General features: G+C 46.2%; 1 protein-coding gene across 1 annotated transcript; it reads right to left on the bottom strand.

Moving 5' to 3' along the window:
• Nucleotides 1–37,466: 37,466 nt before the first annotated feature.
• LOC109784813 (uncharacterized) lies at nt 37,467–37,952 on the bottom strand. Its single transcript, XM_020343414.1, has one exon. The coding sequence runs from the start codon at nt 37,950–37,952 to the stop codon at nt 37,467–37,469; it is 486 nt and encodes a 161-aa protein (XP_020199003.1).
• Nucleotides 37,953–72,089: the final 34,137 nt, after the last annotated feature.

A 72,089-nucleotide genomic window follows, 5' to 3' on the forward strand; every position in this document is an offset into this window, starting at 1 on the left:
GGCAAAACCCTTGAGGTTCGAACACTGGGGTGCGCACGAAGATCTCTCCCTACCTAATCACGCCCTCACCCTCACCACGATCTCAAAGCTTAGCGCGTCAAACCCATAGAAAGAGAGACACAAGAGTTTATACTGGTTCGGGCCACCGATGTGGTGTAGTACCCTACTCCAGTGTGGTGTGGTGGATTGCCTCTGGGCTGAGGATGAATAGTTACTAGGGAAGAACAGCCTCCTGAGGAGAGGTGCTCTTGTGCTTGGTGAACTTGTGTGTGGCTATGGATGGAATGGCTCCGATCCAAGATGAGCTGCTTCCTATGGGGGTGGCTAGTCCTATTTATAGAGGGCCCGGTCCTCTCCCCAAATATTGAGCGGGAAGGGATCCCACAACGGCCAAATTCGAAGGGAGACAACTAGTACAAGTTATCCTGACTAAAGGTGGTCTTCGCCTGCCAAAGGCTCTGGTGGTGACGCTGTCTTGGGCTCCACAGTGACCTCCGTCCTGCCGTCCTGCTGGTCTTCGTCTTGTTGCATCGATATGGAAACCTTTGCCTGATGCCTTGGGACTCCTCGCCTGCACTTGCCTCTTTAGCACCAAAGAGGAAACAAGGACACTGCGTGCTGGCGCCCGCCTGGCTCCAGTCGTCATGGCTTGCGTCACAGGAACCTCGCGAGGTGTCCCTTGCCTTGATCTCTCCGCCCCTCGCGAGCCAGCCTAGTGAGGCCGCCCCCGAGGAGGTCTTGTGTCGTCCGCCTCGCGAGGCTTGGACCCTCGCGAGGGTCTTTAGTGTTTGCTGGTGAAGATGGGCCGTACAGGGCTGCTGGTGGAGCCACGGCGTGAGCCGCAGGCAGGCAAGTCCGGGGATGCCCATTCCCAGGACGCCGACAGTAGCCCCCGGGCCCAAGGCGTGCTCGGACTTGGCTTCGAGGCGAAGCCAAAGGGCAAGTGCGGAGCGCCACAGGCCCCAATAGCCTGCGGCCCTGCTCGACGCGTGGCGATTGATTGGACATGGGCGTCTCCGCTTCCCCACGCTGCCTCGGCAACTGCCCGACTTGACGAGTCCCTGCGGCATGCAGAGAAAAATCAACATTACCTGTGATCGCGGGGATCGCCGGTTGGCCTTCTCCCGCTTTAAATTAGGAGAGGGCGGAGCCCCCGTTGCTCATCTCTTCCTGCTCCGCTCGCTTCTTCTTCCTAGCTTCATTGCTAGTTGCGACCCCCATGGCGCCTATTCGGAGGCTCTCGGCCACAGAGAAGGGAAAAAACCCCCGCGATGAGCCTGGGCCACTTCCGCCGAAGAAGAGGCCAAGTCATCGCCGTGACGTAGTCGTGAGGTCACAGGTGTCGAGGCCTTGGTGTGAGCGGCCTCCTCCCGGGTACCCGCTGCCTTTGTACGCCCAAGTTGAGGGCTCCGGAGGAAGGGGCGACGAGCACCGCTGCCAACGCCAGGGTCGTGGTTGCCGCGCCGCGGTGACGCATGCCGTCGCCCCAGGAGTCCACGCCGCAGACTCCTCGTGTGAACTCGTGATGTGGGCGGCGATGCCTCTGTGCACTTGGATCTACTTACCGCAGTTCTTCTCCGCCGAGATGCCGCCGAGGGGCCCCCTTGAGCTTTGGCTGCAGCACGCCGACTGCGACGCCCCGGCAACTGGAGCGGAGGTGGAAGCCGTTTCCTCGGGCAAGATCTTCATGACTCGCGGCTGGAGCGAGGTCGCCCGGGTTTGCCGCGCGGAAGGCGCCCTCGCCATCCACTTCAAGTACGGCGGTGCCTCCATGATGTTCTTCAATGTCTTCGACGCGGAAGGCCGCCGCTTGGAGTGCTGCCCTAGAGGGGGTCGTCGGAGCGGTCCAGCGGCCAGCGCCGAGCTTGCCGCTGGCTTCACCAGTGGCTCTTCCAGCAGCGGCGGTGGCGCTTGGGAGTCCAGCGGCTCTCCTGAGCTCTACGAGACCCCGGAGACGAGCGACGACAGCTACGTGCCCCCGAGCTCTCGCCGGGCCCGGAGCAAGGCCACAACGTCCGACCACCGCCGTGGCTGATCTGGATGGGGTTGGCGCCGGCCTCCCGTGGTCCACTGTTGATGATGGCGTCGGCTGCCCTGGCGAGTGTAGATAGGGCTCCTAGGAACTCCCTTCTTTTTGTTCACTGCGAGGAATCGAAAGGGAGCCCGTGGGGCGTGTAAAGGGTCTGTAATGTCTTCTGTTCATATTATCCTTATTATGAAATTTTTTGAATGCATGCCTTGTTTCTGCTCGGTCTCCCCTTTCCAACCCCGCGGCAGCTTGGTGCTCTACGCCGACAGGTCCCGGTCCCCAGGCAGGCTGGAGCCATCGCTGGTATGCTAGGTCGCGATGCCATGGTCAAGGCCAGGAGGTGAGTGACCCGAGGTCCAGTAAGAGCTCCTGAGGCACGATGCTCAAGAGGTCCCCTTTAGCGCTCAAGCAACTACCGAGAGGCAGGAAAGAGTGGCGATGTTGCCGTAACAAGGCTGCCACAGGTGAGGATCCTATGTTGTAGCGCTGGGTGGATCTAGGTGCGAGACTTATCTTGGCATTCCAGAGCTGGTTCCTGGTGTTGCGCCAAACTTGTGTGTTGACTACTGTTGGGTAGCTAGGTTAGGCTCGTGCGAGCCTCCCCTCTTCTCCAGGCTCTTCTGTGTGCTCTGCGTCCTCAGGTCCCGGCCCTCGACCGAGCTCAGCCGCCGCTGGTATGCCAGGTCGTGATGCCGTGGTCAAGGCCAGGGGGTGAGGGCTGGAGAGCCAGTAAGAGCTCCTGAGTCGCGATTCTCAGGAGCCCCCCTTTTAACGTGCAAGCAAATCGCATGGGAGAAGAAGGAGCCCGTGGTACCGCTCGCTGTTGTCCTCAGGAGGTCCCTGCAAGTTAGCACGAGGAGGGACATAGATCGCCACGATGATTGTCGGTCTGCCGCAGGTCGCTCTGCAAGAGGATGAAGGCACTGAGGGCCTGGTGAGGTGGCGTGCAGGAGGTGTGCCGTGAGCCAAAGCTCGAACGCTCAGATTTGTCGACGTTGCAGGGGCGGACCCGAGCATAAGCGCCGTGCCAGCATGTGTAGCTCCCGTGGTGGGTGACAATCTAGTAGGTGATAACCACAGATAGATTATGCATGGAAAGTGAACTAGCTTAGGTAAATGCAAGAACGATACATGCCGCTGGGTCGGACCCGAACGGCCTGGGGATGATGCAGCCCGAGGGGTGCCCCTAGTAGAGTAAGCTAAAGACGTAAAAGGATACATGCCGCAGGGACAGACCCACGCGGCCTGGGAATGATTCAGCCGGGGGGGGGGCGCTCCCAGCTAAGTAAACTTGGAAAATGTCACCTCCTTCCGTTGTCGAAGGGATGTCGGGGTAGCTGAAGACGCGTGGCGAAGGGGTTGCTCCTCATGGGCCACCGGCGCCCTGAGCCTCAGGAGGCTCTGGGGGTCCAGGCGGTTCCGTGAAGACCGTCTCCATCTCCGTCAGGACTGCGTGATGCCTGGCCTCCTGAGCCACCAGGATGCTCCGCAGGTTGCGCTGGAAGGCGGTTGCCATGCTCGGCAGGCCAAATGGTATGTGAACATAGCTGTGAGGTGGGCCCTCGCAACGTCCCACGCGCGAAGGCCAGAAGAGCTCCTGAGATGCGGCCCTGTTGAGCCTTGGGATGTCGACGCAGACGCGCAGCCCACCATCCTCGCCTGGATGGGGAGCTGCACCAGGTGGGCGGCGGTCACCGCGCATGGCTCTTGCATCCTGTAGCTCCTGAGTGACCTTGGTGATGAACTCCTAAGCGCCGGGCGCTCCTCGCCCGGTGTCCTTCTGAGGGAAACGTGCAGCAAAGCACGCCTCCATGTGGTGCCCGAGCGCCTCCCTCGTGATGCTGGCTAGGTCTGAGGCCCTCCAGAAGAGAGCCCCCGAGCCCTGCCCGAGGAGGGCGCAGGGCGCGCCCACCTATGCGAGGGAGGGAGGTGCCCCAGGCGCGGGCGCCGATCCTGATGTTGCACTGCCAGAGGCGCCGTCCCCCTGAGGCCCTGTGCGGAGTAACTGCTTCTTCTTCTTAGGGGCTGCCTCAGGAGGGTACTGCGCTCCATTGTTGTCGGGGTCTTCGATTGATGCAGCTTGGAAGGCGCGCTCGAGGGAGCACACCTCATCTTTTTCTTCGCAGGGGACTGTGATGATCCCGCTGCTTCCTGGCATCTTGAGGACGTTATAGTCATGGTGTGTCACTGCCATGAACTTGGCCAGGGCCGGATACCCGAGGATGGCATTGTACGGCAGACGGATGTGGGCGACATCAAAGTCGATGAGCTCGGTGCGGTAGTTGTCGCGCTGTCCGAAGGTGACAGGAAGGCGGACCTGCCCTATCAGGGTGGTGGAGCCGTCGGTCACTCCTGAGAAGGGCTTGGTAGGCTGAAGCTGGTCATATGGCACTTGGAGGCTGTCGAACGTCTCGACGGACAGGACGTTAAGCCCCGCGCCGCCGTCGATGAGGGTCTTGGTGACTTGTACGTTGCTGATGACAGGTGAGCAGAGCACCGGGAGGGTGCCAGCAGTGGCCGCGCACTTGAGCTGGTCCGCCGAGCTGAAGGTGATGGCACACTTGGACCACCTGAGAGGGCGCGTGGCCTCAAGCCTCGGAAGGGCTGCGTTCACCTGGCGAGCAAACTGCTTGAAGATGCGTTGAGAAGCTGGGGCCTGAGCTCCGCCCAAGATGCAGGCGATGGCGCGCGGTTCCTGGAAGCCCCCAGCCCCCTCGTCCTGATGGTGGTCATCGTTCCTTCTCAGTGGTGGCGGCAGCGGAGGAAGGCCAGCGTTGCCCTAGGGCGGTCCTCACGAGGCTGATCCCTCCAGGCTCCCTCACGAGGCTGGTCCTGCCAGCGGTCTTTGCGTGGTCGGTCGCGCCACTCCTGGCGGGGGCCACGGTCGTCCCAGCGTACTCCGCCTTGTCCTCCTCCCCGGCCATAGCCCCGGTTGTTGCGCTCGGGGCGTCGACCGAGGCGTCCATCTCGAATGGCTCTGAGCTCTTGACAGTCGTTGGTGTTGTGGCTGTGTACATTGTGGAAGGCGCAAAATGGTCGGCTGCTCTTGGACGACTCGGGATGGTCTCGGCCGCGCTTCGTATCTGGCTCCGCTGCAAGCACGGCCACTCCCTTACACTTCACATCCTTGGCCTTGGTTTTCTTCACCTCCAGGTCGGTAGCCTGGAGCTCGAGGAGGGAAAGGCGCCCCTCCTCAGCTCTTGCGCACTTGGTCGCCAGGTTGAACAGCTCCAAAGCCGTGCATAGCTCCTCGTGGATGGCGAGCTCCTCCATCATCTTGACGTCGCGGACGCCATCGGAAAACGCAGAGATGATGGCCTCACCCGTCACCTTAGGGATCTTGAGACGAACGTTGTTGAAGCGTTGGATGTACTTCTGCAAGGTCTCTCCTGGCTGCTGCTTGATGCGGCGCAGGTCACCCGTGGCCAGAGGGCGGTCGCGAGTGCCCTGGAAGTTGGCGACGAAGCGGTCATGCATCTCGTCCTAGGAGGAGATCGAGCCTGGGGGCAGGTTCAGGAGCCACGAGCGAGCACCATCCTTGAGAGCCTTGCGGAACCAGCTCGCCATGAATTTTTCGTCGCTGTTGGCCGCCTCGATGCTCAGCTCGTAGAGCTGCAGGAACTCCGCGGGGTCGGGGTGCCGTCGTAGCGAGGAGGCAGGTCCGGCTTGAACTTGCCCGACCAGGCGACGCTATGCAGCTCGGGAGTGAAGGCGCGGCAGCCTGCGGTGGCCACCGGGGCCCTTTGCTGATGCGGAGCCTTCCCTTGATGCCCGCGCACCGCCGCCGCAGGCGGCACGCGGTCTGGTCACAGTGGTGCTGGGAGCACGGGCGCATTCTCTCGCGGCCGGGGAACTTCTTGGTAGCTTCCTTCTTCTCGCGCGGGTGACCGATGCGGTGGGTCACGCCGGGGGGCCGCGCGCCTTGGCGCCAGAACACCGTCTTGGTGCAGAGGTGGTGGAGGCGCTCTGTGAGCCACGTCTCCCGCAGCTGGTGGAGGGCGAGGCAGCGAGAGGGACGGCGCGGGGGAGCCCCCCGCGGCGCTGACGAGCTCGGCGATGCGGTCCAGCCAGTCCTCGTAGAGGTCGTCGATTGGGCGGTAGCGCAAGAGCTCGCGTGCCATGAGCAGCGCGGCCTGTGCGTCTGTGGGAGCGCGACGAGCGTGAGACGACGAGCCGGCTACGGAGTGGCGGTGCGGCCATCCTGCCGCACCGAGGGGTGCAGCGAGGACATTTGCTGCTCGTTTCCCGCCAGGCCGGTGGCGGCGTTGGCGGCGGGCGATGGGGAACGACGACGAGTCCCACCGACAGGAGCGGTCTGAGTGACGCGGGCGACGAGGGCGGCCCGACGCTCAGCGCGGGCTCGACGACCGTCCGCCATGGATACGACGAAGCGACGGGATGTGGACCGGCGGAAAGAAAGCTTCGGATTTCGGGTTCCGGCAAAACCCTTGAGGTTCAACACTGGGGTGCGCACGAAGATCTCTCCCTACCTAATCACGCCCTCACCCTCACCGCGATCTCAAAGCTTAGCGCGTCAAACCCACAGAAAGAGAGGCACAATAGTTTATACTGGTTCGGGCCATCGATGTGGTGTAATACCCTACTCCAGTGGGGCTGAGGATGAACAGTTACAAGGGAAGAACAACCTCCTGAGGAGAGGTGCTCTTCTGCTTGGTGAACTGGTGTGTGGCTATGGATGGAATGGCTCCGATCCAAGATGAGCTGCTTCCTATGGTGGTGGCTAGTCCTATTTATAGAGGCCCTGGTCCTCTGATACGTCTCCAACGTATCTATAATTTTTGATTGTTCCATGCTATTATATTATCTGTTTTGGATGTTTAATGGGCTTTACTGTGCACTTTTATATTATTTTGGACTAACCTATTAACCAAGAGCCCAGTGCCAGTTTTTGTTTTTCCCTTGTTTCAGTGTTTCGCAGAAAAGGAATATCAAACGGAGTCCAAACGGAATGAAACCTTCGGGAGAGTTATTTTTGGAATGGAAGCAATCCAGAAGACTTGGAGTGTACGTAAGGGAAGCAACGAGGAAGGCACGAGGCAGGGGGCGCGCCCTCCACCCTCTTGGGCCCCTCGTGGCTCCCCTTACCGACTTCTTTCGCCTATATATATCCATATACCCTAAAAACATCGGGGAACAGAATATATTGGGAGTTCCGCCGCCGCAAGCCTCTGTAGCCACCAAAAACCAATCGGGACCCTGTTCCGGCACCCTGCCGGAGGGGGGAACCCTCACCAGTGGCCATCTTCATCATCCCGGCGCTCTCCATGACGAGGAGGGAGTAGTTCACCCTCGGGGCTGAGGGTATGTACCAGTAGCTATGTGTTTGATCTCTCCCTCTCTCTCGTGTTCTTGAGGTGATACGATCTTGATGTATCGCGAGCTTTGCTATTATAGTTGGATCTTATGATGTTTTTCCCCCTCTACTCTCTTGTAATGGATTGAGTTTTCCCTTTGAAGTTATCTTATCAGATTGAGTCTTTAAGGATTTGAGAACACTTGATGTATGTCTTGCATGTGCGTATCTGTGGTGACAATGGGATATCACGTGATCCACTTGATGTATGTTTTGGTGATCAACTTGCTGTTCCGCCCATGAACCTATGCATAGGGGCTGGCACACATTTTCGTCTTGACTCTCCGGTAGAAACTTTGGGGCACTCTTTGAAGTACTTTGTGTTGGATTGAATAGATGAATCTGAGATTGTGTGATGCATATCGTATAATCATACCCACGGATACTTGAGGTGACATTGGAGTATCTAGGCGACATTAGGGTTTTGGTTGATTTGTGTCTTAAGGTGTTATTCTAGTATGGACACTATGATAGATCGAACGGAAAGAATAGCTTTGTGTTATTTTACTATGAACTCTTGAATAGATCGATCCGAAAGAATAACTTTGAGGTGGTTTCGTACCCTACCATAATCTCTTCGTTTGTTCTCCGCTATAAGTGACTTTGGAGTGGCTCTTTGTTGCATGTTGAGGGATAGTTATATGATCCAGTTATGTTATTATTGTTGAGATAACTTGCACTAGTGAAAGTATGAACCCTAGGCCTTGTTTCCTAGCATTGCAATACCGTTTACACTCATTTTTACCACTTGCTACCTTGCTGTTTTTATATTTTCAGATTACAAAAACCTATATCTACCATCCATATTGCACTTGTATCACCATCTCTTCGCCGAACTAGTGCACCTATACAATTTACCATTGTATTGGGTGTGTTGGGGACACAAGAGACTCTTTGTTATTTGGTTGCAGGGTTGCTTGAGAGAGACCATCTTCATCCTACGCCTCCCACGGATTGATAAACCTTAGGTCATCCACTTGAGGGAAATTTGCTACTGTCCTACAAACCTCTGCACTTGGAGGCCCAACAACGTCTACAAGAAGAAGGTTGTGTAGTAGACATCAAGCTCTTTTCTGGCGCCGTTGCCGGGGAGGTGAGTGCTTGAAGGTATATCTTTAGATCTTGCAATCGAATCTTTTAGTTTCTTGTTTTAGCACTAGTTTATTTTATAAAAGAAAACTACAAAAAATGGAATTGAGTTTACCTCATACGTTTCATCTTTTTAATATCTTTCGTGAGTATGATGGGAAGGAAAATTGTGCCGAAGTGTTAGAAGAAGAATGCATTAAAATGTTTGGCACTAAATCTTTGAATGATGAGCATGATTGCAATGTTGTTAGTATGAACTCCTTGAATATCCATAGTACTAATGATGATTGCACTAGTTATGATGAAAATGTCTCCTATAAACATGTCAATTTTTGTGGAGTGCATTGGGTTTGCAAGTATACACCAAATAGGGAAGATAGATATTGCAAGAGGCATAAGCATTTAGAAACTAAATGGTTGCAAGAAAGGCTAAATGTTAGTGCTGAAAATTTAAAATTTCTTAGCCATACTTGTGAACTTTGCAACGAACATGGTCATTTAAATATCAAATGCAAATTGTTTCATGATCGAATCATGTCCAAAAATTGTGATGACTTGATTTCCCTTGCACATTATAATGAACTTAGTTTGCTTTTGGGTTATGAAGAAATGAAACGTCAAACTAAGATTATTCCAGAATATAACCTCGAGAAATTCCTCGATATTGATCTAGAAGAAATTTATATGTATTGTGCGGTGAATTGCATTGAAAATCCTTATATTGCCAATTACATAAAGAAAAGAAAACAAATAGAGGATGAAGAGAATACTAACGAAAGGGAAGAGAACTCCCAATATTCTCCTGTTATTTCTTATGATGAATCAGGTAACGAGGAGGAGCCTTCTATTCAACCAATCTCATTAATAAGGAGCTCCAAAAAGAGGATTGAACCCACACATGATGTGAGGAAGAAAAATAAAAGACGGAGAAGCAAAGGTAGAAAGGTATCTCTCCCAAATGGTGTTGCTCCTATTACCCTTTGTGATGATGATAATTTCTATACTATTGATGCTATCCATACTATTAATGATGAGAGTGATTATGCTTATGATATGAAAAGGCCCAAGATTGGGGATGCTATGTTTGATGAAAATGATGTTTTTGAGAATATATTTGCTGCAATTAATGTTTGTCCCAAGCTTGGGGATGCTATGTTTGATGAAGATGATATGTTTAGTCCCCCAAGTTTTGATGAGCAAATTTATTATGATGATAGCATGCCTCCTACTTATGATGATTATATTGATGAGAGCGGGTTTGGAAGAGTGTCAACTTTAGGAAGTAATGATCCCACTATTTTGGAGGATGTTGAATCTTATAAAAATTATTAAAGTGGGTTTGGAGAGGTCATGCCTTTATTTAGTGATGAATCCACTATCTCGGAAGAGGTTTCAATTGATTATGATGAGAACGAAGTTGCTACTTATGATGATTATTGTGATGAAACTTATGATATAAAAAGTAGTGATGATTATATTTATAAAACTTTTCATGATTATGATTACCCTTTTTCTGAACATTACTCTTTCAATGTGGAAACAATTTATAGTATTCGAGTTTCTTATGATACTCCCACTATTCCGGAAGAGAAGAATTTTGCTTATGTGGAGAGTAATAAAATTTCTATGCAAGTAGATCATGAAAAGAATGCTTTAGGTGCTGGTTATATTGTTGAATCCATTCATGATGCTACTGAAAATTATTATGAGGGAGGAATATATGCTTGTAGGAATTGCAATAATATCAAGTTTCCTCTCTATGTGCTTAAAGTTTTGAAGTTATGCTTGTTTTGCCTTCCTATGCTAGTTGATTATTGTTCCCATAAATTGTTTGATAACAAAATACCTATGCATAGGAAGTGGGTTACACTTAAATTTGCTATTCATATTCTTCATGATGCCCCCTTTATGTTTCAATTCCTATCTTTTATGTGAGCATCATTGAAATCATCATGCCTAGCTAGGGGCGTTAAACGTAGCGCTTGTTGGGAGGCAACCCAATTTTATTTTAGTTTCTTGCTTTTTGGTTCTGTTTAGGAATAAATAATCTATATAGCTTCTGGTTATATGTAGTTTTATGTTTTAATTAGTGTTTGTGCCAAGTAGAACCTTTGGGAAGACTTGGGTGAAGTCTTTATGATCTTGCTGTAAAAAACAGAAACTTTAGCGCTCATGAGATTAGCTAAAACTTTTTACTGGAGAGTGATATTTAGTTGATTATTTTTGCATATGATTACTAGACAAATTCCTCAGGTCCACCAATTTATTTCAGAATTTTTGGAGTTCCAGAAGTTTGCGTTAGTTACAGATTACTACAGACTGTTCTGTTTTTGACAGATTCTGTTTTTCGTGTGTTGTTTGCTTATTTTGATGAATCTATGGCTAGTAAAAAAATTTATAAACCATAGAAAAGTTGGAATACAGTAATTTTAACACCAATATAAATAAAGAATGAGTTCATTATAGTACCATGAAGTGGTGTTTTGTTTTCTTTCGCTAACGGAGCTCACGAGATTTTCTGTTAAGTTTTGTGTTGTGAAGTTTTCAAGTTTTGGGTAAAGATTCGATGGACTATGGAATAAGGAGTGGCAAGAGCCTAAGATTGGGGATGCCCAAGGCACCCCAAGGTAATATTCAAGGACAACCAAGCGCCTAAGCTTGGGGATGCCCCGGATGGCATCCCCTCTTTCGTCCTCGTTCATCGGTAACTTTACTTGGAGCTATATTTTTATTCACCACATGATATGTGTTTTGCTTGGAGCGTCATTTTATTTTATTTTGTTTTGCTTGCTGTTTAAATAAAATACCAAGATCTGAAATTCTTAAATGTTAGAGATTCTTCACATAGTTACATAATTATTCAACTACTCATTGATCTTCACTTATATCTTTCGGAGTAGTTTGTCATTTGCTCTAGTGCTTCACTTATATCCTTTTAGAGCACGGCGGTGGATTTATTTTGAAGAAATATATGAACTCTCATGCTTCACTTATATTATTTTGAGAGTCTTTATAACAGCATGGTAGTTTGCTTTGGTTATGAATTTGGTCCTAATATGATGGGCATCCAAGAGGGATATAATAAAAACTTTCATATAGACTGCATTGAATACTATGAGAAGTTTGATACTTGATGATTGTTTTGAGATATGAAGATGGTGATATTAGAGTCATGCTAGTTGAGTAGTTGTGAATTTGAGAGATACTTGTGTTAAAGTTTGTGATTCCCGTAGCATGCACGTATGGTGAACCGTTATGTGATGAAGTCGGAGCATGATTTATTTATTGATTGTCCTCCTTATGAGTGGCGGTCGGGGACGAGCGATGGTATTTTCCTACCAATCTATCCCCCTTGGAGCATGCGCGTAGTACTTTGTTTTGATAACTAATAGATTTTTGCAATAAGTATGTGAGTTCTTTATGACTAATGTTGAGTCCATCGATTATACGCACTCTCACCCTTCCACCATTGCTAGCCTCGCTAGTACCGCGCACCTTTCGCCGGTATCATACACCTACCATATACCTTCCTCAAAACAGCCACCATACCTACCTATTATGGCATTTCCATAGCCATTCCGAGATATATTGCCATGCAACTTTCCACCGTTTCGTTTATTATGACACGCTCCATCATTGTCATATTGCTTTGCATGATCATGTAGTTGACATTGTATTTGTGGCAAAGCCACCGTTCATAATTCTTTCATACATGTCACTCATGAGTCATTGCACATCCCGGTACACCGCCGGAGGCAGTCATATTTTGTTCTAAGTATCGAGTTGTAATTCTTGAGTTGTAAGTAAATAAAAGTGTGATGATCATCATTATTAGAGCATTGTCCCAGTGAGGAAAGGATGATGGAGACTATGATTCCCCCACAAGTCGGGATGAGACTCCGGACTAAAAAAAAGAGGCCATAAAAAAAGAGAAAAGGCCCAAATAAAAAAATAAAAAATAAAAAAAATGAGAGAAAAAGAGAGAAGGGACAATGCTACTGTCCTTTTACCACACTTGTGCTTCAAAGTAGCACCATGATCTTCATGATAGAGAGTCTCCTATGTTGTCACTTTCATATACTAGTGGGAATTTTACATTATAGAACTTGGCTTGTATATTCCAATGATGGGCTTCCTCAAAATTCCCTAGTCTTCGTGAGAAAGCGAGTTGGATGCACACCCACTTAGTTTCTTTTGTTGAGCTTTCACACACTTATAGCTCTAGTGCATCCGTTGCATGGCAATCCCTACTCACTCACATTGATAACTATTGATGGGCGTCTTCATAGCCCGTTGATACGCCTAGTTAATGTGAGACTATCTTCTCCTTTTTGTCTTCTCCACAACCACCATTCTATTCCACCTATAGTGCTATGTCCATGGCTCACGCTCATGTATTCCGTGAAGATTGAAAAAGTTTGAGAACGTCAAAAGTATGAAACAATTGCTTGGCTTGTCATCGGGGTTGTGCATGATTAAAATACTTTGTGTGGTGAAGATAGAACTGTAACGCCCACGATGCGGCTATATCTCCCACGTGTCGAGGCACGACTTAGAGGCATAACCGCATAGTGGTTTTGTCGCAAGAAGGGTCATCTTCACACAATCCCATGTAATGAACAAGAATGGGATAAAGAGTTGGCTTACAATCGCCACTTCACACAATACATAAATATAATTCATACATCATCCAAAATACACACATAGACCGACTACGGTCAAGATCCAAATGAAAAATAAGATAACCCCAAATGCTAGATCCCCGATCGTCCCAACTGGGCTCCACTACTGATCATCAGGAAAAGACACATAGTAACGACCACGTTCCTCGTCGAACTCCCACTTGAGATCGACCCCATCATCTGCACTGGCATCGTCGGCACCTGCAACTGTTTTGGTAGAATCTGTGAGTCACGAGGACTCAGCAATCTCACATCCGCGAGATCAAGACTATTTAAGCTTATAGGAAAGGAAGGTGTAATGAGGTGGAGCTGCAGCGGCAAAAAGCATATATGGTGGCTAACATACGCAAAAGAGAGCGAGAAGAAAAGCAACGGAACGGTCGTCAACTAGCAATGACCAAGAAGTGATCCTGAACTCCTACTTACGTCATTCATAACTCAAACCGTGTTCACTTCACGGACTCCGCCGAGAAGAGACCATCATGGCTACACACACGGTTGATGCATTTTAATTGGGTCAAGTGACAAGTTCTCTACAACCGGACATTAACAAATTCCCATATGCCTCATAACCGCGGGCACGGCTTTTGAAAGATAATACCCTACAGGGGTGTCCCAACTTAGCCCATCATAAGCTCTCACGGTCAACGAAGGATAAACCTTCTCCCGGAAAGACCCGATCAGTCTCGGAATCCCGGTTTACAAGACATTTCGACAATGGTAAAACAAGACCAGCAAAGCCACCCGAATGTGCCGACAAATCCCGATAGGAGCTGCACATATCTCGTTCTCAGGGCACACCGGATTGTCCAAGCTTCCGGTAGGCCAGACCAGAGTTGCCCCTGGTGGCCACCGGCGACTGACAGGTTGGACCAACACTCAGAGGAGCACTGGCCCGGGGGTTTAAATAAAGATGACCCTCGGGCTCGCGAAAACCCGGGGGAAAAGGCTTAGGTGGCAAATGGTAAAACCAAAGTTGGGCCTTGCTGGAGGAGTTTTATTCAAGGCGAACTGTCAAGGGGGTCCCATAAATCACCCAACCGCGTAAGGAACGCAAACTCAAGGAACATAATCCCGGTATGACAGAAACTAGGGCGGCAAGAGTGGAACAAAACACCAGGCATAAGGCCGAGCCTTCCACCCTTTACCAAATATATAGATGCATTAATCAAATAAGAGATATTGTGTTATCCCAACATATCCATGTTCCAACATGGAACCAACTTCAACTTCACCTCCAACTAGCAACGCTATAAGAAGGGCTGAGCAAAAGCGGCAACTTAGCCAAACAACGGTTTGCTAGGAAAGGATGGTTAGAGGCTGGCATGGCAATATGGGAGGCATGATATAGCAAGTGATAGGCAGCGCAGCATGGCAATAGAACGAACAACTAGCAAAGCAAAGATAGAAGTGATTTCGAGGGGTGGTCATCCTGCCTGCAAGGTTCTCAGAGTTGTCGAAAGCTTGATCCTCGTAAGCGTACTCAACAGGTTCCTCGTTCACGAACTCGTCTCCCGGCTCTACCCAAGACAAGAACACAAGCAACGGAACCACAATCAATCACGAGAAATGCACAAGCAACATGATGCAAAACATGTATGATATGCGAGATATGATATGCGATGCATATGCGTGCTCCGGAAGGAAAATGATGAACAAGGAAGTAACTTGGAAAACCAAGCATGCCACTGGAAAGATGAGATGATTTCGGTCGAAATCAATATAAAGATCGCCGGAAACGGATGCACGGTTTGCAAATGGCAAGCAAAACAAGAATGACAAGAATCTGCGATTAACAGCATGATAGCACTTAAAATGCAACAAGTAACAATGCTACAGCAGTCAAACATAGGAACAAAGCATATGGCAGTAATCTACAGGAGATGCTTGACAAAAGATAAACACTGAGCTACCGCTAGTTCACAACATAACAAGCTCAAACAAGCATGGCAAAAGTGCAAAAGATAACAGGATCACAGACTTGGTGAAATTACTGGACATGGCAGAAAACAGCATCAGGTAGCAATGTTCAGAGCACGAAATCAACATGCTAAAGGAACTTAACATGGCAAAACAAGGCATGGCAGTATTCTACTAAATGCATATGACAAAAGTCCCTTACTGACCATAAGACAAAAAGGACCAGAAGATATGATGGCAAGCATGTAAACATAGCAAGTTTCGTTATCAGGTTTCAGACTTGGCAGAAAACAGAGCATGGCAGAAAACAATAATATGAAGGCATCTTGGTGAGCTTGATGCACTCACCACAAGGCAATGCATGACAAGACAAGCATACCTACAGAAAGATGGCATGTTTATGAAGCTATCCATAGCAAGAAAAAGAGCATAGCATGTATGGATCAACTACAATAAGCTTGGCAAAATTGCATATCATGTTAAGAATCTGCCAGAAATATTTTATAGCAAAAGTAGAGCAAGATTGAGTCATGCTATGGCACTCCATAATTGCAAAAAGGGGCAGGAATGGATCAACTACAACAATATCTATAAAACATCCTTACTGAACATCTCCAAACTATGCATGGATCTCTCTGTAGCATCAAGTTTACATGGCAACAAAATAACAGCAGACAAGGACTTGGAGAAAACACCAAGTCCCTGAAATCAGAAACATTACGGGGCCTAGTTTGCATGCTTGTGCTAGTCACCACAGCGATCACAAAAATACATGGCAAACACCCTTGGAAAGATGGCATGACATACAACAAAACACATGTAGAGCTCATTCCCATAAGATGCACAGATTAAATGATACAAAAATGACAAATCTCCAAGTTCTGCTAAGAACCAGCAGATAACAGCAACTAGCACTCTTGCACCAGAGATTTGGGAATCAAGATGGCCTTTAATGAACATGGTGCAATTGAAGAAAATGAAGAGCATCATGATACGAACAATTCGATATATCACACGCGCGAAACGAAGCTATGTGTAGAGAGTTATGCCATGATGAATAGGGGCACATGCTGAGAAAAAATATGACTTGGAGATTTCGGGGGGGGGGGGGGTAGAGAAAAGTCAACCTTCGGTGGTTTTAGATCCGATCGGGCTAGGGTTCCGCGGCGGCGGCGCGACCTTCGCCGGAGAGAGGAGGGAGAGGCCGGAGGTTGGGCGGCGCCGGGCGCCGAAGGAAGGAGGACGCCGGCGTCGTGCGGCGGGGGCGGCGTCCGCGGGCGCGGCGGCGGCGTGGCGACGCGGCGAGGTCCGGCGGCGGGGCGGTGCGGTGACCGGCGACGAGGTGGCGGGGCTGGCCGGCGAACAGGGCGGCGGAGACGGCGGTGACCGCGGGAGGCAGACGGCGGCGGGGGCGCGGGCTCGCGCGGGCCCTCTCTGGGCTCCGCGGGCCGGCGCGGTACGGGCGGCGGTGGAGGCTGATGTGGCGGTGGCGCGATTTGTCCAGCGCCGGGCGGACGTGTCCGGCGCGCGGAGGGACGAGGGTTAGGGTTTGGACTGCATACGTTTTCGGGAGGGGATGCAAATATATAGGTAGAGGGAGCTAGGAGAGTCCAAATGAGGTGCGGTTTTCGCCCACACGATCGTGATCGAACGACCTAGAGCATGGAGATGACTTAGAGGAGTTTTGGGGCTGTTAGAGAGGGGTTTTTCTGCAACACACAAATGGACTTTGCGGTTACCCGGTTAACCGTTGGAGTACCAAACGACCTCCAAATGGAACGAAACTTGACCGGTGGTCTACCGGTAGTATACCAAGGCCACTTGACAAGCCTCGGTCCATTCCGAGAACGTTTGACACCCGCTCACGAAAGAAAAGAAGAGGGGTGCACCGGAGGAGGTGGGAGCGCCGGATTGCAAAACGGACAACGGGGAAAATGCTCGGATGCAAGAGACGAACACGTATGCAAATGCAATGCACATGATGACATGATATGAAATGCATGACATGAACAAAATGCAAAACGGAAGACAAAACCCGACCACGGAGGGAATATCATAGCACATAGCCGAAAATGGCAAGAGTTGGAGTTACAAATATGGAAAGTTACATGCGGGGTGTTACAAGAGCATAGCCAGACTATATGATTTTGTAGGGATAACTTTCTTTGGCCATGTTATTTTGAGAAGACATAATTGCTTTGTTAGTATGCTTGAAGTATTATTATTTTTATGTCAATATTAAACTTTTGTTTTGAATCTCATGGATCTGAATATTCACAATAAAGAAGATTACATTGATAAATATGTTAGGTAGCATTCCACATCAAAAATTCTGTTTTTATCATTTTCCTACTCGAGGACGAGCAGGAATTAAGCTTGGGGATGCTGATACGTCTCCAACGTATCTATAATTTTTTATTGTTCCATGCTATTATATTATCTGTTTTGGATGTTTAATGGGATTTACTATGCACTTTTATATTATTTTTGGGACTAACCTATTAACCTAGAGCCCAGTGCTAGTTTCTGTTTTTTCCCTTGTTTCAGTGTTTCGCAGAAAAGGAATATCAAACGGAGTCCAAACGGAATGAAACCTTCGGGAGAGTTATTTTTGGAACGGAAGCAATCCAGAAGACTTGGAGTGTACGTAAGGGAAGCAACGAGGAAGGCATGAGGCAGGGGGCGCGCCCTCCACCCTCTTGGGCCCCTCGTGGCTCCCCTTACTGACTTCTTTCGCCTATATATATCCATATACCCTAAAAACATCGGGGAACAGAATAGATTGGGAGTTCCGCCGCCGCAAGCCTCTGTAGCCACCAAAAACCAATCGGGACCCTGTTCCGGCACCCTGCCGGAGGGGGGAACCCTCACCAGTGGCCATCTTCATCATCCCGGCGCTCTCTATGACGAGGAGGGAGTAGTTCACCCTCGGGGCTGAGGGTATGTACCAGTAGCTATGTGTTTGATCTCTCTCTCTCTCATGTTCTTGAGGTGATACGATCTTGATGTATCGCAAGCTTTGCTGTTATAGTTGGATCTTATGATGTTTTCCCCCCTCTACTCTCTTGTAATGGATTGAGTTTTCCCTTTGAAGTTATCTTATCAGATTGAGTCTTTTAGGATTTGAGAAAACTTGATGTATGTCTTGCATGTGCGTATCTGTGGTGACAATGGGATATCACGTGATCCACTTGATGTATGTTTTGGTGATCAACTTGCGGGTTCCGCCCATGAACCTATGCATAGGGGCTGTCACACGTTTTTGTCTTGACTCTCCGGTAGAAACTTTCGGGCACTCTTTGAAGTACTTTGTGTTGGATTGAATAGATGAATCTGAGATTGTGTGATGCATATCGTATAATCATACCCACGGATACTTGAGGTGACATTGGAGTATCTAGGCGACATTAGGGTTTTGGTTGATTTGTGTTTTAAGGTGTTATTCTAGTACGAACTCTATGATAGATCGAACGGAAAGAATAGCTTTGTGTTATTTTACTATGAACTCTTGAATAGATCGATCTGAAAGAATAACTTTGAGGTGGTTTCGTACCCTACCATAATCTCTTCGTTTGTTCTCCGCTATAAGTGACTTTGGAGTGACTCTTTGTTGCATGTTGAGGTATAGTTATATGATCCAGTTATGTTATTATTGTTGAGAGAACTTGCACTAGTGAAAGTATGAACCCTAGGCCTTGTTTCCTAGCATTGCAATACCGTTTACACTCATTTTTACCACTTGCTACCTTGCTGTTTTTATATTTTCAGATTACAAAAACCTATATCTACCATCCATATTGCACTTGTATCACCATCTCTTCGCCGAACTAGTGCACCTATACAATTTACCATTGTATTGGGTGTGTTGGGGACACAAGAGACTCTTTGTTATTTGGTTGCAGGGTTGCTTGAGAGAGACCATCTTCATCCTACGCCTCCCACGGATTGATAAACCTTAGGTCATCCACTTGAGGGAAATTTGCTACTGTCCTACAAACCTCTGCACTTGGAGGCCCAACAACGTCTACAAGAAGAAGGTTGTGTAGTAGACATCATCCTCTCCCCAACTATTGAGCGGGAAGGGATCCCACAAAGGCCAAATTCGAAGGGAGACAACTAGTACAAGTTATCCTGACTAAAGGTGGTCTTCGCCTGCCAAAGGCTCTGGCGGTGACGCCGTCTTGGGCTCCACGGTGACCTCCGTCCTACGGTCCTGCTGGTCTTGGTCTTGTTGCACCGATATGGAAACCTTTGCCTGATGCCTCGAGACTCCTCGCCTGCGCTTGCCTCTTTAGCACCAAAGAGGAAACCAGGACACAGCGCGCGCTGGCGCCCGCCTGGCTCCAGTCGTCATGGCTTGCGTCACAGGAACCTCACGAGGTGTCCCTTGCCTTGATCTCTCCGCCCCTCGCGAGCCAGCCTGGTGTGGCCGCCCCCAAGGAGGTCTTGTGTCGTCCGCCTCGCGAGGGTCTTGAGTGTTTGCTGGTGAAGATGGGTCGTACAGGGCCGCTGGTGGAGCCACGCCGTGGGCCGCAGGCAGGCAAGTCTGGGGACCCCCGTTCCCAGGACGCCGACAATGTGAGTGTTACTCCTTGGAATAGATATGTTCTAGATACCATTACCGAGGGAAATTTCTTGGGAAGCCACAGTTTGGATGCTTATAATGCTATGATAGATTTGGTAGGCTCACCACCTCTTATGGTTAATGAAACTATTTTAACTTTGGAGCATGTGATGCAAAGGCTTGATATTACTCAAAATAAAATTTCTACCTTAGATCTTATTGAAAACTTGGATAAAAAGATTCATAATAAAATTTCTCAATATGGATCAAAGGTAGGAGTTACTTTGAAGAATCTAAAGAAAAAAGAACCCATAGTCAATGAGAAGTTAGATCAAGGTTCCACTAGGATTGATAAGTTGGAGAATACTATTACTAATTTGGTTCCGCTTTTGCTTCCATTAAAACTACCCCAAATTTTTGTTCCACCAAGGCTGCTAAGTTTATTTATGTTCCTAAAAATACAGGTGGATCATCTAGTGGGGAAAATGAAGATCTTAAGATGATAAGTGTTCACCCTCGTTTTGTCAATATCATGAAGGAACCATTTGTTACGAATTAATTTCTTGATTTCTTACCAAGGAGTGTGATTATAGATAAGATTAAAGAACCTCCTATAAGGCCCAAAGGCGTAATTGAGGAATTGCATACCAAAGATGACAATACCTAGATCTATGTTTTATGCCTAGCTAGGGGCATTAAACAATAGCGCTTATTTGGAGGCAACCCAATTTTCTTTTTTGTTCTTGTTTTTGGTTCTGTTTTTCAATAAATTTTTCATATAGCCTCTGGTTAGATGTGTTTTCATGTTTTAAGTAGTGTCTAGGCCAAGTAAGACCTTTGGGATGGCTTACAGTAATGGTTGATTTGATCTTGCTGAAAACAGAAACTTTTGCACCTAGTAAAACAATTTTAAAAATCCACACAAGCATGCTTTTGATCTGAATGTTGTACACAAGATTGATATACAAATTGCCCAGGTTGTCCTAATTTTTTAGAATTTTTGAAGTTACAGAAGTATACAAAGTTTTCAGATTGCTACAGACTATTCTGTTTTTGACAGATTCTGTTTTCTATGTGTTGTTTGCTTATTTTGATGAATATATGGGTAGTATCAGGGGGGTATGAACCATGGAGAAGTTGGAATACAATAGATATTACACCAATATAAATAAAGAATGAGTTCACAACGATACCAAAAAGTGGTGATTTATTTTCTTATACTAACGGATCTCATGAGTTCTCTTGTTGAGTTTTGTGTTGTGAAGTTTTCAAGTTTTGGGTAAAGATTTGATGGACTACGGAATAAGGTGGGGAAAGAGCCTAAGCTTGGGGATGCCCAATGAACCCCAAGATAATATTCAAGGACAAACAAGCATCTAAGCTTGGGGATGTGAAAGGATCGAGAAGAAGTGTATAGAGGGGGGTGAATAGACTCCTAGCAATAAAAGTTACAGTTTTTTATTTCTTTAAGTTGAAGTGGAGTTTCAGCACAAGTTTACACGTTCACAATACATATCAAGCAAGCATGATAAGAGTATATGAGAAGCAGAAAGTAAAGCATGCAAGTTGCAACAATGTAAAGGGATGGGATTGGAGTGTGCAAACGCAATTTGGAGACACGGAGATTTTTTTATCCGTGGTTCCGATAGGTGGGGCTATCGTACATCCACGTTGATGGAGACTTCAACCCATGAAGGGTAACGGTTGAGCGAGTCCACGGAGGGCTCCACCCATGAAGGGTCCACGAAGAAGCAACCTTGTCTATTCCACCATGGTCGTCGCCCACGAAGGACTTGCGTCACTCGGGTAGATCTTCACGAAGTAGGCGATCTCCTTGCCCTTACAAACTCCTTGGTTCAACTCCACAATCTTGACGGAGGGTCCCAAGTGATACCTAGCCAATCTAGGAGACACCACTCTCCAAGAGGTAACAAATGGTGTGTTGATGATGAACTCCTTGCTCTTGTGCTTCAAATGATAGTCTCCCCAACACTCAACTCTCTCTCATAGGATTGGATTTGGTGGAAAGATGATTTGAGTGGAAAGCAACTTGGGGAAGGCTAGAGATCAAGATTTATGTGGTTGGAATGGAATATCTTGACCTCAACACAAGTGTAGGTGGTTCTCTCTCAGAAAATGTATGTTGGAAGTGTATGCATGTTCTGATGGCTCTCTCCACGAATGAAGAGTGGGTGGAGGGGTATATATAGCCTCCACACAATACAAAATCTAACCGGTACACACAATTTACCAAACTCGGTGGGACCGATTCAGAGAACTCGGTCAGACCGATTTAGTTCATAATGTGACTGTTAGGCATTTCGGTGGGACCGAATTGATCAACTCGGTGGGACCGATGTGCTAGGGTTAGGGTAAAGCCTTATATCGGTTTAACCGATTACACAAACTCGGTGGGATCGATTTGGGTAATAAGCAAAATAGAGACTTGGCCAAGCAAACTCGGTGGGACCGATTGCATATCTCGGTGAGACCGAAATTATTGCAATAGGCAACAGAGAGTTTGCAAGCCCATCTCGGTGAGACCGAATTGATTAGGGTTTCTGGCAGTGGTTATGTCAAGAGACTCGGTGGCGCCGGATAGAAAGTTTCGGTGGGGCCGAGTTTGACTTTTGGTTTGGGACATATGTGGATGTGAGAAAGTGGTTGAGGGCTTTGGAGCATATCACTAAGCACTTTGAGCAAGCAAGCCATTAAGCAACACCTCACCCCCTCTTAATAGTATTGGCTTTCCTATGGACTCAATGTGATCTTGGATCACTAAAATAGAAAATGCAGAGTCTTGAGCTTTGAGCTTGAGCCAATCCTTTGTCCTTATCATCTTGTCCACGCCACTCCGTTGTTGAACTTATCTGAAATATACTAGGTGAAAACATTAGTCCAACAAGAGATATGTTGACATTAATTACCAAAATCACCCAGGGAGCACTTGTGCTTTCAATCTCCCCTTTTTGGTAATTGATGGCAACATACATCAAAGCTTTAGATAAAGATATAGAGAATAACAAGTAAAGCTTTGGAAAGACATGTAACATGCATAGGCTCCCCCTACATGAATATAGGAGCATGTGAATGCATAAGCATGACAGAGTAAGCAATGTGTTACATGTATCTTGGCTATATGCATCAGAGCAAATGTTGTGAGTATAGGAAATGTACCTTCATGCTCATGAGTCCTTCTTGCAAACAGTATGTACATCAGCAAGAAATCCTCATGCACATGAGTGTGATGCATATACTTACCTTGTGGTCTTGAGTTGGCTTAGGAAAGACTGAACCTGAGTAAACAAGGTTAGATAACACAGATACATCTACTAGCCAGAGCAAACAAAGAACCCACAAGAGTACCAAGATTGGGATGACATGTAGAGAGTGAGTACAGAGTACTCTATTGGATATAGACATGTCCCCAAAGGTAAAGATATGCAATGAATTCAAGGATTTCCTCCCCTTAGATGTCTTGCTCCCCCTGAATCTTGCATGGGATATGGGAGAAGATACGGAAGAGAAAATCAGAGCAAAGAAGAAAAAAATAGAGCAAATGCAAACAATCAAATATGAACATGTCTTTCCCCTCTTAAAGACATGTGACTTCTCTCCTCTTGAACACCAAGCATCTAGGGTCTTTGATGTGATACTTCTTTCTCATTATGAAGAACTCTCTCCCCCTGAGTATTCTCTCTCCCCTATAGAAATGATTAAGCTTTGATGTGATCTCTCTCTCTCCCCCTTTGACATCAATTTCCAAGAAGGGCTCTTCTGGATGTTTGTTACAAATGGGTTTGGTCCTTGAGTCACAAAGCAAAGCAGCAAGTCGAATGTGATGCTGGTAGAGGACAAGAATCATTGAGTGGACCTGGAGCAAAAAGAATGGAGGAACAAGTGGCAAGTTGTCTTTCCTGTAGTGAAATCGGTGGCATCGAGTTGTGTGCTTCGGTTGCACCGAAGGGTTCGGTTGGACCGAAAACAACAAACTGGTGTGACCGAGTTCATCATAAAGAAAACACTTGTCACCTCAGCTCACTAGTCAAGTAAGATCTCACAAGGATTTACAAGGAGTTAGCTGAAAGATTTGCAAAGAATTGGATGCAGGGAATGCAGAACAGAACAAAGAAAAGAAAATCTAGATGAAGTTTTTTTTTTGATAAAGAAAAGGGAATAAATATGCAAAGGACAAAATGCAAAAACTCAAAGAAACACTAGAGAACTTCATCTAGAATTGGGCAGTGACAAAGTCACCTATGTTAGAGTATATTGACTAAGGAGTCAAGTGAGAGCACTTGATCATAAGTCATACTCATCGTTTAAGCTCAAAATGGGGTTACCATTTTTCGTTTAAGCATTTGATGTATTCACATCTTGTTGAGCTGCTTTGACCCATGTCTTCGGGTAAAGTTTCTCTAAGATGGAATGACATACCTTGGGTGGTAGCATTGATCTTGATCATGTAGTTGAACTTGTGTGGGTTGCTCAAAGTTGATGTAGTTCATCAAGAGTTGGGAGCGCCACTTGTAATTTGAGTTCATCTACCTACATGGGTTAGTTTTGCAAGGAAGAGCACTTGTGTATCCAAAATGACAATCATGAAATTTTATACATATAATTTGTCAAAGGATATGTTGAAGGGTTGCGTGCTTCCTTGTCATCAACCACCGTATTGTAGAGACTTGGTGATGTAGAGATTGCTCAAGATGTGAGAGAGTTGCAATCTCATAGATTTAGATTCATCCAAGTACCTACAAGGGTTAGATAACATGCAAGGGTGCAAATATATCCAAGACATGTAAATAGCATCATGAAAGAAATATCAAGGATTGGTCATAGATTCATGCCTTGCATGTATCCAAATGGAGTCCCTACTCCAAGTTTGAAGCATCAATGATGTTCAATTCACCTCTCAAACGGCAAAAGACTTTCTCATCAAGCGGTTTGGTGAATATATCCGCCAATTGCTTATCAGTACGAACATGCTTAAGATCAATGTCCCCTTTAGCAACATGATCTCGAATGAAATGATGACGAACTTCAATATGCTTAGTTCGAGAATGTTGCACGGGATTGTGAGCAATCTTAATAGCACTTTCATTGTCACAAAGCAATGGGACATGTTTCACATTGATCCCATAATCTTTAAGAGTTTGGGTCATCCAAAGTAATTGAGCACAACATGAACCGGCGGCAATGTATTCCGCTTCGGCGGTGGATAAGGATACCGAGTTTTGTTTCTTGGAGGACCAAGACAGAAGGGATCTACCAAGAAATTGACAAGTACCCGAAGTGGACTTTCTATCAACCTTGTCTCCCGCATAGTCCGAGTCGGAATAGGCAACAAGATCAAAGGAAGACCTCTTAGGATACCAAATGCCAAAATTTGGTGTATGTATTAAGTATCTCACTATCCTTTTCACAGCCTTAAGATGACATTCTTTGGGGGCTGCTTGATATCGTGCACACATGCACACACTTAGCATAATATCGGGACGAGAGGCACATATATATAACAATGAACCGATCATAGAGCGGTAAACTTTTTGATCAACCGGTTCACCGTCCTTAGTCAAGTCAAGATGTCCACTAGTAGGCATGGGTGTATTCATACCTTTGCATTCTTGCATATTGAACTTCTTGAATAACTCATTGGTGTACTTTGTTTGAGAAACAAAGGTACCTTCCTTACTTTGCTTGATTTGCAAACCAAGAAAGAATTTGAGTTCACTCATCATAGACATCTCAAACTTCTCCGACATTAGCTTTCCAAACTTCTCACTAAAATGAGGGTTATTCGAACCAAATATAATATCATCAACATAAATTTGGCACACAAATAGTTCTCCATTAACCCTTTTAGTAAAAAGAGTAGAATCTATTTTTCCAATTTCAAAGCCTTTTTCAATAAGGAACTTGGTCAAGCATTTATACCATGCTCTAGGAGCTTGTTTAAGACCATAAAGAGCTTTGTGAAGTTTGTAAACATGATTAGGTTTCTTAGGATTGACAAAGCCGGGAGGTTGGTTAACATAAACTTCCTCCTCAATTTCACCATTTAGAAAAGCACTTTTAATGTCCATTTGGTACAAGGTGATATCATGGTGATTAGCATAATCAAGTAACATGCGAATGGACTCAAGTCTAGCAACGGGGGCATATGTCCACCATAATCCATACCTTCGACTTGAGTGTAGCCTTGGGCGACTAGACGAGCTTTGTTGCAGACGACTTGACCATCTTCATCTTGCTTGTTGCGAAACACCCATTTGGTACCGATGATGTTGTGGTTGTTGTCGGGCTTCTCGACCAATGTCCACACTTGATTTCTCTCAAAGTGGTGTAGCTCTTCATGCATGGCATTTATCCAATCCGGATCTTCCAATGCTTCTTCAACCTTCATAGGTTCAATGCTAGAGATGAATGAATAATGTTCACAAAAGTTAGCCAAACGAGTTTTAGAGCGAGTGATTCTCCCGGTTTGGATATCATTGTAGATTTGCTCGACGGGATGGTCTTTGGCGACTCTTGCTCGAACTCGTGGGAGCTTTTGCTTGGGTCGGGGTGGAACATCTTCTTCATCTTGTTCTTCTTCATTGTTGACGTTGTCGTTCTCTTTTCGTGGTGGAGAAGGAGGTTGATGAGGTTCATCTTGGTGTACGTCTTCGTTTTCTTCGTCTTGGTGTGTCCCACTCGTGGATGCTTCCATGTCAATTCTTGGTTCACCTTGTTGTGAGGTAGAAGCTTCCACTTGGACGGACGAGGTACTCTCCTTCACCTCCGTTGGACGAATCTTGCCGATAGACAAGTCTTGGATTGCTTCCGAAGGGTCTTTGTCTCCTACATCAATTGGCAATTGCTCTACTTGCGAGCCGTTAGATTCATCAAACTTCACATCTACCGTCTCTTCAACCTTTCGGGTGAAATTGTTGTAGACACGGTAAGTGTGAGAGTTTGAGCATAACCAAGTAGGAAACCTTCATGAGATTTAGGAGCAAATTTATAACGACGATGCTTATCAAGAATGTAGCACTTTGAGCCGAATACTCGAAAGTATGCAACTTGGGGTTTGTTACCGGTGAGGAGCTCGTATGCCTTCTTGCCGAGTAGCTTGTGAAGATACAAGCGATTTGTTGCATGACAAGCTGTCTCAACCGCTTCCGCCCAAAAGTGTTTTGGAGTCTTGTACTCATCAAGCATCTTTCTTGCCATCTCAATAAGAGTTCGGTTCTTCCTCTCAACAACTCCATTTTGTTGAGGTGTGTACATAGCCGAGAACTCGTGTGAAATCCCTTCTTCTTCAAGAAAGGTATCCACATTTGCGTTCTTGAACTCCGTTCCATTGTCGCTCCAAACCTTCTTGATCTTCACTTCAAATTGATTTTGGGCCTTCCTAGCGAAGTTTTTGAAGATCTTTTGGACCTGCGATTTATCATCAACAAAGAACACCCATGTAAATCTTGAAAAATCATCGACTATGACTAGACCAAATGAGTTACCATCGAGACTCTTGTAGGCATTGGGACCAAAGAGATCCATGTGAAGTAGCTCGAGCGGTCTTCTCGTGGTCGTGATGTTCTTCACGGGGTGACTTCCTCCAACTTGTTTTCCTGCTTGACAAGCACTACAAAGTCTATCCCTGTCAAATATAACATCTTTTACTCCAAGGATATGATCACCTTTAATAAGCTTATCAAGATTTCCCATGCCCACATGACCTAGCCTTCTATGCCACAACCAGCCTTTAGAAGATTTAGCAATTAAGAAAGTTCTAGGTTGAGCCTTTTTAGTGAAATCAACAATGTAAAGATCACCTCTACGTATACCGGTAAAGACCATTTTATGATTGTCTCTTCGAAAAACTTGACAGTCTAGTTCAGTAAATAGGACATTGAAACCGAAATCAGCAAGTCTAGATACTAAAAGTAAATTGTACCCAAGAGATTCAACGAGCATGACATTTTGTATGGAGCTATCATGTGAGATGGCCACCTTACCGAGGCCAACCACCTTACCCTTTGAGTTATCACCGAAACTGACATACTTTCAAGGGCCGTCGTTTTCAGCAAGCTCACGAAACATATCTTTGTCTCCGGTCATATGATCAGTACATCCACTATCAAGGACCCATTCCTTTCCTCCAGCCATGTAGCCGCGAAGATTAGCCATAAGAACAAAGCATCTCATTGCATCATCAAGATCATAGTCACTATCATCATCCTCATCATAGTATCCATGTTCTATATCGTCTTGTGATTGATCAACTCCTAGAGAGGGTAATTCATTAGAAGTATGATCGTAACAATGTTCATCTCTATGGATTCTAATGACTTCGGAAATGATATTGCTAATAATTCCAACATCTCCTTTGGAACGCATGAGATCACGAAGCTCAAATAGACAATCATCAAACTTAGGATCACTAGTACCCATCTCTATAGACCTATGGAGAATTTCGTCTAGATTTTTCAAGGAATAATTTGGGAATCATTCCTCAAGAAATCTCCATACAGTATAGGAACAACCAAGAGTAGGTAAGCTAGCAATCAAATTTTTGGGCAATCCTCTAATGATAAGATTGATATATCTAAGATTGCGAATCATGTCAAGATCCTCATCGGGTGTGGGATGCAAAGGGTCAATATGAGGTGCACAAGGGCTAGTAATGTACTTGTTCAAATGATATTAATTGAAAATCTCAAGCATCTCATTTTTCCACTCATGGAAGAACTCTCCATCAAGAATAGGCACTCTATGTCTAAGACTCCCCAATGTAGACACATCCATCTTCCTCCAAAGGTGTTTAAACCAAAGCAATGGAGACCAAGGCTCTGATACCAATTGAAAGGATCGAGAAGAAGTGTCTAGAGGGGGGGTGAATAGACTCCTAGCAATAAAAGTTGTAGTTTTTAATTTCTTTAAGTTAAAGTGGAGTTTTAGCACAAGTTTACACATTCACAATACATATCAAGCAAGCATGATAAGAGTATATGAGCAGCGGAAAGTAAAGCATGCAAGTTGCAAGAATATAAAGGGATGGGATTGGAGTGTGCAAACGCAATTTGGAGACACGGAGGTTTTTTTATCCGTGGTTCCGATAGGTGGTGCTATCGTACATCCACGTTGATGGAGACTTCAACCCATGAAGGGTAACGGTTGCACGAGTCCACGGAGGGCTCCACCCACGAAGGGTCCACGAAGAAGCAACCTTGTCTATTCCACCATGGCCGTCGCCCACGTAGGACTTGCCTCACTCGGGTAGATCTTCACGAAGTAGGCGATCTCCTTGCCCTTACAAACTCCTTGGTTCAACTCCACAATCTTGACGGTGGCTCCCAAGTGACACCTAGCCAATCTAGGGGACACCACTCTCCAAGAGGTAACATATGGTGTGATATGTTGAACTCCTTGCTCTTGTGCTTCAAATGATAGTCTCCCCAACACTCAACTCTCTCTCATAGGATTGGATTTGGTGGTAAGATGATTTAGTGGAAAGCAACTTGGGGAAGGCTAGAGATCAAGATTTATGTGGTTGGAATGGAATATCTTGACCTCAGCACAAGTGTAGGTGGTTCTCTCTCACAAAATGTATGTTGGAAGTGTAGGCATGTTCTGATGGCTCTCTCCACGAATGAAGAGTGGGTGGATGGGTATATATAGCCTCCACACCAAATCTAACTGTTACACACAATTTACCAAACTCGGTGGGACCGATTCAGAGAACTCGGTCAGACCGATTTAGTTCATAATGTGACCGTTAGGCATTTCGGTGGGACCGAATTGATCAACTCGGTGGGACCGATGTGCTAGGGTTAGGGTAAAGCCTCATATCGGTTTGACTGATTGCACAAACTCGGTGGGACCGATTTGGGTAATAAGCAAAACAGAGAGTTGGCCAAGCAAACTCGGTGGGACCGATTGCATATCTCGGTGAGACCGAAATTATTGCAATAGGCAACAGAGAGTTTGCAAGCCCATCTCGGTGAGACCGAATTGATTAGGGTTTCTGGCAGTGGCTATGTCAAGAGAACTCAGTGGCGCCGGATAGAAAGTTTCGGTGGGGCCGAGTTTGACTTTTGGTTTGGGACATATGTGGATGTGAGAAAGTGGTTGAGGGCTTTGGAGCATATCACTAAGCACTTTGAGCAAGCAAGGCATTAAGCAACACCTCACCCCCTCTTAATAGTATTGGCTTTCCTATGGACTCAATGTGATCTTGGATCACTAAAATAGAAAATGCAGAGTCTTGAGCTTTGAGCTTGAGCCAATCCTTTGTCCTTAGCATCTTGAAGGGGTTCCACATCTTCTTGTCCACGCCACTCCGTTGTTGAACTTATCTGAAATATACTAGGTGAAAACATTAGTCCAACAAGAGATATGTTGACCTTAATTACCAAAATCACCCAGGGAGCACTTGTCCTTTCAGGATGCCCCGGATGGCATCCCCTCTTTCGTCTTCGTCTACAGGTAAATTTACTTGAGGCTATATTTTTATTCACCACATGATATGTGTTTTGCTTGGAGCGTCTTGTATGATATGAGTCTTTGCTTTTTAGTTTTCCACAATCATCCTTGCTGCACACACCTTTTGAGACAGACACGCATGCATCGTGAATTTATTAGAATACTCTACGTGCTTCACTTATATCTTTTGAGCTAGGCAATTTTGCTCTAGTGCTTCACTTATCTCTTTTTAGAGCATGGCGGTGGCTTTATTTTATAGAAATTGCTGAACTCTCATGCTTCACTTATATTATTTTGAGAGTCTCTCTAAACAGCATGGTAATTTGCTTTGGTTATGAATTTAGTCCTAATATGATGGGCATCCAAGAGGGATATAATAAAAACTTTCATATAAAGTGCGTTGAATACTATGTGAAGTTTGATTCCTTATGATTGTTTTGAGATATAAAGATGGTGATATTAGAGTCATGCTAGTGAGTAATTGTGGATTGGTAGAAATACTTGTGTTAAAGTTTGTGATTCCCGTAGCATGAACGTATGGTGAACTGTTATGTGATGAAGTCGGAACATGATTTATTAATTGATTGTCTTCCTTATGAGTGGCGGTCGGGGACGAGCGATCATCTTTTCCTACCAATCTATCCCCCTAGGAGCATGAGTGTAGTACTTTGGTTCGATGACTAATAGATTTTTGCAATAAGTATGTGAGTTCTTTATGACTAATGTTGAGTCCATGGATTATACACACTCTCACCCTTCCACCATTGCCAGCCTCTCTAGTACCGCACAACTTTCGCCGATGCATTAAACCCACCATATCCCTTCCTCAAAACAGCCACCATACCTACCTATTATGGCATTTCCATAGCCATTCTGAGATATATTGCCACGCAACTTCCACTGTTCCGTTTTATTATGACACGCACCATCATTGTCATATTGCTTTGCATGATCGTAAGATAGCTAGCATGATGTTTACATGGCTTGTCCGTTTTTTGATGTCATTTGCTACGCTAGATCATTGCACATCCCGGTACACCGCCGGAGGCATTCATATAGAGTCATATTTTGTTCTAAGTATCGAGTTGTAAGTAAATAAAAGTGTGATGATCATCATTATTAGAGCATTGTCCCATGTGAGGAAAGGATGATGGAAGCTATGATTCCCTCACAAGTTGGGATAAGTCTCCGGACTTTATAAAAAATAAAACATGCCAAAGAAGCCCACAAAAAAGAGAGGCCAAAGAAGCCCACCAAAAAAGAGAGAAAAGAGAGAAGGGACAATGTTACTATCCTTTTTCCACACTTGTGCTTCAAAGTAGCACCATGATCTTCATGATAGAGCGTCTCCTATGTTGTCACTTTCATATACTAGTTGGAATTTTTCATTATATAACTTGGATTGTATATTCCAATGATGGGCTTCCTCAAATTGCCTTAGGTCTTCGTGAGCAAGCGAGTTGGATGCACACCCACTTAGTTTCCTTTTGAGCTTTCATAAACTTACAGCTCTAGTGCATCCGTAGCATGGCAATCCCTACTCACTCACATTGATATCTATTTTGGGCATCTCCATAGACCATTGATACGCCTAGTTGATGTGAGACTATCTCCCTCTTTTTGTCTTCTCCACAACCACCATATTCTATTCCACCTATAGTGCTATATCCACGGCTCACGCTCATGTATTGCGTGAAAGTTGAAAAAGTTTGAGAACATCAAAAGTATGAAACAATTGCTTGGCTTGTCATCAAGGTTGTACATGATTTAATACATTGTGTGATGAAGATGGAGTATAGCCAGACTATATGATTTTGTAGGGATAACTTTCTTTGGCCATGTTATTGTGAGAAGACATGATTGCTTTATTAGTATGCTTGAAATATTGTTGTTTTTATGTCAATATTAAACTTTTGTTTTGAATCTTATGGATCTGGACATTCATGCCACAATAAAGAAAATTACATGGATAAATATGTTAGGTAGCATTCCACATCAAAAATTCTATTTTTATCATTTACCTACTCAAGGACGAGTAGGAATTAAGCTTGGGGATGCTTGATACGTCTCCAACGTATCTATAATTTTTGATTGTTCCATGCTATTATATTATCTGTTTCGGATGTTTTATATGCATTAATATGCCATTTTGGGACTAACTTATTAACCTAGAGCCCAGTGCCAGTTTCTGTTTTTTCCTTGTTTTTGAGTTTTACAAAAACTGAATATCAAATGGACTCCAAACGGAATAAACTTTTGTGATGATTTTTCTTGGACCAGAAGACATACGTAGGACTTGGAGATGAAGTCAGAGGAGTCCCGAGGAGGCGACAAGCCTCCAGGGTGTTCCCCAGGGGGGCGCCCCCTGGCTTGTGGGCCCCTCGGAGCTCTTATAACCCTAATTCTTGGCTTATAAATTCCCAAATATTCCCAAACGACTAGAAGCGTCCACCAAAATACTTTTCCGCTGCCGTAACCTTCTGTTCCCGTGAGATCCCATCTTGGGGCCTTTTCCGGCATCCTGCCGGAGGGGGATTCAATAACCGAGGGCATCTACATCACCCCTATTGCCCCTCCGATGAAGTATGAGTAGTTTACCACAGACCTACGGGTCCATAGCTAGTAGCTAGATGGCTTCTTCTCTCCCTTTGATTCTCAATACCATGTTCTCCTCAATGTTCTTGGAGATCTTTCCGATGTAATCTTCTTTTGCGGTGTGTTTGTCAAGATCGATGAATTGCGGATTTATGATCAGCTTATCTATGAATATTATTTGAATCTTCTCTGAATTATTATATGCATGATTTGATATCTTTGTATTTCTATTTGAATTATCGGTTTGGTTTGGCCAACTAGATTGGTTTTTCTTGCAATGGGAGAGGTGCTTAGTTTTGGATTCAATCTTGCGGTGTCCTCACCCAGTGACAAAGCAGGGGTAGCGAGGCACGTATTTGTATTGTTGCCATCAAGGGTAAAAATATGGGGTTTTCATCATATTGCTTGAGTTTATCCCTCGACATCATGTCATCTTACTTAAGGCGCTACTCCATTCTTATGAACTTAATATTCTAGATGCATGCTGGATAGCGGTCAATGTGTGGAGTAATAGTAGTAGATGTAGGCAGGAGTCGGTCTACTTGACACAGACGTGATGCCTATATTCATAATCATTTCCTTGGATATTGTCATAACTTTGCGCTTTTCTATCAATTGCTCGACAGTAATTTGTTCACCCACTGTATTATTTGCCTTCAAGAGAGAAGCCTCTAGTGAAACCTATGGCCCACGGGTCTATTTTTGTTCATGTGTTTTCAGATTTATATATCAAAATTACCAAAAATACCTTGCTGCAATTTATTTAATTTTATTTCGTTTTACGTTTAGTAATCTTTTATATCTATCTCTATCAGATCTCACCTTTGCAAGTGACCGTGAAGGGATTGACAACCCCTTTTTTGTGTTGGGTGCAAGTGTTTGATTGTTTGTGTAGGTGCATATATTGGGGACTTGCGTGTTTCTCCTACTGGATTGATACCTTGGTTCTTAACTGAGGGAAATACTTATCTCTACTTTGCTACATCACCCTTTCCTCTTCAAGGGAAAAACCAACGCAAGCTCAAGAAGTAGCATGAGCCTCCTGCGGTAGTTATTTGCTCCAGTATTTTTCTTTTATTCCCAAACAATTTCCGTAAATTTTCAGCTCATTTGGAGATGTGCAGAATAGGTAAATCTGACGTAACTTTTTCACGTCCATAATTTCAGTTGTCGGTATTCTCCCTCTTTGTGTAAACCTTGCATATTATGAAAGAAAAGGCATTAGAAGTACCCCAAAAAGCATTATTATGCATAAAAATGTAGTAAATAACAGTAGGTAAACATGATGCAAAATGGACGTATCAACTCCCCAAGCTTAGACCTCGCTTGTCCTCAAGCGAAAAACCGAAATCGACAAAACATGTCCAAATGCTTAGAGAGAGAGGTGTCGATAAAAACAAAATACGGACATAGAAGCATCATGCATATCTATTTATATATATAAAGTAAATGATGGGTTAATTAGAAGCAAGAGAATTAGTATAAAAAATTCCATGTTAATCAGAAAATACTAGCCCTTGATTTGGTAGGTCTTTTAAAATTATAATCATGTAACCGTTAGATATGCGTAACATATATAGCATCATCATAACAGACCACGAGTTAACGTGTCATACCTTTATTTAAATATGCTAGAAAATCCCACAATAAATAGCCTTGGACTTCCTAAACTGGTGGACCCTAAGAAAATAACGTAGCCATCACATATCCATCAGACATGTACACATCCTTTCAAAAAATAAAAATAAAACACGTACAAATCCCATGTCCCATGGCCTTTATCCAAGAAAGAAAGAAAGAAAAAAGAGGAACGACCCCACTTATTGATCAGGCATGCACGCACACATCTTTTAAAAGAAAAAATAATGTAGCTGTCACATATCCATTAGGCACATACACATCCTTTCAAAAATAAAAAAACAACCACGTACAAATCCCACGTCCCATGCCCTTTATCCAGGAAAGAAAGAAAAAAAATGACCTCACATATTGATCAGGCACCCACGCACACATCCTTTCAACAGGAAAAACACGTAGACATCCTACGCCCAACACCCTTATAATTTACAAAAAAACACACAATCCATCAAACATGAACACGTCCACTCGCAAAAAAACATGCACACGTCCCACGTCGCATGCATACGTATAATGTCCTTTTTTTTGTTGGTACTATTTTGCAGGTACGTACAATGTCCTTAATCCATGAAAGAAAAAGAAAATAAAGGTACACATACAAATGTGTAACTCTAAACATCTTCATATTGATCAGGCACCCACACACACATCCTTTCAACAGGAAAAAAACATGTAGACATCCCACACCCAACACCCTTATAATCTACAGAAAAAAACATCACAATCCATCAAACATGAACACGTCCACTCGCAAAAAAACATGCACACATCCCACGTCGCATACATACGTATAATGTCCTTTTTTTGTTGGTACTTTTTTGTGGGTACGTACAATGTCCTTAATCCGTGAAAGAAAAAGAAAATAAAGGTACACATACAAATGTGTAACTCTAAACATCTTCATCGTCGAGTCTGTCATTCCATCTCACTTCCCACTAATCTCGCACGTATCGTTCATTTTTCATGGAGACGTGTTCGGGGGAGACAAATGGGCCACATGCATGGTGCAAGACCTAAGGATAAGATCACATCATAGGCTACTCGTGTCGAGCAGATGCAAGCATGGTTTCTCCACTGAGAGAATGACAGTCTACTCATATTTTGTTGTTTCTAATGCATTCCTTCCACCTTTATAAGACCATATCAGCCCAATCTTCAGGCTATGGTTTCAGCATATCATTCTGAATGCAGACTACTGGGTGACTGGCTGGATAGGCGCATTACACGTCGTCCTGATGATCCACACATTATAATCTGGACACACGATGGTCCATCACTCCACCCTTGTATCGATTTCTGTCGCACTCCCGAAGAATAAATTGATAGAGCACCCAACATGTACGAATAACATTGACCTCCTCGGTGCATGTTCGACAATACGCATATGTATCAAAATATAAACCGATGCACCTTAGTATACACATGCAATGCCCTATATTCCGAAAATAAAATGTGTAGAACCATCCAAATAACTAGCAAAACACCACATGCTAGGTATGTTTTGCTCATCTCCTTGCTCCTAATAATAACCATCTTCATACCGGAGAACCTTCGAATTTCTGCTATGTGCACATACATCTAAAGCAAATACTTACAAATTTGAAAAATTAAATCAGGAACACATAATTACAATTGTCAATAATCTAAAAGAAATACCCGCTATTTTGTACCAAGGAAAATATTCTTATTTATAATTAGACGGACTAATAAGCTAACCTCAGGTATTGCAGCGACGTTCTTACTCCATCGACTTCATATAAATAATATTTCGTCCCATCTTTAAGACGTTGCCCCTAAATGTTTTGAACTATTATGGTCATCTTTTTGAAGACCAAAGGGGGTAGATAGGGGCATACAATTAATTGAATATTTGGGATAATAAAGGAAGTGCCTTTTCACAAATTACTACCTCTCATATCTATATCATAAATTCGATGGGCAACAGATGTACCAAAACATACTATGTCAATGTTGATTAAAAATAAGATTAATATTGGTCCAACATTGGAAGCGGGTATTCATGAAATTTTATATATGTAAATGTCATCACATTTGGTTCAAATTATTCTTTAGACAAATCAAATAATATGATCTTATTAAGAAACTTTACAATGTTCTAGCCCGCGCATCGAGGCCACTTTGCTAGTTATTATAACAGCAACAAACTTTACAATAGAACTTTTATCATATAACTTCTCATGAGTAAGTAACAATTCATCAGAACATCAAAGTATAAAGCATAAAATCTATTGAAAACCAACAAACTATGTTCTCAGTCAACTTTGCAACTACAATTCATCATCTTTTCAGGAAGGGTCACGTATCAGAGCCTTTTGGCAAGTCCACAAACTCAACCATCATATAATCTTCTAGGATTGCTAACACTCACCGCATACCCATGAGCAAAAAGTTTCAACCAGACACATAGGAAGATAGGGGCTTATAGTTTCGCCTTCCAACGTATTCACCTCAAGGGGGCAAGCACACCATGCTAAAGGATCTATGACAATATAACTTCTATGTGAATATGAACAAACATAAATCATTATGTTGTCTTCCTTGTCCAACGTCAACAAATTTGGCATAAAATATTTTTATGGGGGCTCACAATCATAAAATGTCCAAGATAGTGTGTTTGAATGTGAATCTTCTCTTCCCTTATTAATTCTTTCATGAATTGCATTATTGACCAATGCTATGTTTGTCAATCTCAAATAATTTTTTACCACTTATACCTTTCCTTATGTGATGTCATTTCTTACCATAAGATTAGCATATGATCTTTTTCATTATTCCTTTTCTTTATTTTGATTGAAACAAAAAAGTAAAGAAAGCAAAACTCGAACTGAACTTTATTATATATCTCACACACGATTACAAAGATAGATAGATCACTAAGCAAAACACTCAAAAAGGATTGAACCAAACTTTTTATTCAACTAATTCAAAAGATAACTAAAGATCGAACTAAAATAAATAAAGGCCAAAGAGGTGGTGTGATACAATACTGGGGCACCTCCCCCAAGCTTTGCACAAGCCAAGGGGAGTGCCCATACCCTATACTCAAGTCTCCTTTGGTGGTGAAGGTGGTGGTGGTGGTGGTGATGATCAGGTAGTAGAGAGCTTATCTTTCGGCTTCCATGGCAGCGGCTCACCATCATAAGAGGAAGCGCATGTCTCACGAGTCCTGCAACTGGCAGCTAAACTCATACCTTTAAATCTCACCTCGTATTCAAAGACTTGATTTTGGAGATCATAGATTTGGCTTTGAAGAAAATTGATTTGCTTGTTGAAGGTGAAGACGATGTATTTCATGGACCGGCCATCCACCTTGAGATCACGGGTGAAATCCTCAATCATGAGGTGCTTGGCATTGAGTCCACGTTCCACCATCCCCTTGCACTTGAAGACCTCTTGCTCGATAGCTTCGAGCCTAGCCTCCACGGTCCCCATACTTTTGGGCCCCTGGACGTCCCGGGTGTGGAGCACCCCCTCACGCATCTCAATGGCTTGAGGGTGCTGCATCACCTCCCGCAAAAATGGGTTGATGACGTTGTGGAAGAACTTGTCCTTGAAGGAGATCAAGGCGGCCATGGCGATCTGGATCTGTCAAAAAAACAACAAGAAAGAAGAACATAAGATTTCTCCGTGATATGGTGGTCAATAGGTTCGGGGGGTATATAAAGATTTTTATCTTGGGAAACAAGCAAACGAGAGAAAAATGGAGTCTGGAAGGTACCCGAGGTGGGCACAACCCACCTGGGCAAGCCAGGCAAGCCCTGGTGTTTTGTGCCCTCTTTGGTTGCCTTCTGGGTTATTTAACTAATTTTGTAATATTCCGAAACTGAAAAAAAATTCTTTTGCGTATTTTCCTGGAGTTTGTTTACTTACCGTATCACGTACCTCCTATTTTTCAAGATTCTGGAGTGTTCCAGAAGGTTTCTTTTATGTGTTCCTCTGGTGTCATCGTTCGGATAATATTGCTTTCAACATTAATAGGGGTACCTGAGATATAGTGTTTGATTCTTTGCCCATTGACAACCTTCGGGTTAGTACCTTCGGCATTATTTGTTTTGATAGCTCCAGAGCTATAAACCTCTTTGATAATATATGGTCCTTCCCATTTGGGGAGAAGTTTTCCTGCAAAGAATCTGAAACGAGAGTTGTACAAAAGAACATATTCTTCAACTTTAAATTCCCGCTTTTGGATTCTTTTATCACACTTTTTAACTTTTTCTTTAAATAGTTTGGAATTTTCATAAGCTTGGGTTCTCCATTCAAATAACCTCTTTTCACTAGCAAGTTTCAAATAAGAGTTGAGTTCTTTAATTTCCCAATATGCTTTATGTTCTAACTCAAGAGGCAAATGACAAGCTTTTCCATAAACCATTTTATAAGGAGACATACCCATAGGATTTTTATATGCTGTTCTTTAAGCCCAAAGTACATCATCTAATTTCTTAGACCAATTCTTCTGGGACCTACTGACAATCTTTTGTAATATTAGTTTTATTTCTCTGTTGCCAAGTTCAACTTGACCACAAGATTGGGGATGATAGGGTGATGCAATTCTATGGTTAACATCATATTTAGCAAGCATTTTACGGAAAGCACCATGAATAAAGTGTGAACCGCCATCAGTTATTAAGTATCTAGGGACTCCAAACCTTGGGAAAATAACTTCTTTAAGCATTTTAATAGAGGTGTTGTGATCAACACTACTAGTTGTAATAGCTTCTACCCACTTAGTAACATAATCGACAGCAACCAAGATATGAGTATACCCATTAGAGGAAGGAAAAGATCCCATGTAATCAGAACCCCAAACATCAAATGGTTCAACAACAAGTGAATAATTCATAGGCATTTCTTGACGCTTACCGATATTACCAATTCTTTGGCATTCACCACAAGATAGAACATACTTACGGGAATCCTTCAAGAGAGTAGGCCAATAAAAACCAAATTGCAATACCTTGTGAGCAATTCTATCTCCCGCATGATGCCCTCCATAAGCTTCGGAGTGACATTTCCGTAGGATTTGTTCCTGTTCATGCTCAGGTACACAACATCTAATAATACCATCTACCCCTTCTTTATAGAGGTGTGGGTCATCCCAAAAGTAATGTCTTAAATCATAGAAGAATGCTTTCTTTTGTTGGTACGTGAAACTAGGTGGTAAATATTTAGCGACAATGTAATTAGCATAGTCAGCATACCAAGGAGTCTTATGAGAGACATTTATTGCAGCTAGTTGTTCATCAGGAAAGCTATCATCAATAGGTAGTGGGTCATCAAGGATATATTTTCTAAGCTAGACAAGTTATCAACTACGGGGTTCTCAGCTCCTTTTATACCAGTAATACGTAAATCAAATTCTTGTAGCAAGAGAACCCACCTAATGAGTCTAGGTTTAACATCTTTCTTTTCCATAAGATGTTTTATAGCAGCATGATCGGTGTGAACAGTTACTTTAGAATCAACAATATAAGATCTGAATTTATCACAGGCAAACACAATTGCTAAAAATTCTTTTTCAGTAGTAGCATAGTTTCGTTGAGCAATGTCTAGGGTTTTACTAACATAATGGATAGCATTTAATTTTTTAATCAACTCTTTGTCCTAGAACAGCACCAACATCATAATCACTAGCATCACACATGATTTCAAAAGGCAAGTTCAAATCAGGTGGTTATACTATAGGTGCAGAAGTTAAGGCTTTCTTGCTTGTTTCAAAGGCTTCTACACAATCATCATAAAAAACAAATGGAACATCCTTTTGTAAAAGATTTGTAAGAGGCCTAGAAATTTTAGAGAAGTCTTTAATAAACATCCTACATAAACCAGCATGACCAAGAAAACTACGAATACCTTTATTATATTTAGGACATGGCATTTTCTCAATTTCATCAACTTTAGCTTTATCCACCTCAATACCTCATTCGGAAATTTTATGCCCCAAGACAATATCTTCAGTAACCATAAAATGGCACTTCTCCCAACTCAAGAAAAGATTAGTTTGCTCACATCTCTGCAAAACTTGATCAAGGTTGCTTAAGCAATCATCAAAAGAAGTTCTGTAAACAGAATCATCCATGAAAACCTCAACAATCTTTTCACAAAAATCAGAGAATATAGTAGTCATACATCTTTGAACGGTAGCAGGTGCATTGCATAAACCAAAAGGCATACGTCTATAAGCATAAGTTCCAAGTAAAGATGGTTTTCTCTTGGTCAAGTTGTGAAACAGGTATTTGAGAAAAACTAGAATATCCATCAAGGAAGCAAAAGTGTGTGTGCTTAGATAGTCTTCCTAGCATTTGATCAATAAAAGGAAAAGGGTAATGATCTTTTCTAGTTGCTTTATTTAATTTTCTAAAATCAATTACCATTCTGTAGCCAGTGACAATTCTCTGTGGAATAAGTTCATTTTTATCATTAGGAACAACAGTAATACCTCCCTTCTTAGGGACACAATGAACGAGACTTACCCATCTACTAGCAGCTATGGGATAGATTATACCAGCTTCCAGAAGCTTTAATATTTTAGTTCTTGCCACTTCTTTCATCTTAGGATTCCAACATCGTTTGTGATCAACAACGGGTTTAGCATCAAGTTCCATATTAATCTTGTGCTGACATAGAGTGGGACTAATGCCCTTAATATCATCACCCAATAGCATCTTGGTGCTTCCTCAGAATTTTCAATTATCTTTATTCTTCATGTTCTCAAAGGTTAGCACTAATAATAACATGATATATCTTTTTCTCATCGAGATAAGCATATTTCAAAGTGTCTGGCAATTGTTTTAATTCAATAGGTAAATTGTGTTTGAGTAGAGGTCATTGTGCAAAGAAGATTTTATCTATTTCATTTCTTTCATGCATATGCATATCATTTTCATGGTCTAGCAATATTGTTCTAGTGGATCAGTAAGAGGCACTGCAATAGAAGTAATACCAATTATTTCATCCTTACTAGTAAATCTTTCTTATGATGTTTTCTACTAAACTTAGAAAAATTAAACTCATGAGACTTGTCACCAAAACTGACACCGACAGTTTGTTTCTCACAATCTATTTTAGCACTAACGGTGTTCAAAAAAGGTCTACCAAAAATAATGGGACAGAAGTCATCTCGTGGGGAACCAAGAACTAGAAAATCAGTAGGGTATTTTACTTTCCCACACAAGACTTCAACATCTCTAACAATCCCAAGTGGTGTGATGGTGTCTCTATTAGCAAGTTTAATAGTAACATCTATGTCTTCTATTTCAGTGGGTGCTATGTCATCCATAGTTTCTTGATATAAGGTAAAAGGGATAGCACTCACGCTAGCACCCAAGTCACATAAACCATGGTTACAATGGTCTCATATTTTGACTGAGACAACAGGCCTGCCAACAACAAGTCTATGTTTATCCTTTTCTTCGGGTTTGGCAATTCTAGTAGCTTCATCACATAAGTAAATAACATGCCCATCAATATTTTCTACCATAGCAACACTAGGTTCTACTTTGATTTGTTCTTGTGGTCTAGGTGCTCCAATATTACTTTTGCGGACCACATATGAAACCTAAGGATGTTCCTTTATCCTTACAGGGAAAGGTGGTTTTTCAATATAAGCAGTAGGAACAACTGGATTTCTTCTTTAACAGGGGGGGTGATATTTAAACCACTTCTCCTTAGGGAGATAAACATGAGTAGAAAATGATTCACAGAAAGAGGCTACTATCTCATAGTCAAGTCCATATTTAGTGCTAAACTTGTGAAAGGCATCGATATTCATAAAAGATTTAACACAATCAAACTTAAGCTTAATACCTGAATCTTTACCTGCGTCCTATTCCCAATTTTCAGAGTTGCGTTTAATTCTTTCTAAAAGATCCTACCTGAATTTAATAGTGTTCTTCATAAAAGAACCAGCACAAGAAGTATCGAGCGTGGATCGATCATCATGAGAAAGCCGAGCATAAAAATTCTGGATAATAATTTCTCTTGGGAGCTCATGATTGGGGCATGAATATAACATTGACTTAAGCTTCCCCGAAGCTAGAGCGATACTTTCTCCTTCATGAGGCCAAAAATTACATATATAATTCCGATCACGATGAACTAGATGCATAGGATATTTTTTATGGTGAAATTCCAATTTCAATCGATTCCAGTTCCAAGATCCAATATCATCGCATAGCATATACCATGCTAATGCTTTTCCCTTCAAAGATAAAGGGAAAACCTTCTTCTTAGCTTCATCTTCGGGTAAACCTGCAAGCTTAAATAACCCACAAATTTCATCCACATATATCAAGTGCATATCAGGATGTTCAGTTGCATCTCCTTCATAAGGATTAGCTAGCAGTTGTTCTATCATACCCGAAGGAATTTCATAAAACCAATATTTTTAGTAGGTGTAGTAGGTTGAGGGGTAACATATTGTGGTTCCGGTCGAGGTGAAGATACCTGATACGTCTCCGTCGTATCTTCTTCTCCTAATGCTTTCCCTCTTGTTTGGACTCTAATTTGCATGATTGGAATGAAACTAACCCGGACTGACGCTGTTTTCAGCAGAACTACCATGGTGTTGTTTTTGTGCAGAAATAAATGTTCTCGAAATGGAACGTAACTTTTGGAAATTTATTTCCGAAAAAAGAAAATACTGGAGCCAAGAACCACTGCAGGGGTGATAACCCACAAGTATAGGGGGATCGTTTGTAGCCTTCTTCGATAAATAAGAGTGTCAAACCCAACGAGGAGCTAAAGGCAGAACAAATATTCCCTCAACTTCTATCGACCACCGATACAACTATATGCACACTTGACGCCTGCTTTACCTAGAACAAGAATAAAACTAGAAGTACTTTGCGAGAATAAAAATACAAATAAATTGTAATAAAAGTGGATAGCTTTTGTCAACAAGAAAGTCATTTGTCCCTAGGAAATCGATAACAAGTACCGGTAATCATTCTTGCAATTTTATATGAGGGAGAGGCATGAGCTAACATAATTTATCTACTTGGATCATATGCACTTATGATTGGACCCCTAGTAAGCATCCACAACTACTAAAGATCATTAAGGTCGTGAAACCCAGCCATAGCATTAACTATCAAGTCCTATTTATCCCATATGCCATAACCCACTTATCCGCGTTTGGGCTGCTGTCATCCCCCGCAACATTGACAATAAGCAAACCATGAACATATTGCAACACCCTATAGCGGGGGCCCTTCATATTTGCGCGAGACGGAGGGCACCTTAGGACAACACCATAAACAAAATATACAATCATACCAACCAAGATCACGATTAACCCACAGGACAAAACGGATATACTCAAACATCATAGGATAACTATAGATCATTGGGAAATAATATATGGAGTTGAGCACCATGTTTAAGTAGAGATTACAGTGGGGAGAAGAGGTGTTACACCGCTGCACAGAGGGGGAGAAAGTTGGTGTTGACGGTAGCAAGATTTTTGATGTAGATCGTCGTCACGATCCTTGCCCCGGCGGTGTTCCGGCGCCACCGGGAGAGAGGGGGAGAGAGCCCCCCTCCTTCTTCTTCCTCGGCCTCCCCCTAGATGGGAGGAGAGTTCCTCCTCTTGTCCATGGCCTCCATGGCAGTAGAGGGGCGGGAGCCCCTCCGAGATTGGATCTCCCTCTCTGTTCTCTTCTGTTTCGCGTTCCCCAGATCTGACCCTTCACGGTTTCTTAAATTCCTAGAGATCCATAACTCCGATTGCGCTGAAATTTTTACACGAGTTTATTTCATAAATTATCTTTCTTGCGCCAGAAGAAGGGCCCCAACCGACTTCAAGGAGGGCACAAGATACCTGGGCGCGCTGGGCACCCCCAGGCGCCCCTGGTGGGTTGTGGGCACTGTGGGCCCCCGTTTTCGTTGATTCCACCTCCCAAAAATCACATATATTCCAAAATAATTCTCCGTAAATTTTTATCGCGTTTGGACTTCATTTGATATGGATTTTCTGTGAAACAAAAAAATGCAACAAACAGGAATTGGCACTGGGCACTAGATCAATAGGTTAGTCCAATAAATCATATAAATTGTTGCCAAAAATATGTAAAAGTTGTATAATATTGGCATGAAACAATCAAAAATTATAGATACGACGGAGACGTATCAGCATCCCCAAGCTTAATTCTTGCTCGTCCTCGAGCAGGTAAATGATAATAAAGATAATTTTTGATGTGGAATGCTACCTAGCATAAACTTGATCATATATATAATCATGGCATGAATATTAAGACATAAGTGATTCAAAGAAATAGTCTATAATTTGACATAAAGACATCAATACTCAGGCATCCCAACAAACAATCATGTCTTTCAAAATATCAACGCTAAAGAAAGCTATCCCTATAAAATCATATAGTATTGTGATGCTTTGTCTTCTTAACACAAAGTATTTATCATGCACAACCCTGATGACAAGCCGAGCAATTCGTTCATACTTTTTAACGCGCTTCAGATTTTTCAACCCTCACGCAATACATGAGCGCAAGCCATGGATATAGCACTACAGGTGGAATAGAGTATCATGATAGCGGTAAATATAGAGAAGACAAAAAAGTAAGAAAGTCTCACATCGATGCGGCTAACCAACGGGCTATGGAGATGCCCATCAATTGATATCAATGCGAGGAGTAGGGATTGCCATGCAACGGATGCACTAAGAGCTATAAGTGTATGAAAGCTCAATATGAAACTAAGTGGGTGTGCATCTAATCCTATAATGAAAAATTCCCACTAGTATATGAAAGTGACAACATAGGAGACTCTCCATATGAAAAACATGGTGCTACTTTGAAGCACAAGTGTGGAACTAGCATGCCCCTTCTCTCTTTTTTTCTTTTTTTCCTTTTCTTTCTTTCTTTTCTTGTTTTTTTCTCTCATTGTCCGGAGTCGCATCCCGGCTTGTGGGGGAATCATAGTCTCCATCATCCATTCCTCACTGGGGCAATGCTCTAAAAATGAATAATGATGATCATCACACTTCTATTTACTTACAACTCAATATTACAACTCAATACCTATAACAGAATATGACTCTATATGAATGCCTCTGGCAATACCAGGATGTGCAATGATCTAGCGTAACATGCATAAAAAATGATGAACGGTGGCTGAGCCACAAATACTATGTCATCTATATGATCATGCAAAGCAATATGACAATGAATGCTCAAGTCATCAAAACGAAAGCGATGGAAGTTGCATGGCAACATATCTCGGAATGGCTATGGAAGGGCCATAATAGGTAGGTACGGTGGATGTTTTGAGGAAGATATAATAAGGCTTATGTGTGATAGAGTGTATCATATCATGGGGTTTGGATGTACCAACGAAGTTTGCACCACGTCTCGAAGTGAGAAAGGGCAATGCACGGTACCGTAGAGGCTAGCAAATTGCGGAAAGGTAAGAGTGCGTATAATCCATGGACTCACGTTAGTCATAAAGGAATCATATACTTATTTCAAAAGTTTATTAGCCCTTGAAGCAAAGTACTACTATGCCTAGGGGGATAGATAGTTAGGAAAAGACCATCGCTCGTCCCCGACCGCCACTCATAAGGAAGACAATCAATAACAAATCACACTCCAACTTCATAGCATAACGAGAGACTATACGTGCATGCTTCAGGAATCACAAACCTTAACACAAATATTCTTACAAACCACAACCATTTACTAGTACCTCCCACATATTCCATCTCTATATCGCAAAACTATTGTAAGGAATCAAACATATCATATTCAATGATCCACAAGTTTTATGTAGGATTTTATGACTAACCATGCAATTGACCAATTCCTTTTGACTCTCTAAATAGATATAAGTGAAGCATGAGAGTTTAATTCTTTCTACAAAAGGCCGTGCTCTTATAAATATAAGTGAAGCAAAAGAGCATTCTTCAAATAACGGTTTTCTATGTGAAGAGAAACAGGCAATCCAAACTTCAAATGATATAAGTGAAGCACATGAATCATTCTATAAAGCCACACCCAAAAGATATAAGTGAAGTGCAATGAGAATTCTATAAATCAACCATGGACTATCTCATACCAGCATGGTGCATAAAGTAAAAATGTAAACTAAATGCAAAAGATGCTCGAAGATTTGCACATATCACATGAACGAAACAAAGACGAATACATACCGATACTTGTTGAAGAAAGATGGGATGCCTTCCGGGGCATCCCCAAGCTTAGACGCTTGTGTCTCCTTGAATATTTGCTTGGGGTGCCTTGGGCATCCCCAAGCTTGAGCTCGTGCCTCTCGTCCTTCTCCTCATATCGAGACCTCCTCGATCTTTGATCACTTCATCTACACAAAACTCAACAAAAAGCTCGGTAAAATCCGTTAGTATAATAAAACAAATCACTACTCTAAGTACTGTTCCAAACCAATTCATATTTTGTTTTTTCATTATAGCTACTGTAATATAACTTTTCATGGCTTATTCCACTGATAGAATAGATAGTTTCATCAAAACAAGCAAAACAATGCATCAAAAAACAGAATCTATCTTAAACAGGACAGTCTGTAGTAATCTGAACATTCACCATGCTTATGGTACTCCAAAACTTCTGAAAAATTGGTACAAAATAAACAATTTGTATAGCAAGACTGTGCAAAAAGTTTCAGAAACTTTCGACGTTCTAGTAAAAAAATGTAAAATCACTCATTACAGCCAAAGTTTCTGTTTTTGCACCGCACATACCAACAAGCAATCTACTCATCCTAAAGGCAAATATTGGCACATTATTTTTATAATACAATGGAACTGTACAGGTGGATAATTATTTTTGTGAGAATCTCATGAAAATTCTACATTGTTTCCATGAGCATGAACACAAGTGTTCAAGGTCGACCCTCACTTCTCCAATACATAACTTCCAGTCACTTCTCTTTTGTGAAAAAGTTTTTAAGTTCCCCTCTATATTTTTTGTTTTTAAACTTTATAAAAGCACTCAACAGAAAGAAATGACTCTCTAAAACTTCCGGGTTGTCTCCCTGGCAGCACTTTCTTTAAAGCCATTAAGCTAGGCATAAAGTTCTCAAGCAATGAATCCACCCGGATCCCAAGGTATATCAAAGCCAATTTTAATTAACAATGATTTGGCATTTAGTAATGAGAACAAAGCAACATATATCATGCAATGACAAAGTCTAACTCTCTTCCTATGCATCGTCATGTTATACAAGAACAATTCATGCACATCAAGTAAAGGCCAACACATAGCATAAGAAGTTTCTTGCAATTCTTTCGTGTTGGAAACATAGAGAGGCGGAGATGTAGTTCCTCTCTCATAATAATTGTAAGTATGAGCAGCAAGCACATGCATATTACATTCTTAAAAATTATCATGTGCAACGGTAAAAGGCAACCCATCAATGTAATCCTTAATAAGTGCAAACTTCTCCGATATAGTGTAGTTGGGAGAATTAAAAAAGATAATAGGACTATCATGTGTGGGTGCAATAGCAACAATTTCATTCTTAACATAAGGAACTATAGCAAGTTCATCTCCATAAGCATCATTCATATTGGCATCTTGTCCACAAGCATAGCAAGCATCAATTTCATCAAAAAGAGATATTTCAAAAGAATCAGTGGGATCATAGCAATTATCATAGCATTCATCCTTCGGTAAGCACGAAGGGACATTAAACAATGTATGAGTTGAAGAGTTACTCTCATTAGAAGGCAGGCAAGGGTAGCTAATCCGCTCTTCCTCCTTTTTTTCTTCGCTCTCCTCATCATCTTTTTCATCCAATGAGCTCACAGTTTCATAAATTTCTTCTTCCATAGACTCGTGCAAAATATTAGTCTCTTCTTGGACAGCGGAGACATTCTCAATAAATACATCAATATCATAATTTCATTTATAATTATCATAGCAATATTTAAGGATAGCAAAATATTCAGGTCTATAAACTAAATCATCAAAATCTTCAAACTTTTCAAACAAAGGTTCAATTTCATAAGCACCCTTAAAAGCAACAAATTCCTCTATTCGTTCCACATCATAGTAATCATATCTACCATTAGCATAAGAAGCTAAGGTTTCATTATCATTAAATTGGCATGAAAAGGAAGGTGTGGAGAATTTATCCTAGAGCAATAAGTAAAATCATATCTCTGACATAAATTCCAAGCATACCAATGCAACATATCAAGTTGATCCCATATCAGTTTCCGTTTTTGTGTCAAGCGATAATCCCTAAAGTATTCACGTTGATCCAACGTTACTCCCATTATCAAGTTGAATGGGGTTTTCTCAGGATTATCAAAGTAGTGTTTAATATTTTTAACATAACGATCATCGAGGGTTTTAGGAGGTTCCCCATCTCCATGAGTAGCAGGTACAACTAATTGTTTTGGTGTTTCATGTTCCATATCCATAACTAAAGATAGAGAACAACTTAGAACAGAAAATAAAAAGTACTTAGTGATAAAGCAAACAAGCACACACACGAGAATATTCACACCATGCTATTGCCCCCTGGCAACGGCGCCAGAAAAAGGTCTTGATAACCCACAAGTATAGGGGATCGTTTGTAGCCTTCTTCGATAAATAAAAGTGTCGAACCCAACGAGGATCTAAAGGCAGAACAAATATTCCCTCAAGTTCTATCGACCACCGATACAACTCTACGCACACTTGACGTCCGCTGTACCTAGAACAAGAATAAAACTAGAAGTACTTTGCGAGATTAAAACTACAAATAAATTGCAAGATAATAAAAGTGGATAGCTTTTGTCAACAAGAAAGTAATTTGTCCCTAGGCAATCGATAACAAGTACCGCTAATCATTTTTGTAATTTTATATGAGGGAGAGGCCTTAGCTAACATACTTTCTCTACTTGGATCATATGCACTTATGATTGGACCCCTAGCAAGCATCTGCAACTAATAAAGATCATTAAGGTCATGAAACCCAACCATAGCATTAAGTATCAAGTCCTCTTTATCCCATACGCCATAACCCATTTATCCATGTTTGGGCTGCTGTCATCCCCCGCAACATTGACAATAAGCAAACCATGAACATATTGCAACACCCTACAGCGGGGGCCCCTCACATTTGCGCAAGATGGAGGGCATCGTAGGACAACATCATAAATAAAATATACAATCATACCAACCAAGATCATGATTAAACCACAGGACAAAATGGATCTACTCAAATATCATAGGATAACCATAGATCATTGTGAAATAATATATAGAGTTGAGCACCATGTTTAAGTAGAGATTACAGCAGGGAGAAGAGGTGTTACACCGCTGCATAGAGGGGGAGAAAGTTGGTGTTGACGGTAGAAAGATAGTTGATGTCACCGTCACGATCCTTGCCCCGGCGGCGTTTCGACGCCACCAGGAGAGAGGGGGAGAGAGACCCCCTCCTTCCTCTTCTTCCTTGGCCTCCCCCTAGATGGGAGGAGAGCTCCCCCTCTGGTCCATGGCCTCCATGGCAGTGGAGGGGCAGGAGTCCCTCCGAGATTGGATCTCCCTCTCTGTTCTGTTCTATTTTGCGTTCCCCAGATCTGGCCCTTCACGGTTTCTTAAATTCCGGGAAATCAGTAACTCCGATTGCGCTGAAATTTTTACACGATTTATTTTCATAAATTATCTTTCTTGCGCCAGAAGAAGGGCCACAACCGACCTTCGAGGAGGGCACAAGATACCTGGGCGCGTCTGGCACCCCCAGGCGCGTCTTGGTGGGTTGTGGGCACTGTGGGCCCCTGTTTGCGTTGATTCCACCTCCCAAAAATCACATATATTCCAAAATAATTCTTCGTAAATTTTTATCGCGTTTGGACTTTGTTTGATATGGATTTTCTGCGAAACAAAAAACATGCAACAAACAGGAACTGGCACGGGGCACTGGATCAATAGGTTAGTCCAATAAATCATATAAATTGTTGCCAAAAATATGTAAAAGTTGTATAATATTGGCATGAAACAATCGAAAATTATAGATACGACGGAGACTTATCAAGGGGGACCCTGGGTGAGCACAACCGACCAGGGCGCGCCCCCCGTCCAGGCGTGCCCAGGTGGGTTGTGCCCACCTGGTGGCCCCGCACACCCTATCTCCGACTCCTTAAATACCTATTTTTGGAGAAAAAAATCAGGGAGGAAGAATTATCTCGTTTCATGATACGGAGCCGCCACCACCTCCTGTTCTTCATCGGGAGGCTAGATCTGGAGTCCGTTTGGGGCTTCGGAGAAGGGGATCTTTGATCTTCGTCGTCACCAACCCTCCTTCATCGCCAATTCCATGATGCTCCCCACCGGGAGTGAGTAATTCCTTCGTAGGCTCGCTGGCGGTGAGGACTTGGATGAGATTCATCATGTAATCGAGTTAGTTTTGTTAGGAATTGATCCCTAGTATCCATTATGTTCTGAGATTGATGTTGTTATGACATTGCCATGCTTAATGCTTGTCATTTTGGGCCCGGGTGCCATGATTTCAGTTCTGAACCATTTATGTTTTCACCATTATATCTATGTTCTAGATTCGATCTTGCAAGTCATATTATCCTATTATGTGTTATGATCCGTAAACCCCAGAGTGACAATAGTTGGGATACTTTCCGGTGATGACCGTAGTTTGAGGAGTTCATGTATTCACTATATGTTAATGCTTTGTTCCGGTTCTCTATTAAAAGGAGGCCTTAATGTCCCTTAGTTTCCTTATGGACCCCACAGCCACAGGAGGGTAGGACAAAAGATTTCATACAAGTTCTTTCCATAAGAACGTATGACTACTTACGGAATACATGCCTACATTATATTTAATAACTGGAGCTAGTTTTGTATCGCCCTAGGTTATGACTGTTATATGATGAATGTAATCCAACGAATTCGCCGATGCAATGCCTATGAATTTCCTATATATTGTTCTTGCTAAGTTACTACCATTGTTGTTACTGTTACACTTGCTACAAAATCATTGCTATCATTGTTACCGTTACTACTGCTGTTACCACTACTATCAAAACTATCGTACTACTGTGCTACTGATCACTTTGCTGCAGATATTTTGTCTCTAGGTGTGGGTTGAATTGACAACTCAACTGCTAGGGGGCGGGACACTATACTTTGTGTGATAAACACAGTGTACATATGAAACATGGTTTAGATTATGAAGATCGAGTTAGTACATCAAATGTACTATTATTTGGAATCAACATCAAGTGTATTCAAAATTTTGAATTCGAGTTCATATAGTACACATAGTACATATCTATCTCTATAGTAATCATGTGGTGTGTTGTTAAGATAATACACGAATGATTGTTTAAGTTGGCAACAATCATGATTGTAGGTTCTTTTTCAAATAGAGAAACGAATTCAAATTTAGTTCTAATTGCAGCGGTAGTATAAACATTTGGTATGCACTAAAATGTTGGTATGAGTAGGTTACATGCATTATACAGCCAGTGGAAAAATTTAATTGGACATAACACGGATTCATAGCTTTGAATAGCATTTGTACAGTAAAACGAGACAAGACTCTCTCTTTGTGTGGTGCGAATAGTTTTATGTTTTTTCATTTTTTTCGTTGACGGAAGTGTGAGTGGATTTGGTACGTACACTATTACACGTTAGGCTTGTCCCTAAAATTCAACCCGTGCCTTGTTATATCCTGAAAATTCAGATATCGTGCTCCCAAAACTCACGCCTTCACAACCCGCGCTTTGCTATCCCGAAATTACAATGCGCGCGAAAACTCCCTCCAGCTGCCAAATCCCGACACGTGAAATCCCCCTTCTAACCCTGAGCCGAAAGGGTCGCTAGTTCAAATCGATGGGGGTACTTTTGTAACACACCCTACAATTTAGACAAGCGCGTCCCTAAGTCATGATTCCCCCTCCCATCGCCTCCTTTTCGCCATTCGAAATCCCCATTCAAAATCCCAGGCGCCATAACATCTTTGCTCCAGCTATGAAACCCCACCCTCCTCCATCCCGCCACCTCACCGCTGCCTAGCCGGAGCCTCTTCCCCGACGACGTCATCCACTGCAACAGCTCAACGTCCCTCATCCACCTCCCTGGATGAGGATCCGTCGTCAATCTCGTCGCCCCACCGGTTCAGCCGCCCCATCCTCCACCTCCAAGGAGCTGCTCCGACGATCTCCTCCTCTATCGCGGCTGCTCTATCCCCATAGCGCCGCCTTTGTTGGTGTTCTGGGAACTGGGGTACCCAGACTTGCCTGCCTGCGGCCCACGGCGTGACTCCATCAGCGGCCTGGTACGGCCCATCTTCAACATCGACGAGGCAAGACCCTCGCGAGGGGCCAAGCGTCGCGAGGCGGATGACACCAAGACCTCCAGAGGGAGTGGCCTCCCTAGGCTGGCTCCCGAGGAGCGGAGATTTCTATGCAAGCGCCCACCTCGTGAGGTTAAGATGACGCAAGCCATAAAGATCGAGGCCGGGCAGGCGCCTGCGGGCATAGTACAACAGGTTTCCTCTTTGGTGTTAAATAGGCAACCGCAGGTGCGGAGTCCCGAGGAATCAGCCAAAGGTTCCCATTTCCGTGCTACAAGATCAAGACCACCAGGACGGCAAGACGGAGGTCATCCCCGAGCCCACCACGACGTCACAACCAGAAGCTTGCAGGCGAAGACCACCTTTCGTCAGGATAAGATGTACTATTTGTCTCCCTTCAAACTTGGCTGTTGTGGGATCCCTTCCTGCCTCCATTTTGGGGGAAGAGGACCAAGGCCACTATAAATATAGCTTAGCCACCACCTTAGAGGGGGGCGGATGAATCAGACATCCACACCCTCACTAGCTCAGGCAAGCACAAGAACACACCTCCTAAGGTTGTTCTTCCTCTGTACCAGTTCATCCTCAACCCACCTCGAGGCTAATCCACCACAAAGCAGGAGTAGGGTATTACACTGCAAGGTGGCCCGAACCTGGGTAAACTGCCGTGTCCCTTTCCTTTCTTGTTCATCTAGCTAGGCCGCGAGATCGACGAGCTGGCATGCTGGGGAGATTGAGTTCTTCGCACGCACCCCAGAGTTTGAATTTTTTTTGGGTCTGAGAGCCCGAATCCGACATTTGGCGCGCCAGGTAGGCGTGCGTCGGAGCCTCTCTCTCACCGGTCGATTCACCACTGTTCCGCCGTCTCCATGGCCGACGCTTTCGTGCTGAGCGCTGGGCTGCCCTTGCCGCCCGCGTCGCCCAGACAGCACCCGCGGGCGACGACGCTCCCCGCCATTCCCCGTTGCCCGCAGCAAGCGCCGCCATAGGCCCCGCGGCCCATGAGCAGCAGGCTTCATCGCTGCATCCTTCTGTGCGGCATGATGGTCGCACCGTCACTCCATTGCTGACTCCGGCGGCTGCCTCTTCCTCCCATGCTCGTCGCGGGCCAGCGGACGCGCAGGCTGCTCTGCTCATGGCGCACGAGCTCCTGCATTATCGCCCGACCGGCAACCTCTATGAGGACTGGCTAGACCGCATCGCCGAGCTCGCCAGTGCCGCTGGGGAGGCCCCAACACCGTCGCGCTCGTTGCCTCCCACGCCGCCTCTTGCGGGCGACGTGGCCATGGTGCACCTCCTCCATCTCCCAGACAAGATGTCACCCTCGAGCGAAGGAGTGAGGCCCCTCGACGCGACCCGCCGCGCAGGGCGCTGGCGTGCGATGAAGAAAGCTGCCAAGTGGTGCAGCGGCCCCAAGGAGAGGCGCGTGCGCTCCCAGCACCGCCACGTCAAGACGGCATGCCACCCGAGGCGGCGGTGCACGAGCGCCAAGACCAGGCCTCCCCTCTACGGCGGGCTCCCGTGAGCGCGGTGGGCTGCTGCGTGTTCACCCCGGAGCTGCGCCGCGTTGTCTGGCCCGGGAAGTTCAAGCCAGACCTACCTCCGCGCTATGATGGCACCCCCGACCATGCCGAGTTCCTCCAACTCTACAAGCTGAGCATCGAGGCGGCCAACGGAGACGAAAAAGTCATGGTGAACTGGTTCTCCATGGCCCTCAAGGATGGCGCATGCTCATGGCTCCTGAACCTCCCCTCGGGATCGATCTCCTCCTGGGATGAAATGCGAGAGCGCTTCATCGCCAACTTCCAGGGCACTCACGACCGCGCTCCTGCTGCGGGTGACCTGCGACGCATCAAGTAGCAAGCAGGGGAGACCTTGCTCAAATACATCCAACGCTTCACCAACGTTCGCCTCAAGATTCCCAAGGTGTCGGATGAGGCCATCATTTCGGCGTTCACTGATGGCATCCGGGATGTCAAGATGAAGGAAGAGCTCGCCATACATGAGGACCTGTATTCGGCTCTGGAGATGTTCAACATGGTAACCAGGTGCGCGAGGGCCGAGGAAGGTCGCCCCTCCCTCCTTGAGCTCCCGGAGGCCGACCCATAAGACAAGAAGGCCAAGGCCAAGGACGTGAAGTGCAAGGGCCCAGCTGTGCTCGTGGCCTAACCTGAGATGAAGCGCGGCAGCGACCACCCGGAGTCTTCCAAGGGCAGTCGTCCATTCTGCATGTTCCACTACGTGCACAACCACAACACTAATGACTGCCAAGAGCTCAGGGCCATCCGAGACTGGCGCCTTGGAAGGCGCCCCGAGTGCAACGACCGTGGCTATGGCCATGGAGGAGGCCGAGGTGGGGGACGCTGGGACAACCGCGATCCCCGTCAGGACTGGCGCGATCAGCCTCGTGAGGACCGCCCACAGGGCAATGCTGGCCTTCCACCGTTACCACCACCACCAAGGAGGAATGACAAACAACACCAAGATGATCGGTTTGGGGGCTTCCAAGAGCCTCTTGCCATCGCTTGCATCCTAGGCGACACTCAGGCTCCCGCCTACCGTCGCATCTTGAAGCAGTTCGCTCGTGAGGTGAACGCAGCCCTCCCCAAGCTCGAGGCGACGCGTCCGCTCAGGTGGTCCAAGTACGCCATCACCTTCGACTATGCTGACAAGCTCAAGTGCGCGGCCACTGCCGACGCGCTCCCGATGCTCTGCTCGCCTACCATCAGCAACGTCCTCGTCACCAAGACACTTATTGATGGCGGTGTGGGGCTCCATGTCCTCTCCGTCGAGACGTTCGACACGCTCCAGGTGCCATACGACCAGCTCCAGCCTACCAAGCCCTTCTCTGGGGTGACCGACGGCTCCACTGTCCCCATAGGGAAGATCCGCCTCCCCGTCAGCTTCAGCAAGCGCGACAACTACCACACTGAGCTCATCGACTTGAACGTCGCCCACATCCGCCTCCCGTACAACGCCATCCTTGGGTATCCATCTCTAGCCAAGTTCATGGTCACGACTCACGATGGCAACAATCTCATCAAGATGCCGAGGAGCGGCGGCATCATCGCGGTCGCATGTGACGAAAAGGATGTGGTGTGTGCTACCTCTAGAGCACTGAGTTGGTTTTCCCTTGAAGAGGGAAGGGTGATGCAGCAAAGTAGCATAAGTATTTCGCTCAGTTTTTGAGAACCAAGGTATCAATCCAGTAGGAGGCCACACGCAAATCCCTCGTACCTACACAAACAAATAAGAACCTTGCAACCAACGCGATAAAGGGGTTGTCAATCCCTTCACGACCACTTGCAAAAGTGAGATCTGATAGAGATGATAAGATAATATTTTTGGTATATGATAAAGATTAAAAGTAAAGATTGCAAAATAAATGGTGCCAGAAATAGCTCGTTGACGGGAGATTAATATGATGGAAAATAGACCCGGGGGCCATGGGTTTCACTACTGGCTTCTCTCAAGATAGCATAAGTATTATGGTGGGTGAAAAAATTACTATCGAGCAATTGATATAAAAGTGCATAATTATGAGAATATCTAGGCATGATCATGTATATAGGCATCACGCCCGTGACAAGTAGACCGACTCCTGCCTGCATCTACTACTATTACTCCACACATCGACCGGTATCCAGCATGCATCTAGAGTATTAAGTTCATAAGAACAGAGTAACGCATTAGGTAAGATGGCATGATGTAGAGGGATAAACTCATGCAATATGATATAAACCCCATCTTTTTATCCTTGATAGCAACAATACAATATGTGTCGTTTCCCCTACTTTCACTGGGATCGAGCACCACATGATTGAACCCAAAGCTAAGCACTTCTCCCATTGCAAGAAAGATCAATCTAGTAGGCCAAACCAAACTGATAATTCGAAGAGACTTGCAAAGATAACCAATCATACATAAAAAAATTCAGAGAAGAATCAAATATTGTTCATAGATAATCTGGATCATAAACCCACAATTCATCGGATCTCGACAAACACACCACAAAAAGAGTTACATCAAATAGATCTCCAAGAAGATCGAGGAGAACTTTGTATTGGGATCCAAAGAGAGAGAAGAAGCCATCTAGCTAATAACTATGGACCCGAAGGTCTGTGGTAAACTACTCACACATCATCGGAGAGGCTATGGTGTTGATGTAGAAGCCCTCCGTGATCGATGCCCCCTCCGGCGGAGCTCCGGAACAGGCCCCAAGATGGGATCTCATGGGTACAGAAGGTTGCGGCGGTGGAATTAGGTTTTGGCTCCGTATCTGGTAGTTTGGGGGTACGTAGGTATATATAGGAGGAAGAAGTAGGTCGGTGGAGCCATGAGGGGCCCACGAGGGTGGAGGGCGCGCCCAGGGGGGTAGGCGCGCCCCTTGCCTCGTGGCCTCCTCATATGTTTCTTGACGTCCACTCCAAGTCCTCTGGATCACGTTTGTTCCAAAAATCACGCTCCCGAAGGTTTCATTCCGTTTGGACTCCGTTTGATATTCTTTTTTTGCGAAACACTGAAATAGGCAAAAAAACAGCAATTTTCACTGGGCCTTGGGCTAATAGGTTAGTCCCAAAAATAATATAAAAGTGTATAAATAAGCCCATTAAACATCCAAAACATAATATATAATAGCATGGAGCTATCAAAAATTATAGATACGTTGGAGACGTATCAAGCATCCCCAAGCTTAATTCCTACTCGTCCTCGAGTATGTAAATGATAAAAACATAATTTTTGATGTGGAATGCTACTTAGCATATTCTTCAATGTATTTCTCTTTATTGTGGCATGAATGTTCAGATCCGAAAGATTCAATATAAAAGTTTAATATTGACATAAAAATAATAATACTTCAAGCATACTAACAAAGCAATTATGTCTTCTCAAAATAACATGGCCAAAGAAAGTTCATCCCTACAAAATCATATAGTTTGGTCATTCTTCATTTTTGTCACACAAGATGCTGTCATCTTGCACACCCCCGATGACAAGCCAAGCGATTGTTTCATACTTTAGTAATCTCAAACTTTTTTCAACTTTCACGCAATACATGAGCATGAGCCATGGATATAGCACTATGGGTGGAATAGAATATGATGATGGGGGCTGTGTGGAGAAGACAAAAAGGGAGAAAATCTCACATTGACGCAGCTAATCAACAGGCTAGGGAGATGCCCATCAATTGATGTCAATGCAAGGAGTAGGGATTGCCATGCAACAGATGCACTAGAGCTATAAATGTATGAAAGCTCAACAAAAGAAACTAAGTGGGTGTGCATCCAACTTGCGTGCTCATGAATACCTAGGGCATTTGAGGAAGCCCGTCATTGGAATATACAAGCCAAGTTCTATAATGAAAAATTCCCACTAGTATATGAAGTGACAAAACAAGAGACTCTCTATCATAAAGATCATGGTGCTACTTTGAAGCACAAGTGTGGAAAAAGGATAGTAGCATTGTCCCTTTTTATTTCTCTCTTTTTTTCTTTTTTTTTGGGCCTTTCTTTTTTGGGCCTTTCTCTCTCTTTTTTTATTTGGGACAATGCTCTATTAATGATGATCATCACACTTCTATTTATTTACAACTCAATGATTACAACTCGATACTAGAACAAAATATGACTCTATATGAATGCCTCCGGCGGTGTACCGGGATGGGCAATGAATCAAGAGTGACATGTATGAAACAATATGCATGGTGGCTTTGCCACTAATACGATGTCAAGTACATTATCATGCAAGGCAATATGACAATGATGAGGCGTGTCATAATAAACGGAATGGTGGAAAGTTGTATGGCAATATATCTCAGAATGGCTATGGAAATGCCATAATAGGTAGGTATGGTGGCTGTTTTGAGGAATATATAAGGAGGTTTATGTGTGATAGAGCGTATCGTATCATGGGGTTTGGATGCACCGGCGAAGTTTGCACCAACTCTCAAGGTGAGAAAGGGCAATGCACGGTACCGAAGAGGCTAGCAATGATGGAAGGTTGAGAGTGCGTATAATCCATGGACTCAACATTAGTCATAAAGAACTCACATACTTATTGCAAAAATCTACAATTCATCAAAAACCAAGCACTACACGCATGCTCCTAGGGGGATAGATTGGTAGGAAAAGACCATCGCTCGTCCCCGACCGCCACTCATAAGGATGACAATCTAAGAACACCTCATGTTTCAAATTTGTTACACAACATTTACCATACGTGCATGATACGGGACTTGCAAACTTCAACACAAGTATTTCTCAAATTCACAACTACTCAACTAGCACAACTTTAATATTACCACCTTTATATCTCAAAACAACTATCAAGTATCAAACTTCTCTTAGTATTCAATGCACTTAAAAGTTTTTATCTTGGATGCCTATCATATTAGGACTAATTTTATAACCAAAGAAAATTACCATGCTGTTATAAAGGACTCCCAAAATAATATAAGTGAAGCATGAGAGATCAATAATTTCTATAAAATATAACCACCACCGTGCTCTAAAAGATATAAGTGAAGCACTAGAGCAAAATTGTTTAACTCAAAAGATATAAGTGAAGCACATAGAGGATTCTAATAAATTCCGAATAATGTGTGTCTCTCTCAAAAGGTGTGTACAGCAAGGATGATTGTGGTGAACTAAAAATCAAAGACTCAAATCATACAAGATGCTCCAAGCAAAACACATATCATGTGGTGAATAAAAATATAGCTCCAAGTAAAGTTACCGATGGACGAAGACAAAAGAGGGGATGCCTTCCGGGGCATCCCCAAGCTTAGGCTTTTTCGGTTTTCCTTAGATTTTACCTTGGGGTGCCTTGGGCATCCCAAATCTTAGGCTCTTGCCACTCCTTGTTCCATAATCCATCAAATCTTTACCCAAAACTTGAAAACTTCACAACACAAAACTTAACAGAAAATATCGTGAGCTCCGTTCGCGAAAGAAAAAAATATGCCACTTCAAGGTACTGTAATGAACTCATTCTTTATTTATATTGGTGTTAAATCTACTGTATTCCAACTTTTCTATGGTTCATAAACTCCATTACTAGCCATAGATTCATCAAAATAAGCAAACAACATGTGAAAAACAGAATCTGTCAAAAACAGAACAGTCTGTAGTAATCTGTAACTAACACAAACTTCTGGAACTCTAAAAATTCTAAAATAAATTGTTGGACTTGAGGAATTTATCTATTAATCATCTGCAAAAAAGAATCAACTGAATAGCACTCTCCAGTAAAAAGTTGTAGCTAATCTCGTGAGGCTAAAGTTTCTGATTTTTACAGCAAGATCGCAAAGACTTTCCCCAAGTCTTCCCAAAGGTTATACTTGGCACAAACACTAATTAAAACACAAAACCACATCTAAACATAAGCTAGATGGATTATTTATTCCTAAACAGAACCAAAAAGCAAAAAAACTAAAATAAAGTTGGGTTGCCTCCCAACAAGCGCTATCGTTTAACGCCCCTAGCTAGGCATAAAGGCAAGGATAGATGTAGGTATCGCCATCTTTGGGATGCAATCCATAAGTGGCTCTCATGATAGATTCATAAGGTAATTTTATTTTATTTCTAGGAAAGTGTTCCATGCCTTTCCTTAACGGAAATTGGAATCTAATATTTCCTTCCTTCATATCAATAATTGCACCAATCGTTCTAAGGAAAGGTCTACCAAGAATAATAGGACATGAAGGATTGCAATCTATATCAAGAACAATGAAATCTACGGGCACATAATTCCTATTTGCAACAATAAGAACATCATTAATTCTTCCCATAGGTTTCTTAATGGTGGAATCCGCAAGGTGGAAGTTTAAAGAACCATCATCAAATTCACGGAAACCTAGCAAATCACACAAAGTTTTTGGAATTGTGGAAACACTAGCACCCAAATCACACAAAGCATAGCATTCATGATCCTTAATTTTAATTTTAATAGTAGGTTCCCACTCATCATAAAGTTTTCTAGGGATAGAAACTTCCAATTCAAGCTTTTCTTCATAAGATTGCATTAAAGCATCAACATATGTTTAGTAAAAGCCTTATTTTGACTATAAACATGCGGAGAATTTAGCATGGATTGCAACAGGGAAATACAATCTATTAAAGAAAAATTATCATAATTAAATTCCTTGAAATCCAAGATAGTGGGTTCATTGCTATCCAAAGTTTTGACCTCTTCCATCCCACTTTTACCAAATTTTGCATCAAGATCTAAAAACTCCGAATCATTGGGACGCCTTTTAACTAAAGTTGACTCATCTCCACTCCCATCATTATCAAGATTCATATTGTGAAAAAGAGATTTAATAGGGGACACATCAATTACTTTTAGATCTTCATCCTTATTACCCTCCAAATCTTCTGGTTTAGCGGCCATCTTATTGACTAAGGTGGCCTGCTTATCCGAAATTTGGGCTATTAATTTTTCAAGATGAGCAAACTGAGATCTCAAGCCATAAAATTCCTTAAGACATATCATCAAGCTCTTTATTCATGTACCCCATAAAGCTTTTTTGTTCTTTAAGCTCATTTCTAAAGAAATTATTATGCTCAAATTGCAAAGTCATAAAGCTTCTGACGTTGTTTTCAATTTCTTCCAACCTTTTAAGGTAAGGATCAACGTTTTTAGGCAGAGCCATTAGGGCAAACAAACAACAAGAAGCAAGCAAAAAAGAGGCGAATAGAAAGAGAGGGCGAATAAAACGGCAAGGGTGAAGTGGGGGAGAGGAAAATGATAGGCAAATGGCAAATAATGTAATGCGAGGGATAAGAGTTTGTGATGGGTACTTGTCAGATCATGGGTTCCGGCAAAACCCTTGAGGTTCGAACTCTGGGGTGCGCGCGAAGTTCTTTCCCCCTACCGATCCACGCCCTAGGTGGCCAAGATCTCGCGGATGAACTCAACGAACTCACAACACAAGAGACACAAGATTTATACTGGTACGGGCCACCGTTGTGGTGTAATACCCTACTCCAGTGTGGTGGTGGTGGATTGCCTCTTGGGCTGATGATGAACGGTACAAGGGGAAGAACAACCTCCTGAGGTTGAGGTGTTCCTGTGCTTGGTGTGTGGCTAAGGATCAGATGAGATGCCTCTGAAATCAGTTCTCCCCTGCGGTGGTGGCTAGTTGTACTTATATAGGCCCTGGTCCTCTTCCCAAATATTGAGCGGGAAGGGAGCCAACAACGGCCAATTTGAAAGGGGACAACTAGTAGAGCTTATCCTAACAAAAGCGGTCTTCGCCTGCAAAAGGCTCTGGTGGTGACACCGCCTTGGGCTCCATGGTGACCTCTGTCTTGCTGGTCTTGGTCTCCTTGCACCGGTATGGAAACCTTTGCTTGACGCCTCGGTACTCCGCGCCTGCGCTTGCCTCCTTAGCACCAAAGAGGAAACAAGGCCGCTGCACGCGCTGGCGCCTGCCTGGCGCCCGCCTGATCTTGATCGTCATGGCTCACGTCACGAGAACCTCGTGAGGTTTGCCTTGCCTTGATCTCTCCGCCCCTCGTGAGCCAACCTGGTGAGGCCGCTCCTGAGGAGGTCTTGTGTCGTCCGCCTCACGAGGCTTGGCCCCTCGCGAGGGTCTTGAATGCCTTGTTGATGAAGATGGGAAGTACAGCTCTGCTAGCACAGCCATGCCGTGGGCCTCAGGCAGGCAAGTCTGGGGACCCCCGTTCCCAGAACACCGACAGTAGCCCCCGGGCCCAAGGCGCGCTCGGGCTTGGCTTCGAGGCGAAGCCAAAGGTCAAGGGCGGAGTGCCGCGGGCCCCAAAAGCCTGCGGCCTTGGTCGATGTGTGGCGGTTGATTGGACGTGGGCGTCTCCGCTTCCCCACGCCGCCTCGGCAACTGCCCGACTTGACAAGTCCATGTGACATGCAAGGGAAAACCATCATTACCTGTGATCGTGGGAGGCACCGGTTGGCCTTCTCCTGCTATAAATGGGGAGGGGGGCAAAGCCCCCGTCATCCATCTCTTCCAAGTCCGCTTGCTTCTTCCTCCATGCTCCTCTGCTAGCAACAATGGCGCCAATCCGAAGGTTCTCCGCCGAGGACAAAGGAAAGGCTCCCCGTGACGAGCCGGGGCCGCTTCCGCCAAAGAAGAGGTCGGTTTACCGCCGCGACGCAGCGGCGATGCAGGTGGTGACGAGGCCTTGGTGTGAGCGGCCTTCTCCTGGGTATCCGCTACCCCTGTACGCCCAAGCCGGGGGCTCAGGAGGAAGGAGCGACGAGCGGCGCCGCCCGCGGCACAACCGTGGCCGCCGCGCGATGGCGATACACGCCGTCGCCCCTGGAACCCATGCTGCGGACTCCTCTCGCGAGCTCGTGCTGTGGGCGGCGACGCCCCCAAGCACCTGGATCTGCTTCCCGCGGTTCTTCTCCGACGTGATGCCGCCGAGGGGACCCCTCGAGCTCTGGTTGTAGCATGCTGACTGCGACGCCCCAGCGATCGGGGCAGAGGTTGAAGCGGTCTCCTCTGGCAAGATCTTCATGACCCGCGGCTGGGGTGAGGTTGCGCGGGTTTGGCGTGCTGAGGGCGCCCTCACAATCCACTTCGACTATGACGGCGCTTCCATGCTGTTCTTCAAGGTCTTCGATGCGGAGGGCCGCTGCCTAGAGTGCTGCCCTGGAGGGGTGCGCCAGGACGACACGCGCCCGGGCTGCGGCACCTCTAGCAGCAGCGACTCTTGGGCGTCCAGCGGTTGTCCCGAGCTCTACGAGACTCCGGAGACTAGCGACGACAACTACGTGCCCCCGAGCTCTCGCCGTGCCCGGAGCAGGGCTGCGGCGTCCAGCCGCCGCCGTCGCTGATCTGGATGGGGTTGGCGCCGGCCTCCCGCGGCCCACTGTTGATGATGGCGTCGGCCACCGGAGGGTGTAGATAGGATTCTCCTAGGTTCTCGTCTTTTGTTCCCTGCGAGGAATCAAGAAGTACCCCGCGGGGGTGTGTAAAGGGCCTGTAATGTCCTTTGTTGATACTACCCTTGTTATGAAAATTTGCGAATGCTTGCTCTGTTTAGGCTCGGTCTCCCCTTTCCAACTTCGCGACGGCTTGTTGCTCTATGCTGACAGGTCCCGGTCCCCAGGCAAGCTGCGGCCGTTGCTCGTATGCCAGGTCGCATGCCGTGGTCAAGGCCATGAGGTGAGAGGCCCGAGGACAAGTAAGAGCCCCTGAGGCGCGATGCTCAGGAGGTGCCCTTTAGCGCTCAAGCAGCCATGGTAAGGTAAGAAAGGGAGGCGACGTTTCCGCGACAGGGCTGCGGCGTGTGTGACCCTTAGGCTCCAGCAATTAACCAATCTGAGCGTGAGACCTATCTTGGCGGTTTGGGGTCGATTCCTTGCGATGCTCTGCATTAATGCGTAGCTAGGCCAGGCCCGTGTGAGCCTCCCCCTCTTCTCCACGCTCTCCTTTATGCTCTACGTCCTCAGGTCCCGGCCCTCGAGCGAGCTCAGCCGCCGCTGGTATGCCAGATCGCGTGCCGTGGTCAAGGCCAGGGGGTGAGGGCTGGAGAGCCAGTAGGAGCTCCTGAGTCGCGATGCTCAGGAGCCCCACTTTTAACGCGCAAGCGGATCGCATGGGAGAAGAGGGAGCTCGCGGTGCCGCCTGCTGTCATTCTCATGAGATTCCTGCGAGCCAGCACAAGGAGCAACATAGTTTGCTATTATGGTTGCCAGTCCGCCGCCGGTTGCCTCGCGAGGAGACGAAGGCACTGAGGGCCTGGTGAGGTGACGTGCGCGGGGCGTGCCGCGAGCCAGAGCTCGGCCGCTCAGACTTGTCGACGTTGCAGGGACAGACCCCTGCACAAGCGGCGTGCCAGCGTGAGCAGCCCCCGTGGGGGGTGAGAGTCAAACAGGTGATAATCATAAGCAGATTAAGCACGGGAAGCATACTGGCTTAGGTAAATGCAGGGAAGATACATGCCACCAGGTCCGGCCCGAGCGGCTTGGGGATGATGCAGCCCGAGGGGCGCCCCCAGCAAGGTAAGCTAAAGACATAAGAGAAAGGGGTACATGCCACAGGGACGAACCCACGCGGATGCAGCCCAAGGGGCGCTCCCAGCTAAACAAACTTGGAAAATATCACCTGGCTCTGTCGATGAAGGGGTGTCGGGGCAGCTGAAGGTACGCGGCGAAGGAATTGCTCCTCACGAGCCACCGGGGCCCTGAGCCTCGGGAGGCTCTGGGGGTCCAGGTGGTTCCCTGAGGATCGTCTCCATCTCCGTCAGGATGGCATGATGCCTGGCCTCCTGAGGTACCAGGGCACGCCGCAAGTTGCGCTGATAGGCGAACGACATGCTCGGCAGGCCAAAAGGCATGCGAACTTAGCTGCACGGTGGACCCTCACAGCGGCCCACGCGCGAAGGCCAGAAGGGCTCCTGAGATGCGGCCCTTTTGAGCCCTAGGACGTCGATGCAGACGCGCAGCCCGACATCCTCACCTGGATGGGGAGCTGCGCCTGGTGAGCGGCGGTCGCCGCGCATGGCCCTTGCGTCTTACAGTTCCTGACTGGTCCTGGTGATTAACTCCTGAGCGGTGGGCGCTCCTCGCCCTGTGTTCTCCTGAGGGAAATGTGCCGTGAAGAACGCCACCAAGTGGTGCCCGAGCGCCTCCCTCGTGATGTTGGCAAGGTCTGAGGCCCTCCAGAAGAGAGCCCCCGAGCCCTGCCCGAGGAGGGCGCTGGGCGCGCCTTCCTATGCAATGGAGGGAGATGCCCCTGGCACAGGCGCTGATCCTGACGAGGTTCCAGTTGCTTTGCCACCCTCTTGAGGTCCTGCACGGCGCAACTGCTTCTTCTTCTTGGGGATGGCCTCAGGAGGGCATTCACCCTTGCTGTCGGGGTCGCTGATTACTGCAGCTTGAAAGGCATGCTCAAGGGAGCACACTGCATCTCTTTCTTCGCATGGGACCGTGATGATTCCGCCGCTTCCGGGCATCTTGAGGACATTGTAGCCGTGATTGGTCACTGCCATTAACTTGGCCAGGGCTGGGTACCCGAGGATGGCATTGTACGACAGACGGATGTGTGCGACGTCGAAGTCGATGAGCTCGGAGCGGTAGTTCTTGCGTTCTCCAAAGGTGACAGGGAGGCGGACTTGCCCTATCGGTGTGGTGGAACCGTCGGTTACTCCTGAGAAAGGCTTGGCGGGCTGAAGCTAGTCATACGGCACTTGGAGGTTGTCGAACGTGTCGACAGACAGGACGCTGAGCCCTGCGCCGCTGTCGATGAGGGTCTTGGTAACTTGCACGTTGCTGATGACTAGGGAGCAAAGCATCGGGAGGGCGCCTACGGTAGCCGTGCACTTGAGCTGATCTGCCGAACTGAAGATGATGGCGCACTTGGACCACCTGAGCAGTCGTGTGGCCTCAAGCTTGGGGAGGACTGCATGCACCTCACGAGCAAACTGTTTGAAGATACGCTGCGAGGCTGGGGCCTGAGCTCCACCCAAGATGCAGGCGATAGCACGTGGCTCCTAGAAGCCCCAACCCCCTCATCTTGATGATGGTCGTCATTCCTTCTTGGCGGCGGCGGTAGTGGAGGAAGACCGGCGTTGCCTTGAGGACGATCCTCATGAGGCTGATCCCTCCAGGCGTCCTCGCGAGGTTGATCCCTCCAGCGGTCCTCACGAGGCCGGTCGCGCCACTCCTGGCACGGGCCGCGGTCGTCCCAGCGTTCGCCACCGCGTCCTCCTCCTCGGCCGTAGCCCAGGTTGTTGCGCTCGGGGGTCGACCGAAGCGTCCTTCTCGAATGGCTCTGAGCTCTTGACAGTCGCTGGTGTTGTGGGTATGTAGGTTATGGAAGGCGCAGAACGGTTGGCTGCTCTTGGATGACTCGGGCTGGCCTCTGCCGCGCTTGGTGTCCGTTTCCGCCGCGAGCACGGCTGCTCCCTTGTGCTTCACGTCTTTGGCCTTGGCTTTCTACTCCTCTGGGTCTGCAGTCGGGAGCTCAAGGAGGAGAGGCACCCTTCCTCAGCTCTTGCGCACTTGGTTGCCAGGTTGAACAGCTCCAGGGACGTGCACAACTCCTCGTGGATAGCGAGCTCCTCCTTCATCTTGACGTCACGGACGCCATCAGAGAACACGGAGATGATGGTCTCGTCCGTCACCTTGGGGATCTTGAGGCGAACGTTGTTGAAACGCTGGATGTACTTCTGGAGGGTCTCTCCTAGTTGTTGCTTGACGCGGCGCAGGTCACCCGCGGCCGGAGAGCGGTCGCGAGTGCCCTGGAAGTTGGCGACGAAGCGGTTGCGCATCTCTTCCCAGGAGGAGATCGAGCCCGGAGGCAGGTTCAGGAACCACGAACGTGCGCCGTCTTTAAGCACCATGCGGAACCAGTTCGCCATGACTTTCTCGTCGCCGTTGGCCGCCTCGATGCTCAGCTCGTAGAGCTGCAGGAACTCCGCGGGGTCGGGGGTGCCGTCATAGCGAGGAGGCAGATCCGGTTTGAACTTGCCCGGCCAGGCGACGCTACGCAGCTCGGGGGTGAAGGCGCGGCAGCCGGCCGTGGTCACCGGGGCCCGTCTTGGAGGTGGAGCTTGGTCTTGACGCCCGCGCACCGCTACGGCAAGCGGCGCGGGGCCTTGCCGCGGCAAATGATCCTGGCGCGGCGGTGCGAGGAGTGACGAAGCGTTCTCTTGCGGTCGAGGGACTTCTTGACAGATTCTTTCTTCACGCATGGGCGCCGGACGCGGTGGGTCGCGCCGCGGAGCCACACGCCTAGGCGCCAGGGTGTCGTCTTGGTGTAGAGGCGGTGCAGGCGCTCTGTGAGCTACGTCGCCCGTAGCTGGCGGAGAGCGAGGCAGAGAGAGGGACGGCGTAGGGGAGCCCCCGCGGCGCGGACAAGCTCAGCGATGCGGTCGAGCCAGTCCTCATAGAGGTCGTCGATCGGGCGGTAGCGCAGGAGCTCGGGTGCCATGAGGAGCGCGGCCCGTGCGTCCATGGGAGCGCGACGAGAGTGGGACGACGAACCAGCGGGAGTCGGCGATGGAGTGGCGATGTGGCCGTCCCGCCGCACTGAGGGGTGCAGCAAGGACGCTTGCTGCTCGTTCCCTGCCAGGCCGGTGGCGGCATTGGCGGCAGGCGACGGAGAGCGACGGGGTGGCCCGCCGACAGGGGCCGTCTGAGCAACGCCGGTGGCGAGGGCAGCCCGGCGCTCGGCGCGGGCGCGGCGTGCGTCTGCCATGGAAACGACGAAGCGACGTGGCGCGGAGCGACGGAAGGGAAGCTTCGATGCACCCCTACCTGGCGCGCCAAATGTCGGATCACGGGTTCCGGCAAAACCCTTGAGGTTCGAACTCTGGGGTGCGCGCGAAGTTCTTTCCCCCCTACCGATCCACGCCCTAGCTGGCCAAGATCTCGCGGATGAACTCAACGAACTCACAACACAAGAGACACAAGATTTATACTGGTTCAGGCCATCATTGTGGTGTAATGCCCTACTCCTGTGTGGTGGTGGTGGATTACCTCTTGGGTTGATGATGAACGGTACAAGGGGAAGAACAGCCTCCTGAGGTTGAGGTGTTCTTGTGCTTGGTGTGGGGCTAAGGATCAGATGAGATGCCTCTGAAATCAGTTCTCCCCTACGGTGATGGCTAGTTCTACTTATATAGGCCCTGGTCCTCTTCCCAAATATTGAGTGGGAAGGGAGCCAACAACGGCCAATTTGAAACGAGACAACTAGTACAGCTTATCCTGACAAAAGTGGTCTTCGCCTACAAAAGGCTCTGGTGGTGACGCCGCCTTGGGCTCCATGGCGACCTCTGTCTTGCCGTCCTGCTGGTCTTGGTCTCGTTGCACCGGTATGGAAACCTTTGCTTGACGCCCCAGTACTCCGTGCCTGCGCTTGCCTCCTTAGCACCAAAGAGGAAACAAGGAAACTACGCGCGCTGGCGCCCGCCTGGCGCCCGCCTGATCTTGATCGTCATGGCTCACGTCACGAGAACCTCGCGAGGTTTGCCTTGCCTTGATCTCTCCGCCCCTCATGAGCCAACCTGGTGAGGCCGCTCTTGAGGAGGTCTTGTGTCGTCCGCCTCGCGAGGCTTGGCCCCTCGCGAGGGTCTTGAATGCCTTGTTCATGAAGATGGGCCATACAGGCCTGCTACACATCCACGCCATGTGCCGCGGGCAGGCAAGGTTGGGGACCCCCGTTCCAAGAACACCGACAGTACTTGGTATGTCTTGAGTTGTGCGTAGACTCCCCGGCAACAGCGCCAGAAATCCTTTACCTCTTGAGCACTGCGTTGGTTTTCCCTTGAAGAGGAAAGGGTGATGCAGCAAAGTAGCGTAAGTATTTCCCTCAGTTTTTGAGAACCAAGGTATCAATCCAGTAGGAGGCCACGTGCAAGTCCCTCGTACCTACACAAACAAATAAGAACCTTGCAACCAACGCGATAAAGGGGTTGTCAATCCCTTCACGGTCACTTGCAAAAGTGAGATCTGATAGAGATGATAAGATAATATTTTTGGTATTTTTATGATAAAGATTTAAAGTAAAGATTGCAAAATAAACGGTGCAAGAAATAGCTCGTTGACGGGAGATTAATATGATGGAAAATAGACCCCGGGGCCATAGGTTTCACTAGTGGCTTCTCTCATGGTAGCATATGTCAGCGTTCTGGGAACGGGGGTCCCCAGACTTGCCTGCCTGCGGCCCACAGCGTGGCTAAGCCAGCAGGACGTACGGCCCATCTTCATCAACAAGGCATCCAAGACCCTCGCGAGGGTCCAAGCCTCACGAGGCGGACGACGCAAGACCTCCTCTGGAGTGGCCTAGCCAGGCAGGCTCGCGAGGAGCGGAGATATCAAGGCGGGGCAAACCTCACGAGGCTCTCGTGACGTGAGCCATGACGAACGGTGCCAGGCAGGCGCCAGGCGGGCGCCAGCGCGCGCGGCGTCCTTTTTTCCTCTTTGGTGCTAAGGAGGCCAGCGTAGGCGAAGAGTACCAAGGCATCAGGCAAAGGTTGCTATATTGGTGCAACGAGACCAAGACCAAGAGGACAGTGAGACGGAGGTCATCGTGGAGCCCAAGACGACGTCACCACCAGAGCTTTTCGCAGGCGAAGACCGCTTTTGTCAGGATAGCTTGTACTAGCTGTCCCCCTTCAAATTTGCCCGCCGTTGTTGGCTCCCTTCCCGCTCGATATTTGGGAAGAGGACCAGGGCCACTATAAATAGGTCTAGCCACCACAGTAGTAGCCATCGGATCCAGGGATGCCCACAAGCTCGCATGCACAAGAACACGTCAACCTCAGGAGGCTGTTCTTCCCTTGTACTGTTCATCATCAGCCCAAGTGGCAATCCACCACCACCACACTGGAGTAGGGTATTACACCACAACGGTGGCCCGAACCAGTATAAACCTCGTGTCTTTCTGTGTTGCGAGTTCGTCGAGTTCGTCTGCGAGATCTTAGCGAGCTAGGGCGTAGATCGGTAGGAGGGAAAGACTTCGCGCGCACCCCAGTGTTCGAACCTTAAGGGTTTGCCGGAACCCCACATCCGACATTTGGCGCGCCAGGTAGGGGTGCGCCGGAGCTCCTCTCCACCAACCTACGCCCCGTGCCGCCGCGCTTCGCCCCCATGGCGGGTGCCCCGCCATCCACCCCCGTGACCTACGTCGACAGCGGGGCATCTGGGTACCAAGCCCTGGCCCCCGCCCTGCGCCGAGTGCGGTGGCCGACCAAGTTCAAGCCAGAGATGCCGCCGCGTTACGACGGCGTGGCAGACCCGACGCTGTTCCTGCTGGCGTATGAGGAGGCTGTCCTCGAAGCCGGAGGCGACGACAAGATCATGGCCAACTGGTTCTCCATGGCCCTTGCCGGCGAGCTGCGTGCCTGGCTGCTCAACCTCCCAGGATCCACAGTGGCTTCCTGGGGGGGACTCCGTGACCTCTTCATCGATCGCTAAGTGGTGCCAGCGCACAATGCGGTCGCGGCCCTGCTGGGCGGCTCTCAAGCACCGCCTTCAGATCGCCACATCAAACTGTTCCTCCGTCAGATCGGGGCCGCCTCCAAGCGCCCGGGGGCTCCGCCAGGTTGGGCTGCCCCAGAGGCCGACCTCACCTTCGGCACACGCGACAACTATCGCACCGAGCTGATGGACTTCGACATCGCTCGCATCGGTCTCCCATACAACCCCATCCTCGAGTACCCAGCTCTCGCTCAGTTCATGGCGGCGACCCATCCGGCCTACAACCTCATGAAGATGCCAGGAAGCAAGGGCGTCCTCACCATCAAGGGGGACACTAAGGAGGCTATGACGGCGCTTTAGCTCGCCTTCAAGACTGCAGCAGCAGCACAGTCGGCCGACGCCGGTACCCACGAGGCCCGGGAGGCCGCGCCTACCAAGAAGAAGCAGCTGTTCACCTAAGACAAGGCAGAAACCAAGCAGGTGCCGGTCAGCGAGGACAAGTCTTCAGGGGCCACCTTCATCATAGGAGCCGGCCTTGACCCGGGACAGGAAGAAGCCTTGGTGAGGTTCTTGCGCGCAAACAAGGAGATATTCGCGTGGGAGCCCAATCAGCTGGTAGGGGTCCTGAGAGAGGTGATCCAACATCATCTAAGGGTATGCCCCAACATATGCCCCATGAAACAGCGAGCCAGACGGCAGTCCACTGAGAAGCAGGCCTTCATCGTCCAGGAGACACGTAAGCTGGAGGCGGCAGGCGCCATTCGGGAAGTTCGATATCCCGAATGGCTGGCAAACCCTGTCGTAGTGCCAAAGAAAGGCGGGAAGGAGCGGATGTGCGTCGACTTCACAACCTTAACAAAGCCTGCCCCCAAGATCCGTTCCCACTCCCATGCATCGACTAGATTGTCGACTCCACCGCCGAATGCGACTTGATATGCTTCCTGGACGCGTTCTCAAGGTATCATCAAATCAAGATGGCGGTGGAAGATGTGGAGAAGACAACTTTCCTAACACCATGCGGGGTGTACTGCTACACCTGCATGCCCTTCGGGCTGCGCAACGCAGGCGCCACCTTCCAGCGGTTGATGCACATCGCCCTGGGGCGGCAGCTCGGGAGGAACACAGAGGCCTACGTCGACGACATAGTGGTAAAGTCTCGCGAGGCGAGGACATTGATTCAAGATTTGGAGGAAACCTTCGAGAGCCTGCGCCGGGTGAACTTGAGGCTTATCCCGGAGAAGTGCGTGTTCGGTGTCCCCTCCGACAAGCTGCTCGGATTCCTCGTGTCCCACAGGGGAATCGAGGCGAACCCTGAGAAGATCAAGGCCATCGAGGACATGAGCCCGCCGCAGACCCTCAAAGAGATGCAAAAGCTGGCGGGGCGGGTGACCGCATTAGGGCGTTTCATCTCGAAGCTGGGAGAGCGCGCCTTACCCTTCTTCAAGCTCATGAAGAAGAAAGGCCCGTTCGAATGGACCCCGGAGGCCAATCAGGCCTTCCAAGACCTCA

The sequence above is a fragment of the Aegilops tauschii genome, chromosome 6 (assembly GCF_002575655.3).
Source record: "Aegilops tauschii subsp. strangulata cultivar AL8/78 chromosome 6, Aet v6.0, whole genome shotgun sequence".
In the NCBI taxonomy this organism is placed as follows: Eukaryota; Viridiplantae; Streptophyta; class Magnoliopsida; order Poales; family Poaceae; genus Aegilops; species Aegilops tauschii.

Coding starts and splice junctions, on each gene's coding strand:
- LOC109784813 (XM_020343414.1), bottom strand. CDS start 37,952: ATGGCCGCCTTGATCTCCTTCAAGGACAAGTTCTTCCACAACGTCATC.